General features: G+C 44.1%; 1 protein-coding gene across 1 annotated transcript; it reads right to left on the bottom strand.

Annotated features, from left to right (window-relative positions):
• Window positions 1-22,708: 22,708 nt before the first annotated feature.
• On the bottom strand, window positions 22,709-63,113 carry LOC124795551 (serine protease persephone-like). The gene is made up of 7 exons (XM_047259624.1): window positions 63,023-63,113; window positions 45,767-46,099; window positions 41,140-41,228; window positions 37,499-37,614; window positions 35,335-35,588; window positions 24,487-24,638; window positions 22,709-22,867 (listed from the first exon to the last, which is right to left on the bottom strand). The coding sequence occupies exons 1-7, from the start codon at window positions 63,111-63,113 to the stop codon at window positions 22,709-22,711; spliced, it is 1,194 nt and encodes a 397-aa protein (XP_047115580.1).
• Between the last annotated feature and the right edge of the window lie 8,976 nt (window positions 63,114-72,089).

Raw genomic sequence — 72,089 nt, 5'->3', positions numbered from 1 at the left:
CCGGGTGGCCAGATCGTGCACTCGAATCGGTCAAAATGTTTTTCAAACCAATCGCAAACAATTGTGGCCCTGTGACATGGCGCTTTGTCATCCATAAAAAATCCATCATTTTTTGAGAGCGTGAAGTCCATGAATGACTGAAAATGGTCTCCCAGCAGCCGAACATAACCTCTCCGCTAAATAATCGGTTCAGCTGGACCAGAGAATCCTGTACATTCCATGTAAACAAGGCCCACACCATTATGGAGCGTGTACAGTGACTTGTTGACGTCTTGGTGCCACGGCTACGTGAGGTCTATGCCACACTCGAACCCTACCACGAGCTCTTGTCAACCGAAATGGAGACTCATCTGACCAGGTCACGGTTTTCGGGTTGTCTATGGTTCAACCGATGTACGTCGTGGTTTCGGCAAAGGCAGTTGCATCGTTCGTCTGCTGTCATAGCTCATTAACGACAAATTTCGCCACACTGCCCTAACAAATGCGTTCTACGTAAACCCCACATTCATTTCTGCGGTTATTTCACGCAGTGTTGCTTGTCTGTTAGCACTGACAACTCTACGCAAATGCCGCTGCATTCGGTCGTGAAGTGAAGGTCGTTGGCCACTGCACGGTCCGCTGTGAGAGGTGATGCCTTAAGTTTGTCATTCTCGCCACACTCTTGATGCTCTGAACCTCGGAATATTGAATTCCATGACGATTTCCAAAACTGAATGTCACATATGTCTGTCTCCAAGTACCGTTCCGCATTCAAAGTCTGTTAATCTCCGTCGTGGCCCTGTAATCACCTCGGAAACTTTTTCACACGAATCACTTGGGTACAAGTCACAGTTCTGCCAACGCACTGGCGTTTTATACACTACGTACGCGACACTGCAGCTATCTGTGTAGGTGCATATCGCTGCCCCACCACTGTTGTCACCTCGATATAAGTTGCAGTGTCGCAGGTCTATATAATGTTGTGTCTCTCAGAACCCGATAAGATGCACTCATAGGCAAAAATATTCTACCCGCTGTCGTATATAAAGAGTGTCCCAGGAAGAATGGTACATTCGGGGATATAATAGGATAGATCATTCACAGCAACAATGGTGAAGACGGCTCTCAAATGTATACCTTAAGAGCCATGAGCACTTCATCTTCGTTACTGTGAAACACTTCTCTTGTCCCGCAAGTCATTGCTTTCCATATTTTAGGAGGAGGTAATATGGATCCTGCCAAGAAAATTTTTCTGGTAACCATAGGCTCAAAAATGTATACCTTATGAGCTTTGAGCCCTTGTTCAGTAGGTGATGTTTTTCGCAGTAGCCAAGGGCAGCAACTGCTGACAGCTCTTAAGCTAAGCATTTTGGAGCCCACGGTTAATAGACTTTTCTTGCTCCGTTCCTGTCATAACTGTGAATACTGATCGTTCCTCTTAGGATACCCTGTATATGCTGCAAGGTCTGGCGTAATGTTCCTGTTGCGTCGTCAACGTAAGTGCGGGATGTTCAAAAAGTCTCCGTAGTGCCGTATGATTGTTAGCCGCGCGTGCCGTGTGCCGCAGTGAATATACCGAAATGAAACTCAATGAAATACAAGTTATTAATCTATTGAGTAATCATTTTTACTTACAAATTTTCACATTAAATGTTGAAAGTGTCCTCCCTGTTGTTGAATACACAATTCAATTCGTCTAATCATGTTTCCAAACACAAGCTGCAACATTCCTTCTGTAACAGAAGCAGTTAAAGTGGATATTGCAGATTTCAATTCATCGATGGATTTTGGACGGTTTTTTAGATGCAGTTGCTTTCGCTGCACCCCACAAGAAAAAGTCAGGTGGTGTTAGGTCAGGCGATCGTGGGGGCCAAAGGCCCTGTGAAATGATGCGATCACCAAAAACATCAGCAAGCAGTGACATTTAAAGGCGAGCAGTATGCGCGGTTGCACCATCTTGTTGAGAACAACCGTTCAGTATTTCACTTAACACAAGTTCTCCTATGAATGGGTACAGAATATCACTGCAGTATCGTTGTGCGTTTGTTTCGTTCAAAAATATGGGACCCACAATCTGACGTCTAGAAATTGCAATCCAAACTCCTATTTTCACAGAATGGAGTGGTTCCTCATGAATACACAATGGATTTGTATTCATATAAATGAAGCCACGCCTCATGAGTGAACAACGTTTCATTAAGAATATCCCTTCCACTTTGTTGAACGAAATTTTTGAAACATTGACAATAATGCAGTCTCTTGCCATGATCAGTATTTTTCATTTATTGCACGACTGTCACTTTGTATGGGAAAAGTTCTAATTTTTTCCTTACAGCTGTGTGGGCCGTTCAGACACTAACATCGATTTCCTGGGCGAGTTTTCTTACTAACTTGTTCGGACTCATGGACATTTTATCGGAAATATCGAGTAGTTTATCCTCAGACTAAAGGCTAGGACGACCACTTTTCGGTACATCTGTCACTGAACCCGCACTTCGAAATTTGTTAATCAAATCTAGCACAGTATCCTGACGCTGGATTGTTGTCTCCGGGGAAACTGAATTAAATGTTTGACGAACTGAAACTGCGTATTTACTGCCATCTTTGAACAATTGTTCGACTAAAAACACACGTTCTTCAATGGTTAGCATTTTAACAGTGACAAAAACGAGGCAAACCTACAAAGGAACTAAAACGTTCACATCAAACAAGTAACGTGTAACCTCCCCCTCACTTATCGACCTTAATGACAGTGAAAAATTAAACCGCGTGCACCTAATGGAAATTTGGGAAAAACAATCGTCACCGAAGTTAATTTGTAAGTAAAGAAGGAAGAAAGGGTTACATCTAAATGAAAGGAAAAATGCAAATGAAATTGGTGGAAATTAATTTTGAGAAAAGGGTAAAATTAATAAAGAAAGTAAATGCGCGGTCGCTACGTTAACAATTAATTGGCGTTAATTAGATATTTGAGATCTGGGGAAAATTACGGTCGCCAGTCCCATGGACAACTACTATAATAACTGAAAATGAAAGATTAATACGCATACAATTAGCACTAAAAGTGTGGCAACTGAAGGTTGACACATGTTGTGCAAAAAGTGAATGTTTGTCAGAAGTAATAAATTTCGCTACACTCTGACTTAATTTAACAAAAGAATTAATAAATCCAGAAAACTGAAAGTTAATTTGCTGGCCGAAGTGGCCGTGCATTTAAAGGCGCTGCAGTCTCGAACCGCAAGCCCGCTACGGTCGCAGGTTCGAATCCTGCCTCGGGCATGGATGTTTGTGATGTCCTTAGGTTAGTTAGGTTTAACTAGTTCTAAGTTCTAGGGGACTAATGACCTCAGCCTCAGCAGTTAAGTCCCATAGTGCTCAGAGCCATTTGAACCATTTTTTTTGAAAGTTAATTTAGTGACTGAAATTAATAGTGAACTTTGTTTCTGAAGCACTGCGAAATTCAATAATAAGGTTAGTCTTCGGCTACCTCAACAATCATTTCAAAAGCTACTTGAATCTACACAATTTAGAAATAAGAGATTTAACTTTGAACTTGAATTAAATGATTCTGAAAAATTAACAATAGTAAAATTTAGTACGTACCAAGCTGAGCTGCAGTCACAGTGTAGGGAAGCAGCCTACTCACGCCGTAGTAAATTCACATCAGTCTTTCCATTGTGTGCCAGCCTAGTTCGCTGTAACTAGCTCTGACGTCATTAATGTTGCGCAATACTTTAAAAATCAAGTAAATAACCTGAAACGTTTCTAGCATGTCAGGAGTAATACTAAATCAATATGTGTTGAATATCACTTCAATAACTTTAACCATTTTCGAAATTTGGACGTTTTTCTGTAAAAATCATTGGCGCAACAGAAAAGAGCTAGAAACTTAAAATTTTATATTTAGATTCCTTTTTCATAATAATTTAGTAGAAACAGTATTCCGGATCTCACAAATTAAAATTTTTGTTGAAATTCACGATTTTCAGGTTTTTGTTTTAAAAATTAAGGAAGCAAGATAGATTAAGTAGGCGAATAAATAAAGCTAGGATGTTTAAATTTAAGTAGAAGGGAGATCCGCTATAATCATAAAGATGTGAAAAGTTTCAACAGAACAACTATAAAACTATAGCTATAGCGTATCTCTAAAGAGCAAGTTCAGAGCTCGTCTACTGCGTGTAGTGTAATTAAATTAATTCTGTCCCCCAAAATATTTGACTTAGCCACGTCAGACTTTTATTATGATTACTTACCTGTGTGCTGATTGCACATTTAAATTGAGAGCTTCATCGGCCATCAGCAAGGGAAGCAATGATTTATTCAATAGCTTAAAGTGGTGCATTACTAGCCCAGCGGCTAGTCGGGAGAGCGGATTTGATCAAGCGTTCCCTTAGCCGTCCGCACCGCGGCTTTATATATAAGAATGCTGCGCGAGAGATAAAGGCCCCAGTTCTCTCCAGACGCTGATTAGCGCACCACCTGTGCCGGGAGTCGCATCGCGTCGGTATCATTGCTGTAAACAGCCTCGGATGCCGTAATAAGTTACTCGGGATACGCGTAACCATGAAATCGTTTTCGAGTTAAGTTTTAATTCTGGGATAACTTTAATGATCTATCTTCAGTTTGCGTATGTCGTATTTTCACGTGCCGCCGTGGGACAGACATTCTACCATTATTTAGCGTGGCGTTTGATGAACATTATCATCAAATTATGGCGAGCATTCACTTAAACATTTAATTTGAACAGTTATAGTTGCATCAGCGCATTAGACTCTGAACTGCTCTGGTAGTTGGATTGTGTGGATTCTTTTTGGTCTGTGACTTTCAGAATATAGTGAACATTTTAGAGAAAATGGTTTTAGATTATGAATCCCAGACAATCTCCTAATTTCTCAGAGGTATAAGCTGTAGCTATAAATGTATTTCTCAGATGAAGTGGGCACTAGGAATTCTAATTACAGGCTTCACGATTTGCTAATCACTTTCTGGTTGCCAATATTGTAGTTAGAGAGCCAGTGTTGAGAATGGCAAACAACAGCATTAAATAAATAATAGGAACATCTAATAACAATGATTCCACACCTGCCACCCCACAACAGGTAAGCTAAAATATGATAACAAAACTCGCACTCTTAATTTCTGCTCATGTAATCTAAATATTGTAGCCAGCTATGAATACTTTAACTTTGAAATTAAAGCAGTGAAATAAAATGATATTACTTTAATGCTGGTGTATGAATTTCAACGACACTCGGATTCATTCCAGAAAAGTAAGGGACCCTACTTGGTAATGCAATTGGGACAACGAGCAACAAAGGTTCCTGCTAAGTTGCTGTATTTTTGTGATGCAACATTTTGAAAAGCTGAAGTCTGCCATACAGTTCAAAAACTTTACGTACTTTTAGTCTTCCCTGTTGGTTGATTGAAGGTTTGCAGTCGTCGATCGGGGAGGTGGCGACAGTCACTCATTGTCGGCCGTCGCTGTTGCAGAAGCTGGATGTTGGCGCGCCTTCTTCTCGACACGGTCACCAGGCGAAACGGGCTCTTGATGTGCGCCAGCTAATGCTTCCCGTCCGCGACACCGTGTCAGAAACTATTATAGCAAGTCGAGTGCAATTAAATGTTGCCAAACCCTGAAAGCGCGGCAACTCGCGGGAGCTTCACACAACACACCTGCTCCACCGCCCTACTCCAGCCAGACTCCCTCTGCCCGCGCTCAATGCAGCAGAGTTAACACTACCAAAGATCAAAGATCCTAAACACTTTGGTTCTCCAAACGACCTATCGATGTAGTCGTTCGATAGCATAGTTTTTCCTAGGCAAGACCCAGCGTAAAAATACAAAAAATATTTACGAAACAAACCAATTATACATCGACATATATATATATATATATATATATATATATATATATATATATATATATATATTCAAGTAGTAGAACACTTACAGTATATAAAGACACAGAAATGTCATATTTTCAGGTAACAAAATAAGGAAAAAAATTTATAGTACAATAGATGGAAATAGGAGGATATGCATTTCCGGCGTTACAAACGACACACATCAACGATACTACTGACGGTGGCTGAGATAAACTAAACCGTGGAATGTTGGGAGAGTCCACTTGAAGGGAAGTAACCCAGGCAGGCGAACAATCATACGGCACACGCGGCTAACAATCATGCGGCACTGTGGAGAGACTTTTTGAACACCAAAAAGTTTCGAGAGTGAATCTTAAAAAAAGGAGAAAAGTTACGATGTTGCCTTTAATGTTTCAGGTGTTCTATACAGTGTTTCCCCGTATCTGAGTACGACGAGGCACAGAAGGTTCATTATACCCCAGTGAAACTGTCCGAGAAGTCCTTTTTTGGGAACTTGTCGTATTACAGTGGCTTGAACGTCGTCAAAGTGCTGACACTTCCTGCGAATTTCTGCTTCCTGTCGTTTTGTGGTAGGTTCGTATTGATAATACGAAGTCTGATAACCTCTGATGATTCTTTCCAGAAAAGAACTGCCCATGTTCTGCATTTCAGTCAAGTTGCAGCGGGCGTCCACGTGCAGTTGTTTTGGTCCGGCAGTCTGAATGTGCGGATCAGACTTTCGACACTCTTTCTCTTCTTCAAAACAGTCTGGAGAACACCTTGAGCATTTGATTTACATATGTTGCTCCATGAGGACAGAGCAATCATCACAGAGACAATCATTGTCATCGATATGGTGTGCAGCTGGTGCTGAAGTGACCACAACGACCGTTAACAGCCGGCTCACAGGGAGGGGACTGAGCTCACGGCTGCCCCTCACTTCAGTGCGCCAACAAGCGCGTTTGCACTGGTGTCGGCCACATCTCGAGTCGAATCTAGTTGAATGGAGTAGAAGTGTCTTGTGTTCCGTTTAGAACTGAGCTCCAGAGACCAGTGAAGACGTGTCTGGAGACGCCCTGGACAGTGTTGGGTCGCCACCACCCGGACTGCCACCTGCTGTGCGGTCTGACAGCCACGAGTGGTGGTCCGGGGTGCCGCTTCAGTACACAGCAGGACTAGAGATGGGGGATCCGCTCCTGAACTGATTCATAGAGTTGAATCTTTCAAAGGAGTGAACAATCAGTGATTCAGAAAAAAAGAACGGTAGGTCAAAACGTTTCCCACAGCAGAGAGAGAGAGAGAGAGAGAGAGAGAGAGAGAGAGAGAGACGGAGCATATCAGTGAGGCCTCTACTGGTCAGAGCACACTACACGCCACACAACACAGCCAGCGCCGGCCTCTGCCCTGCTTCTGTCTTGGCTGCCTGCATTGTGCAGTGCCCCATTGGATTTTGTGTATCACATATGCCTTGCCGTCTCTGTCCTTCTTCTACCACGTGCAGTGTCTGGCGCAGCTTAACTTAGCATCGCACTCCGTCGGCGATCGTTTCAGTCGCACGTCCTGCCCTCTGGACAGTTGATGCGAGCAACAGGACAGAGAGCCTCCTAGTGGAGAACATAAGAACTACTTGCAACAACCTGCTCGCAAGAGAACGGACGATTTGTCTCCAAGCGGGTGACTGGTGGCAGTTCACCGCTCCCCCCACCCTCAGAACTCACCTGCTCAACGCTCATCCCTCCGTTCTCGACTCTAGTCAGAGCGTTGAGCAAAGCAACTCAGGTGTCACTCTGGTCTCTGCGGTCTTAGCTCGCGCAATAATACAGCTCGCGGCTCGACCTGCTTGACTCGGCGCCTCTGCATCGGAGTTCGTCTCTACTGGATATTGTTCTTCATAGTAATACCGCTATGTATATTACATAATTATGTTATGTATACATCATTTGTTTTTATTTTATTTTTATTTGTTTAAACTGATCAGATTAGGTTCCTGACGACTCCTCTTAACATAACGTATACTCGTTGTGTGTGTCGACTGTGCATACTGAAATATATTACAGTTTTTGTAAGTTACTTTTTATGCAATTATAGTTTGTTTACATAATATGAATCAGTCTTATTTACAAAATTTCCCTATCTGATAAAAATACTTAGAATTTTATTGTAATATTTTTATTTTTTCCACCAGTTGAATGTATAACTTTTCTATCTCAAAGTGACTCAGGATGTAATATAAACCTATCAGTGATTTTTCCTTCGTTGCGGACTGCTGTACTTTATGAATGAAAATCCAACCATTTGATTAAGTTTCATTATTACTTCATTTCACACTATCGCTATTTAGATGTGGAGGTTTGTTTTGCGGGGCACTGAAAAGTGTCGTTATCAGCATGCTATTTTAGCTTTGTAGCCATTATCACATGCAAAGGTGAAATATTTATTACATGTCTGACATGTCTGAATGATTGTTGTCACAATATTAAAATCATTCAGATGTCAGACATTTTATGACCATTTCACCTTTGACCATGATAATGACTACAAAGCCAAAACCACAATAGTGCAAAATAAATCAATAATCAAAAACTTTGTTGTATCATTGAAATTTCAATAAACAATACAAAATTCTTACTCATTATCTGTGTTACCTCAAAATAAGATCAAATAACATCAAAATACAGGTATAGTACTGGAATAAACAAAGTTTAAAGGGCAATGTGCCTTCCATTTATTTTCTATTGTGAATGAGTGGTGAGTCATTAAAAAGAGCTAGTTCATTTCAGGGAGTGAACAGTTCTGACCCGTTCTCTGAAAAGAACAGTTTTGCCCATCTCTAAGCAGGACCCCTTTGGTTGTCACCTGCGTCACCCTCACAGCGCAGCGGTCCGTCGACGTATTCTGTGCCCAACTTTGTCGCCCCACATGGCAAGCCGTCCTGGGCTTACATTTCATCAAGATAACGCCCGCAGCACACTGCGAGAATATCTGCTGCTCGTCTTCGTGCCATCCAGACCTTACCTCGGCCAGCAGTGTCGCCAGATCTCATCTCAATTTCGAACGTTTGCAGCAATTTGGGGCAGGGCCCCCCAGCCAGCTCAGAAGTTTGACAATGTGAAGCGCCAGTTGGACAGAATTTGGTACGATGTCCCTCAGGAAGACATCGAACAAATTTGTCAATCGATGCCAAGTTCAGTAACTGCTTACGTTAGATACACAGGTGGACCAACGCGTTCATGAGATGTTCTATTTGTGAAGCTCGTTCTGTTGAATAAATCATCCAATTTTCCTGAAACTCTAATCATTTGTATATGTACATCACATCTATAATTTTCCGTCCCATTCGGATAATCGTGGTTCGTCGTTTATTTGTCTCAAAGTGTACGTAATATTTCGACCTTACGTCTAGTTTTGGATTACTTGACAAGTGCATGAAAATGAGGCACCTGTGCGCATATAGACAGAATGAACTGCAAACAGATCTTGTTGAAAGCTCTCAACTTAGTGGCCACATAAAACGCAGATTCGCAGATGACAGAGACTGATTTTAGCACTAGCAGGCCATCATGGAATTGCAATCAGATATTAAATTGAAGATACTGCGGAATTAGCTTTTTCCTTGACATACCATTGATCGAAAATCTGTTGTCCAACAAATAGTTCCGCGTGACTCGTTCAGAACAGAGGCCGTTCCTGTTTACAGGAAGGCTGAATGCTCAGAGTTACAGAGAAATGTAGTTGGCTTTTGTGAACCGACAGGAAGAAGATGCTGTGATATGCAAATGATTAGTTTTTCAGAGCATTCACACAAGGTTGGCACCGGTGGCGACACCTACAACGTGCTGAATTGAGGAATGTTTCCAACCGATTTCTCACACACAAACAGCAGTTGACCGGCGTTGCCTGGCGAAACATTGTTGTGGTGCCTCGTGTAAGGAGGTTGCGGTTTATCATATCGCGACATTGCTGCTCGCGGTGGTCGAGATCCCATTACTGTCAGCAGAATATCGAATCGGTGGGTTCAGGAGGGTAATACGGAACGCGGTGCTGGATCCCAACGGCCTCCTATCACAAGCAGTCGAAATGGTTGGTTCAAATGGCTCTGAGCATTATGGGACTTAACTTCAGAGGTCATCAGTCACCCAAAAAATTAGAACAACGTAAACCTAACTAACCTAAGGACATCACACACATCCATGCCCGAGGCAGGATTCAAACCTGCGACCGTAGCGGTCGCGCAGTTCCAGACTGTAGCGCCTAGAACCGCTCGGCCACCCTGGCCGGCTCAGTCGAGATGACAGGCATCTTATCCGCATGGCTGTAACGGATCGTGCAGCCACGTCTCGATCCCTGAGTCAACAGATCGGGTCGTTTGCAAGACAACAACCATCTGCACGAACAGTTCGACGACGTTTGCAGCTGCATGGACTATCATCTCGGACACCATGGCTGAAGCACCCTTGACGCTGCATCACAGACAGGAGCGCCTGCGATGGTGTACTCAACGACGAACCTGGGTGCACGAATGGAAAAACGTAATTTTTTTGGGATGATTCCAGGTTCTGTTTACAGCATCATGATGGTCGCGTAGGTGTTTGGTGACATCGCGGTGAACGCACATTGGCAGCGTGTATTCGTCATCGCCATACTGGCGTATCACCCGGCGTGATGGTATGGGGTGCCATTGGTTACGCGTCTCGGTCACCTTTTGTTCGCATTGACGGCACTTTGAACAGCGGACGTTACATTTCAGATGTGTTACGACCCGTGGCTCTACCGTTCACTCGATCCCTGCGAAACCCTACATTTCAGCTGGATAATGCACGACCGCATGTTGCAGGTCCTGTACCGGCCTTTCTGGATACAAAAGATGTTCGACTGCTGCCCTGGCCAGCACGTTCTCCAGATCTCTCACCAATTGAAAATGTCAGGTCAATGGTGGCCTAGCAACTGGCTCGTCACAACACGCCAGTCTCTACTCTTTATGAACTGTGGTAATGTGTTGAAGTTGCATGGGCAGCTGTACTTGTACACGCCATCCAAGCTCTGTTTGACTCAATACCCAGGCGTATCAAGGCCGTTATTACGGCCAGAGGTGGTTGTTCTGGGTACTGATTTCTCAGGATCTATGCACCCAAATTGCGTGAAAATGTAATCACATGGCAGTTCTACTATATTATATTTGTCCAATGAATACCCGTTTATCATCTGAATTTCTTCTTGGTGTAGCAATTTTAATGGTCAGTAGTGTATTATCACGTTCCTGGAGGAAGACGAGCTTCTTTCTGAGAATCAGTACGGATCGATACAAGCGACCGGTGTGACGAGCAGCTCGCTTTATTCATACGCAACATCTTGTGAAGATCAGATTTTCGGTAGGCATTCGGCTCTCAAGAACATCATCGTGTTTCCAATTTTTTATTTGCTGGGAACCGGTTTCGGCCGTTTCCTCGGACTGTCTTCAAGCTTACACCGCCGTTTTGGCTGCTGATGTGACAACCTTACTCCTACGGATCTCGCACCGTCTGCCGCCACCAGCAGCCGTAATGGCGATGTAAGCCTGCAGATGGTCCGAGGAAAGGGCCGAAACCGCTTGCCTTCAAGTAAAAAATCTGAAAATGCGACCCAGACTGTTTTTATTGATTTTAGCATTTTATACTGATCGCTGTGCTCCAGTCAAGAATGCTTTCTAAAATTTCGGTGAATAATTGACTGGCGGAAAGTCAAACTGGGTCTCCAATGTTCTACAGAAACGGAAGGGGTCTTAGTAGGATCCCTAATTTTCCCAATGCACACAAACTATTTATCAGATAGGATCAGCAGCAGTATAACATTGTTTGCTGACGGTTCTGTTGCGTATAGGGAAGTTTCGTCGTCGGACTGTCGTAAAGAACTGTAGAAATCCTTGGAGAAAATTTACACTTGGCACTGCGAATGGCATTTCTCTTTAAATGTGGCCAAATGTAAATAACGTCTGTAACAAAGAGGAAAACAAGACAGTATCTGATTGTAAGATTAGCGGTGAATACCTTGAGGACTTCACATCATATAAGTAGCGACATGTGACAAGACCATCTCGTAAAAATCAGTGTGAGGAAGATGCATGCAAGAGTTGGATTTGTTAGAAGTGTCCTGGGAACGTGTTAAGCATATGTAAAGGAAAGAACATACGGGCCGCTAGTGAGACCAATTTTGGAGTAGTGATCCAGTGTTTGTAGTCCTTGACAAGCACGAATTCTGATGCGCGCCGCTAGGACAGTAACAAGTCGGTCCGTAAGGTGTAACGTGAATTCGTGTATAACTGAAATGGAAACCCTTGGAAGAAAGACTAAGTATGGCTGGTTCAAATGGCTCTGAGCACTATGGGGCTTAACATCTATGGTCATCAGTCCCCTAGAACTTAGAACTACTTAAACCTAACTAACATAAGAACATCACACAACACCCAGCCATCACGAGACAGAGAAAATCCCTGACCCCGCCGGGAATCGAACCCGGGAACCCGAGCGTGGGAAGCGAGAACGCTACCGCACGACCACGAGATGCGGGCGAAAGACTAAGTAGTCGTTACGGAAAACTACTGAACAAATTTAGAGAAGCTTTCTCGACCATTGTACTCCCATCATCGTCTCTTTCAAGTGGGTATCATGAGAATAACACGAGAGAGATTAGAGAGAGCAGAGAACCTTAGGGACAGTCATTTTCCCCTCACTGTACACGGTAGTGGAATGGGAGAGAAAATCGACAGTACTCGTACGAAATAATATGCGCCATACACTGTATAGTGGCTTGAGAAATAAGCAGTGTTCTCTTAACTCTTTGAATCAAACGTGTCCAGGTCACGTTATGGAAAAGAGGTTTTTGTTAAGGTAGCAAATGTTCTCTGACTCTTCCAGGCGGCGCAGGCTGTCCTTTAGGAGTCGTCGCCGCTGAGATGGCGAGATATCAGTGAACAAGCAGGGCGTGCTAACCATATGTCCTGCGTGCTACCTACCCCATAACGATTTCCAACAACAAAATCTTAAAAAACAGTGCTTCTAAAGATCTAAAGATACTTTAGAAGCGAATCAAGGACTTCATTTTTGTTCGACCTACTCACTTTCACAGGCGGCAGGTAACTGGGTTGTAGGCAACACGCAAGGTATACGCACACAGTAGACTGCCTAGTTCTGCCGCCTATCAGGGACATCACCAACACAACAGGAAGTCTGCCGTAGGCGGGAAGCGTCAGCGAACATTTCGTCTCTCACAACAGTTGCTGCCCGTGGAGTTATCTGTAATCCCTAGACGTTTGATGCAAGGACTTTGAAACACCCTGTATGTCTAGACGTTATTGTAGGTAGCATTTGACTGAAGCAGTGCCCTACTTGCACAAAGCTATCTCATGTTTGTACACTCGTGTAATGAAAATGCTGCTCCTCATTCAGGTAGCCCACTGACGTCAGGCACTTCTTACACATTGTATCGCTTTTCGTGAAATACCGTAATGATCAGTCCGATAGCTTTTCACATGGGTCACCTTCAAGTGCACTACGACCACATTAAGTCAAATCTCTCGGCTCATTATTAATAACATTGGATCAACTTCCATTGTCGATAGACTGTCGAAAACGAAGAATTTTATTTCAGCCCGATATTCCAACTTATCCATGACAACGAGAAACAACGTGACTATTCTAAATAGCCATATAGTTCAAACTGATTCTTAGATTAAGTTTACACTTGACTTACATTGCTGTGCAGCTTGTGCGAACGTGATAACAATAAAATTTTATTAACAACGTCACCGGACAAAAAATTGGTCACCCATAGACAAATCATTACAAGCATCATCGTATATACCGTGTAATCGGGCCACTGAACTTGGTAGCCGCCTGAATTCGGTTTGGAAATGAGGCCACAAGATTGTGCAGTAACATTACATCCTGGTTAAGCCAAGAGCTGAGGATTTGATCCTGCAGTTCCACCAAACTTCGGGGATGCTAATGTCGTCGTTTTAGCCGCTGTTCCAGCGCCTCCCACAGGTTTGTAAATGGGGTCCAAGTCAAATAATATTGCAGGCCAATGGAGATGTAATAGAGTTGCGGAATATTCAGAGAACCAGTCATATATACTTCCAACCCGATGAACTTTACTATTGTCGTCTTTGCGTGCCTGTATGAGCGATGGGCTCTTACGAAGTGACCGATGTGTTCATTGCATGCAGTTTCCGTTGCAATGTCATCTCGGTAACAGGTTGTTATGCATCTTCATTCACTGCCCGCAGCAATTCCTGTCGCGCTTGGAAGCGATTTTGATTCACAAGCCGGGAAACGCGCCTCCGATCCCTCGCCGTCAGAATATTTCTCCGGCCACAATTCGCACGTCGTGTTTCGCAGCCACGTGTGTTACACCACTTCTTGTCGACAAGTTGAACAGTCCGCCACAGAAGACCAACAAATCTAGCCATTTCACACGCCGCATGGCCGCTGTTTAGGCCAAACACAGTTGCCCTTTTAGCCACTCTGTCACATACTTACATTTTTCCATGTTTACATACGATGACTGCTCGAAACATAAATGTCTACTGCACGCTACTTTCTTAATGCTCACGTAGACTCAGTCTCTGTGTCATCTGTAAAGGCTTAACAATTCATCTGTGCTTGAACGCTATTGCTGCGACAAGCTGAAAACTTTTCCTCCTGTACTATCCCTTCCAACGATGAGATCGCATCGAGAAAGTTCGTATGAGTTCTCTTTCCTGAAAAGGCTTCGGTCCGGTTGCATCCTGCGTATGATACTCTAGAAGAGCGTGTTTCATTTACAAGGCGGGAATGCGGAGCTGTGCGGAAAGCTCCCTGGAAGACGAGAAACACGATGTGAACCTGTGCTCCCCGATGTCCTCGGCGAGCACCACGACCAGAGCCGACGTTCTGTGCCGGCACGCGCAGGCTCGGTTGAGCGCTGCTTCTGACTGCGAGAGCCACAGTTGGCCGGCCTGCTTTCTGCCGCCGCCGCCGCCGCTGCTAGCCGGGGATCTCCCGCATCCTCACACACCTGCTGCGACGACCTCGGCCTTGCGTGAACCTGTTTCCACAATGGAAACAAAAAGTTTATAAATGTCCGCGGACTGCCCATTAGAGACTGCGCTCCGCTCCACACCGACACAGAGCGCCGCAACTATTACCGTAGTGGCCTGTGTTTACTCCCCGATCTGATTTCCCTACCAGCGCTTCTCTTGATTCTGCAGCATTATTTCTGACCGACACCACGAATATCACTCACCAACGACCACGGACGATATGTACTACGGTTTGTTTGTTTTTGTTTTAAGACTCAAAAATAACTAGGGTCGTACGCGCCCATGTTAGAACCATAGAACACGAAAACGAAGAAAGGAGTTAAAGAAGTCTACACGGTAGGCTCAATCGACGGAAGGAAAGACAGATAAAACAGCGACTTGGAGAAAGGAGATCCTGAACTAAACATTTAATGTCCTTCGCCGTATTGCTACGACGAATAAAAAGTAAAACGCGATCGACAGACCGCGCGTAGTCCGCTAAAACGGCCGACAACTCAGACGGCAAACATAAATGAGAACGTAAGTAGTTACAAAAAGGGCATTCCGTCAGATAATGGCAAACCGTCAGAGGCTGAGGGCAATGAGCACATGGTGGTGGGCGAGCACCACTTAACAAATGGCGATGGCTGGAAAGACAGTGCCGAATACGCAAGCTAGCTAAAATGAAGTAAGACCAGTGGTAATGCCGAAGTGACACCTCCCGCTGACAGACGGCAACACATCTAATACATGTAATATCATGTTCCAGAGAAAGCTCCGCTGTCAACGAAAAGATGGTTATCTGACGTTGCGATATTGCACATGGTAATGCACTTCTACAGAGTGTAGATCGGATTTAATAGACATGGTTTTACGTAGGAAAACATGACCAGAAACGGCACTTTCTGTGAGGCACAAAAACTGTCTCACCTTTTTACGCTCGCACTAATTTCTAGCAATCACCTTGATTGCAATCGATAAAAGATGGGCAGTACACGGTATGTCATACTTACTGCAACAACAGCATATGCCTCTGACATTTTCATAGAAATGCATCAGAACTCTTTCCAAGAAAAATCAGACGTGTGAGATCCTTCAGGCAGCCACGAAGGATGAATGACTCGTTAACATCATAATCACAGATTGTTGTAACTTAACAAAGGTGTGCAGAGGTCCACTGGAATATGTGGCATGATATATATTTTATCCCACATGTCACTGTCCTGTCCGTTGGACACAGCTTCGTTAGGGAATTGTGTTTCCTCACTGACAAGGATTCACCTTGGAAACTGAGGACGTCAACAAGGTTTGTAGTAATTTAATACAGAAGCAGTGGCGGCTGCTGCGTAAGAGCACCAGAGCACTCTCACTTTTGACCCCTTGCGGATTTATTGGTTACTTCTCTTTGAATGGTGTTAAACGTAATGTAGATGTGGTCGTTTGAAATGCATGGCGCTAAATATACCACGCTGCGCTACATATTGCCCTCACGGTCAGTGAAAACTTGGCATCAGGGTCGTTAGCACAACTTCACTTGTGCACGTTTTAAGAATCTTTTGCGCATACACCACTGGCGTGACGTAATTGCCTTACGGCCTAAAATACACACGAAATCGAAAATTCCTGGTCTGCAGCTCGTGGTCGTGCGGTAGCGTTCTCGCTTCCCACGCCCGGGTTCCCGGGTTCGATTCCCGGCGGGGTCAGGGATTTTCTCTGCCTCGTGATGACTGGGTGTTGTGTGATGTCCTTAGGTTAGTTAAGTAGTTCTAAGTTCTAGGGGACTGATGACCATAGATGTTAAGTCCCATAGTGCTCAGAGCCATTTGAACCATTTTTTTCTTTTTTGAAAATTCCTGGCAGATTAAAACTGTGTGCCGCACGTGAGGACGGGGCGTGAGTCGTGTTTGGGTAGCTCAGTTGGTAGAGCACTTGCCCGCGAAAGCCAAAGGTCCCGAGTTCGAGTCTCGGTCCGGCACACAGTTTTAATCTGCAAGGAAGTTTCGTATCAGCGCACACTCCGTTGCAGAGTGAAAATCTCATTCTGACATACGAAATTGATAAACAATTCGCAAGATTTATGGCGTGCACTGCCATCCCTTACCACTCAATTACTAGTTTACGTCAGTGCCACTGGGTGGTAGCACAGTGCAGCAGACTTTTATGTATGTTCGCGAAAAATTCCGCTAGCCGGTAGTACAATAAACAGATCTGCGAATTCACACACTGTATACTAAAAGTAGATGGGACATCAGTATATGTTACAGTCATACTGCGAGAAAACCTATGTGGTGGGATTCTACATGAGATATGATACATAAAGTTTTGGATTTTATCATAAAGTAAGCCGCCTGAACTGCTGAGAACCATATAGCAAATCATCGTCGATTATGAGACTGTAGCATTTATTCGTGCATCTGACATCTGTTGATCTTATGGTTTATCTGTACTGTAGGCCCACTTTGTACATATATTTGAAAATTCACGAAAAACTGACTGGTTTCTCTGATATTCACTTAAAGAGGGGGGATCGAGGACGGTGTGCTTTGGCCCTTCTGGCTCTTTCTGCTTCATTTGCATTCTAGGCAAGTGACCTTGTTGGTAGGTAGTACTACTTGAATTTAATCATTTTCGCAAACGATAGTTTGTGTTTGAAGTTGGTTGCCTGCTGTGAAGGAATCCGCTTTCCTGTGCAGTGTCAACATGAACTCTGTTGAACCTTTATTAAGCGCTAACAGAAAAAAAACTTACCAGGAAAAGTTAGCCGCAAAGAAAGTACGGCATTCCAGACCAGATTTGTTGTTTGAGAAAGTGACAAAATCAAATAACAGTGATTGCAAGCGACCATTTAACAAAGAAGTGTATAATAAGAATAAGTCGTTATGTGGGTGCAATGTAAGGCTGCCGGAGTTTCAGCCCAGAAGTCAATTCGTTAATTAATACACGAATTAGGGATCAAGTACATTTGTCCGAAAAAATAAAAAAAACACGAAAATTCCCACTTACACAAAAATGCGAAAAGGAGAGTAGCGAAAGCTTAAACATTATTTCGTTCTTGCCATAAACTAAACTTAATTATGTATAAAACAACAAAATTCCATAAAACAATTATTGCTTTTTTTCAGACAAGTTATGACTACTATTATTAATATTATTACACACATCAAAAAAAGTTCTGTATCGCCTCAGTTCCGAGAGTTCCGGAACATGTACAGAAAATTGGAATAGAGATCAACATAAAAATCATTTCCGCCCTTTTTGTTGCTCATGAAAACCACACATTACATGTTGTACCACAATACAGCGAGACCTTCAGAGGTGGTGTTCCAGATTGCTGCACACACCGGTACCTCTAATACCGAGTAGCACGTCCTCCTCCATTGATGCATGCCTGTTTTCCTGGTGGAATACTATCCACAAGTTCATCAAAGCACTGTTGGTCCAGACTGTCCCACTCCTCAACGGCGATTCGGCGTAGATCCCTCAGAGTGGTTGGTGGGTCACGTCGTTCATAAGCAGCCCTTTTCAATCCATCCCAGGCATGTTGGAGAGGGTTCATGTCTGGAAAACATGCTGGCCACTAGTCGAGCGATGTCGTTATCCTGAAGGAAGTCATTTACAAGATGTGCACGAGGGGGGTGCGAATCGTCGTCCATGAAGACGAATGCCTCGCCAATATGCTACCGATATGGTTGCACTATCAGTCGGACGATGGCATTCACGAATCGTACAGCCGTTACGGCGCCTTCCATGACCACCAGCGACGTATGAAGGCCCCACAAAATACCACCCCGAAACAGCAGGGAACCTCCACCTTGTTGCACCCACTGGACAGTGTGTCTAAGGCGTTCAGTCTGACCGGGTTGCCTCCAAACACGTCTCCGACAATTGTCTGGTTGAAAGCATATGCGACACTCACTGGTGAAGAGAACGTGATGCCAATCCTGAGCGGTCCATTCGGCATGTTGTTTGGCGAATCTGTACCGCGCTTCATGTTCAAAAAATGTTCAAATGTGTGTGAAATCTTATGGGACTTAACTGCTAAGGTCATCAGTCCCTAAGCTTACACACTACTTAACCGAATTTATCCTAAGGACAAACACACACACCCATGCCCGAGGGAGGACTCGAACCTCCTCCGGGACCAGCCGCACAGTCCATGACTGCAGCGCCCGAGACCGCTCGGCTAATCCCGCGCGGCGCGCTTCATAGTGTTGTGGTTGCAAAGATGGACCTCGACATGGACATCGGGAGTGAAGTTGCGCGCAATGCATCCTATTGCGCACTGTTTGAGTCGTAACACGACGTCCTGTGGCTGCACGAAAAGCATTATTCAACATGGTGGCGTTGTTGTCAGGGTTCCTCCGAGCCATAATCCGTAGATAGGGGTCATCCACTGCGGTAGTAGCCCTTGAGCGGCCTGATCGAGGCATGTCGTCGACAGTTCCTGTCTCTATGTATCACTTCCATGTCCGAATAACATCGCTTTGGTTCACTCCGAGACGCCAGGACACGTGTTGACAGCCCTTCCTGAGACAAAGTAACAATGGGGACGCGATAGAACAGCGGTATTGACCGTCTAGGCATGGTTGAACTACAGACAATACGAGCCGTGTACCTCCTTCCTGGTGGAATGACTGGAACTTATCGGCTGTCGGACCCCCTCCGCCTAATAGGCGCTACCAATGCAAGGTTGTTTACATCTTTGGGCTGGTTTAGTAACATCTCTGAACATTCAAAGGCACTGTGTCTGTGATACAATATCCACAGTCAACGTCTATCTTCACGAGTTCTGGGAACCGGGGAGATGCAAAACTTTTTTTGATGTGTGTATTATTGACAGCAGCTGAAGTTGTATAAATATGTTGACGCCCATGACTGTTATACAGCAGATGCTATTAATTTCGCATGCTCATATTTTTCTGAATTTAAAAATTTGTGGACACCCAGAAAGTATATATATATTAGCCGCCACTGTACGGAAGTCGATACACGGAGGAACCTCTCTTTGCTGTAGTCTACGATTCGCGGGTCAGCCTGCTTGTAACCCACTGCAGCGCATTCTCCATCCGAAGGTCAGGAAGCGGTTTGCTCTACTTGGCCGACGCTTCGTTGATTTTATTCGTTTTGTAAAGAGCGAGGTAATTTACAAAAACATTTTAGAAAGTAGTGTACCCTTGGATACACCTTTTGTGTAGTGGTGGTCTCTAGGGCAAGATCTCAAATGTCTGTTTCATTTAAGAATTTACATCTGCTAAAATTTTTTAAAAGTAGAAAATTTTTGAGTTTTGTACACGCAGCGTCTTGCTACTCCCTGATCCAGGCTCCCTACCATTTCAAATAAAGAGAAAAGTAAATGGAATATAAATCTGAAGATAAATGGTTTCCGACAATTATGTAGGTTGCTATCATTATGTCGCTCAAATAATAACAACTGCCACGTGTGGTTCACAAAATCTTGACATTTTATTCAAGTTATTCCAGGCAGTAAGTTATTATTAATGAGGTAAACGGTTCAATCCCGCGGCCGGCCATCCTGATTTAGGTTTTCCGTGATTTCCCTAGATCACATCAGGCAAATGCCGGGATGGTTCCTTTGAAAGGGCACGGCCGACTTCCTTTCTCATCCTTCCCTAATCCGAGTTTGTGCTCCGTCTCTAATGACCTCGTTGTCGACGGGACGTTAAACACTAATCTCCTCCTCCTCCATTAGGTAAATAGTCAACTCGTGCTTAACAAAAATATTTAGCTTCACGAAAAACAGTTTCACTTGGTACAAACTTACAAAATCACAACCACACAGACATAACATTCTGGAAATTTCGGTTTTCAGTTCATGATTATTCAACATATCTTTCTTTTGCTCTTAGATTTTTGTGTTCATAAAAAGTACAAACTTGCCTAAAGTTGTACTAATAGCAAAACTGATATAACGTAATAATTAACGTGACAGTGGAGGTTTCCAGAATATTCTGGTCGGCGTGCGTATACTTCCAACACACTATGAAACGCGGATTATTAATAAGTTGGCGACGACTAGAGATTTACCCCTAGAGAACGCTGCCAAAGATAATACTTTTGAATTATCTTTAAGTAGACACTCTGCAAACTACACCAGAAAATATTGTTCTTTTGTTCAGAGATGAATCCAATTCCAATGTAGCGTTTTCTCATTAAAAAAAGTAGAAATGTGTAATGGTTACGATAAAGTCCCTCCGTTACATTGCCGTGCTTCGGAACTTTTGAAATCACCAGCTTCGTGGCTGAGGACTGCAAAACCTATATATGTGCATTCAAAAAGATAGTTGTACGTACACAGAGCTGGTACATTAATGGTAGTGCTAACAGACCTGTTTCCTGGAAAACGTTTCACCCTTCATCATAATGCTTTATCACCAGTGCGTTCTCTAGACCAACCGCCTGGTTTTTTGTCTTTTTTCCAGCGAGGTTACTTTACGTATAATGTCATACAAATCAGTTCCACACTACCATATGGATCGTGTCAGTTCCGCTAATGAAGAGAAGGCTGCAGCATGACATGAATCGGTGGATGACGGGAATTTTTAGAAATCGTCTTCAAAGGTGTATTGACAAGAATTGATATCTTTTAGCCGTAATAAGTATAAAAAAATTAAATGAAAACTGTTTGAAATAAAATTCTATATCCTGGAATAAACTAGTTTCTATCTGTAATCATTTTCGTTTTATAAGTCACTAAAATACTGAAGATTTTAGTGACTCACCTGTAGCAAATAATCACTTCGTTTATTTAGGAGTTATAATGGAATAATGGATGAAGGATGTTGGTTGCAGTAGGTACTGGGAGACGAAGAAATTTGCAAAGGTAGAGTAGCATGGAGAGCTGCATCAAACCAGTCTCTGGACTGAAGACCACAACAACAACAACGGAAAAAATTCGACTTACGACTGAGAGGTGACTGAGGCGGCTGGTCTGAAGTTTTCCTAACCACCAGTCTTTTGACTACCGCTCTATCAGTCGAAGGGTGAAAGAACAATACCATACCAGAACTTTTATTATTCTCGTTCCACATATCAGGGATTATGCTAAAAACCTATTCGATCTTCATTTAAGTACTTTATTACACTAATGATTAATTTCCTTCAAAATCACATAAATACATAAAACGTAAGAAATTACTAACACATGGGCACATCAAGTAGAAAACACAGTGTACATTCAATGTGGTAAGACATTGTTCCCTATAAACAAACCACCAGTAGTTCTAACGGAACAGAAATGTCTTGCTGGAAATATATTACAGTTTTATATAATAAATATCAGTCTTTTTTTTTTTTGTAACCTACTGGTACTAATTTGTGTGAATGGGTACATCTATCACAGACAGTATTTATCAGTCTTTGACTTGCAATAAACACTTTTCATCTTCTTTCACCATTGAATCTTCAGTGTGAATATCTTCACTGCATGATAACTTAGATGGCAGTACCAAGTTGAACAGTTCATCTTACCGCAGTTCATTTAAAGCTGAATTTCATCAAAACAATTAATTTTTGAGAATGTAAAAGCAGCGTAAACACAGTCACTGCAGAGTACTTGGTACTACACGTATTAATCTGACACGCTCTACAGCGTAGAAGTTCTGTAACGCAATTTGTAGGTAACGCAGTACACCTTAAGTATACTCTATTGTCAACAATGTTCAGAAACTTCAAGGTACACAACTACTTAAAACAAGTGAGGGCCATTAAACATTAATGACATAAAACTTAAAAATCTTTGGTAAAGTTTGAATGCAAGAGACAACACATCCGTAAACGTGCTTGAGAAATCCTTGACGTTTGTCCTTTCATGTCAGGGCCAGACGTGATCTTCTATCCAGTCAATGTAATCGGACACACGGGTGTAAATACTGGGCACATTACCTCCACACGGTTTTGGACCCATACTAGTGATGCCTACAACCGTGTAAGGTGCCGACTTCCCCATGACCAGAGGTCCTCCAGAATCTCCCTAAAAACAGAAATTAATAAGTGTTTGATACTTAAAAAGCATTTGGTTTTTTAGCCATATTATTATTTACCAAACTACACTCCTGGAAATTGAAATGAGAACACCGTGAATTCATTGTCCCAGGAAGGGGAAACTTTATTGACACATTCCTGGGGTCAGATACATCACATGACCACACTGACAGAACCACAGGCACATAGACACAGGCAACAGAGCATACACAATGTCGGCACTAGTACAGTGTATATCCACCTTTCGCAGCAATGCAGGCTGCTATTCTCCCATGGAGACGATCGTAGAGATGCTGGATGTAGTCCTGTGGAACGGCTTGCCATGCCATTTCCACCTGGCGCCTCAGTTGGACCAGCGTTCGTGCTGGACGTGCAGACCGCGTGAGACGACGCTTCATCCAGTCGCAAACATGCTCAATGGGGGACAGATCCGGAGATCTTGCTGGCCAGGGTAGTTGACTTACACCTTCTAGAGCACGTTGGGTGGCACGGGATACATGCGGACGTGCATTGTCCTGTTGGAACAGCAAGTTCCCTTGCCGGTCTAGGAATGGTAGAACGATGGGTTCGATGACGGTTTGGATGTACCGTGTCCCCTTGACGATCACCAGTGGTGTACGGCCAGTGTAGGAGATCGCTCCCCACACCATAATGCCGGGTGTTGGCCCTGTGTGCCTCGGTCGTATGCAGTCCTGATTGTGGTGCTCACCTGCACGGCGCCAAACACGCATACGACCATCATTGGCACCAAGGCAGAAGCGACTCTCATCGCTGAAGACGACACGTCTCCATTCGTCCCTCCATTCACGCCTGTCGCGACACCACTGGAGGCGGGCTGCACGATGTTGGGGCGTGAGCGGAAGACGGCCTAACGGTGTGCGGGACCGTAGCCCAGCTTCATGGAGACGGTTGCGAATGGTCCTCGCCGATACCCCAGGAGCAACAGTGTCCCTAATTTGCTGGGAAGTGGCGGTGCGGTCCCCTACGGCACTGCGTAGGATCCTACGGTCTTGGCGTGCATCCGTGCGTCGCTGCGGTCCGGTCCCAGGTCGACGGGCACGTGCACCTTCCGCCGACCACTGGCGACAACATCGATGTACTGTGGAGACCTCACGCCCCACGTGTTGAGCAATTCGGCGGTACGTCCACCCGGCCTCCCGCATGCCCACTATACGCCCTCGCTCAAAGTCCGTCAACTGCACATACGGTTCACGTCCACGCTGTCGCGGCATGCTACCAGTGTTAAAGACTGCGATGGAGCTCCGTATGCCACGGCAAACTGGCTGACACTGACGGCGGCGGTGCACAAATGCTGCGCAGCTAGCGCCATTCGACGGCCAACACCGCGGTTCCTGGTGTGTCCGCTGTGCCGTGCGTGTGATCATTGCTTGTACAGCCCTCTCGCAGTGTCCGGAGCAAGTATGGTGGGTCTGACACACCGGTGTCAATGTGTTCTTTTTTCCATTTCCAGGAGTGTATATTGTAAAAGACTGATATAGGTAAATTTGAAGCAAGGTAGTGACAGAAAGTTTTGAAATTTCCACTTAATATGATTATCAGCGGCAATTAATACTGCGTAATATACAAGTTCTTTAGTTTAATACATACCCCGCAGGTATCAGTCTTTCCTTCTGGATCTCCGGCACATATTATTGACGAGCCAATTTCTTTTGGAAATTTGTCCTTATAAGCGTTTTGGCAGTCCGATAATGGGAATGGGTAAATTGTGGTCTTCAGAAGCGTTGAGCTCATTCGCGTTCCTGAAAATGAGTCACTAGATATTATGTCTTATAAATTTGACAAATGAAATTATTCTCGCTCACGAAATATATCAGATGGGTTGGAATGAAAATGTCGAAATCCCACACTGAGTTGTCGACATAATGTTGTAGGCTAGGTCTAGAATGAATTCGGTTCTGGGGAATGGCAATGGATTTGGCCAAAGGAGAATCAAATGTTTACGTATATGTACTTACAAAAAAGAAAAAAAAGAAAAAATCTTCCTGCAGCGACAACTCTGGCAGATAATTTTCACAGAGGTATATTACTCCTAAAAAGAGAAACGGTTGTTTACCGGCCTACACCCTTGTACTTTAATTTTCCAAATTATTTGCAGTGCGTTAAGCCAGACTGAAGTCTCAAAATGTGAGGGCTGTACAAGTAATATTACGTAGAAATTCTGGGGCAAAGACGTGGCATGAAATGCTGTGTGTCGGAAGATCTGTTCACCTGTGATGTCTCTACAGCCACTCCTTACGGTGTGTCTGGCGACCTAGGAGAATTTTACTCAAAAATTGGTCTTTCGATCGTGTCAGAAAGTTGTTCGACTTGTCTTGCATTTGTCTTGCATTCGTCAAAATTATTCAGAAAGCTAGTAAAACCTGTCGCAAAGCGTCTCGCTAGAGAAACGAGACATTATCTTTTTAAACGTGCTCTCGTACAGAACAGCGTCTTCAGTGTAACAAAGATTCAAACATTTTGCTGTCTGTTTCATAGGATCATCTCCTCCTGATTAGTTCAATGCGGAGAACCAAACTGGAGATAGCTAACCCCCGCAGATCTGTAACGCAAGTGACGTTGACGAGGTTATTTTAAAAGAATATCGGTTCGGTACATATAATTTCAATGTTATAGTTTCCGTAGTCTTCTTTATTTCCGTTTCGTTTATCATTGTTGAATCTTCCGAAATTTGGAGACTCGTAGACCGAGATGATATCCTGAAACATACCCTATCAACTTTATTTCAAAATGCATTCAGCAGAATGGCGGCGCCTCTTGAACCAAAGTCTTCCGTCACCTAATCGTGTGTCTTCGACTTTCAGCTGGCATCGAATCCTCAATCTTCGAATAAGTGAACAGAAATGTTAACTGATAAAGCTAGAAGAGTCTCTATTGTAGTTTCCGGTGTGTATGTCAGCACAAATGTCTTCTCCCATACGTCATGGTCACGATCGTTGATCAGTGTGGTCGGCTACTGGTTTTTTCGCTATGTTAGATGAGACCTTTCAGCACACTCTTGGCAGAGGGTATTTCAAGTCCGAAAAAGTTCGACGTGACATGTCCACGGTTTCCGTTTCCGCGACCGTTAAGCCCCTATTACACGATGTGCAGAAATCGTATACCTACGCACCAGCGCCCCAAGCGCGCATATCTGTAACTACAAGCGGATTCACGTAAAGCTATTTCACCATCCACGCAGGATATACCTGGCGCACATGCGCAGTCGACGATAATAACGCATGTAAGGCAAACAGATGTATGTTCAAATGTGTGTGAATTCTTTAGGGACCAAACTGCTGAGATCATCGGTCCCAAGACTTACACACTACTTAAACTAACTTATGCTAAGAACAACAAACACACCCACGCCCGAGGGAAGACTCGAACATCCGGCGGGAGGGTCTGCGCAATCCGTGACATGGCGCCTCAAACCGCGCGACCACTCCACGCGGCAAACGCAGATAGAACCGTTTGATCTCTTGTAAAGTCGTTCGTTCTATCGCGCGAAACACAAGGGGTACCGTGTGACATATTGGAAAGTCACTCGTCCAAATTATTTATGTGAGATCAAGGTTTCTATTACATGAGAAACTGTTTTTTATCATTATTTATTAAGTAATTGTTATTCTACACTCCTGGAAATGGAAAAAAGAACACATTGACACCGGTGTGTCAGACCCACCATACTTGCTCCGGACACTGCGAGAGGGCTGTACAAGCAATGATCACACGCACGGCACAGCGGACACACCAGGAACCGCGGTGTTGGCCGTCGAATGGCGCTAACTGCGCAGCATTTGTGCACCGCCGCCGTCAGTGTCAGCCAGTTTGCCGTGGCTTACGGAGCTCCATCGCAATCTTTAACACTGGTAGCATGCCGCGACAGCGTGGACGTGAACCGTATGTGCAGTTGACGGACTTTGAGCGAGGGCGTATAGTGGGCATGCGGGAGGCCGGGTGGACGTACCGCCGAATTGCTCAACACGTGGGGCGTGGGGTCTCCACAGTACATCGATGTTGTCGCCAGTGGTCGACGGAAGGTGCACGTGCCCGTCGACCTGGGACCGGACCGCAGCGACGCACGGATGCACGCCAAGACCGTAGGATCCTACGCAGTGCCGTAGGGGACCGCACCGCCACTTCCCAGCAAATTAGGGACACTGTTGCTCCTAGGGTATCGGCGAGGACCATTCGCAACCGTCTCCATGAAGCTGGGCTACGGACCCGCACACCGTTAGGCCGTCTTCCGCTCACGCCCCAACATCGTGCAGCCCGCCTCCAGTGGTGTCGCGACAGGCGTGAATGGAGGGACGAATGGAGACGTGTCGTCTTCAGCGATGAGAGTCGCTTCTGCCTTGGTGCCAATGATGGTCGTATGCGTGTTTGGCGCCGTGCAGGTGAGCGCCACAATCAGGACTGCATACGACCGAGGCACACAGGGCCAACACCCGGCATCATGGTGTGGGGAGCGATCTCCTACACTGGCCGTACACCACTGGTGATCGTCGAGGGGACACTGAATAGTGCACGGTACATCCAAACCGTCATCGAACCCATCGTTCTACCATTCCTAGACCGGCGAGGGAACTTGCTGTTCCAACAGGACAATGCACGTCCGCATGTATCCCGTGCCACCTAACGTGCTGTAGAAGGTGTAAGTCAACTACCCTGGCCAGCAAGATCTCCGGATCTGTCCCCCATTGAGCATGTTTGGGACTGGATGAAGCGTCGTCTCACGCGGTCTGCACGTCCAGCACGAACGCTGGTCCAACTGAGGCGCCAGGTGGAAATGCATGGCAAGCCGTTCCACAGGACTACATCCAGCATCTCTACGATCGTCTCCATGGGAGAATAGCAGCCTGCATTGCTGCGAAAGGTGGATACACACTGTACTAGTGCCGACATTGTGCATGCTCTGTTGCCTGTGTCTATGTGCCTGTGGTTCTGTCAGTGTGATCATGTGATGTATCTGACCCCAGGAATGTGTCAATAAAGTTTCCCCTTCCTGGGACAATGAATTCACGGTGTTCTTATTTCAATTTCCAGGAGTGTATTATGTAGGTTACTATTGTTCTGAATTACAGACTCAACAGTTAGTTTTATACTACGACACTTGGTTACACAGGTACATCTATATCTAAATTTACATTTTGCGCATGGAGGACCCACGTTTTATTGGAGCTATTGCCCTGGCTGTGACAGTAAATCTTCGAATTAGGGCAGAACGACGACGAAAGCGAAAAGCTAGACGTTGTTGAGTTCGACCCTGGCTGGAAAGAAGAAACGGAGGCAGGGGATTATATTACTTATGAAAGAACTGAGGCCCGAAGATCCGCAAGATTTCCGGAACTTCCCGAGTATGGACATGGCCTGTTTCGAGAAGCTACTGTCTATGATAGAAGATGGAATCAGTAACTGTGACACAGTCAGTAGGGAGGCTATCTCAACTTCTCGAAAGTAAGAATTAAATCATATAAATTTATGTTTTGTGATCATACAAGCCTAGATGATTGATAAAATACCAGTACATGCCCTGTTATGTTGCAGGCTGGTTGTAACATTACGTTTCGTGGTGACCTTTTAAGAGTCTGGGTTTTAGCCACAGAATAGCATAGCCACCGTTTCAAAAGAAGTTGTGGGTGTATGCACTACAATTTTCAACACTTTAAAGGACCAATACGTAAAGGTGCACTTGTGTTATTTTTCCAGTTTGGAAAATGGAATGCGATGGTCAATGTGCTACTCAGAGTTTGCAGTCATCGTTTTTCGCACTGGGCGAAACTGCACGGATTTTCTCGACATCCCTGCCAGTTTCTCTTTTCTGGCGTGCTGAAATAAAGCAAGAGATGAAATCAAATCAAACATGAACCTTCGTAAGCTAAGGCATTACGATATAAATCGAAAATCACCATGTAACATTATACGCATATTACTCAGAAATAAACGATTGCCAACGTACCGTATTATGATACAGTGGATCATAGAGACACCTTTCGCCGCTGTATACCTGAATTAAGACGCTTACCACCTCTTTGCTCCATTTCATTTCTATAATACGAAGGAATCAAAAGAAAAAAATGCTTTCACAAACAGCTAGTATAAAAGAAAGTTTTTTTCTGCACTTATGAAAACCTACTTACTGAAAAGAACGTGGAAAATCCCCAACGGAAAATTAAAATTAGCTACTAGCCACCGAACACTAAACAAATACCAAGCAGAATGCACAGAGGTACGCCGTTCTGCGCATGCGTGAGTTATCGATACCTAGGGCGCATGCGCGGATTGACTGCAGTTTAGATGATGATGATGTTTGGTTTGTGGGGCGCTCAACTGCGGGGTCATCAGCGCCGTACAAAGTCCCAATTTTTTCACAGTCCAATTTAGCCACGATCACGAATGATGTGGACGTTGATGAAATGATGAAGAAAACACAAACACCCAGTCCCTGGGCAGAGAAAAACCACCAACGCGGCTGGGAATCGAACCCGGGACGCCGTGATCCAGAGGTAGTAACGAAAGCCGGTAGACCACGAGCTGAGGACCCCAGCTTAGAACTGCTGTCTGTTGTGGCGAGCGGGTAATGAGTCTGCTAATTTTCGGAGTTTCACCCATTCTACCGCTAGATGGCTGTCGGCTGGACCAGTGCCGCCCGCGGCGGATCGTCGTGTAACACCCGCTTTACGCGCTCAGATTGAGATGATGCTTGCCACGTGCCTGTACATAACCTTACGAAAAGGAGAGTCACTGCTCACGAAAAGGGCTAACCGAACAACTGACAGCGCTGTACCTACAAGGGATGGGCTAACACATGGAAACAACGCAAACACGACGTATCACTGTGCCTATACGGTTTAGGAAATGCGTTGGCATACAAAAAAGCTTTTAGTCGTCTCGGAATGGATAAATGTCTTCAAGAAAATCTGATGCCATTCTTGTTGCAAAGTAGTGACGAGTTCAGGTAACGACGATGGAGGCTGATAGCGTTCCGCTACACTTCTCTCTGATGTAGAGCACAAAGGCTGGATAACGTTGAGAGTAGTGACTGGTGACCAGGAGGGACGCGGGAATTTATCCTCGTGCTCACAAAAGCAGTCCTGAGCGGTGCGGTCTGTTGTGAATAGTTGCCCTGTCGTCTCGGAACACATTATCACCACTGCGGAACCAACACTGAACCGTGGCATAGACGTGATCAGCCAAAATGGTCACACAAACCATTGGTTGTAATGTGACTGCGCAAAGCAACAGTGGGACCCATGGAATACCACGATTTGGCTGCGCAAATCATCACCAGATCCCCATCCACGTTCAACTCTTGGCGTTTAAACACGGCCAGAAGTGGGAAACAGTGAGAAGAAAAAAATCTCGTCCTGCCTAATGCCTTTGTTCCTCTGCTCTAGAGCGCACGTTTAAACGCTTCGGTACGATGTTTCCCTGTTGCGGCTGGTTGCATCACTGGTGAGTGGAACTGGAGCGCCATCCCGCCCTGCAGGTGACTTTTTACGGACCTCCCTTCGTGTTGCTTTGGTGCCGACGAAGTTCGCGATTGCGGCAGTCAGTTCTGCGGCGACTTTTGCAGCTGTCGTCCTTCTACTATTCGTCACAAATCTCTTTAATAACCGTCTGTCACTAACACTTAACAAACCGCTTCGTTCGCGTTGCGTCTTAAATGACGATGTTTTCCCGCTTTCCCTGTATGTGGTACAGGTGTTCGATACGGTGCCTCTTGAAACATCAAACACTTCGGCTCCCTTCGTTGAGGAAGCACCAGTCATACGAGCACGGGCAACCTGCCCACGTTCCAAATCACTTCTGGCAGTGCAGTACAGGACACACTGCTCTGGTCACGACTGAAGCTCGCGAAGCATTGAGGACATTCGGCAGCCGCCGCTAGTGGTCAGCTACATCAGCGCAAACTGCAGGCTCTGCTGGCACCTGCGTTTACGTTCAAGCATGCATTTCTTCCAGTTTCTCCTTATTTTATGTCCAACCCCCGTGTTTATAGACATTGTACGAAATGGCAGTACAACTGGTCCACTGGCGGTCGGCGATCACACTAAAAGCACTTGCAGTGAAATTTATCCAAAAGGTTTATTTCAAGGCACACAGACTTTAGATCTCCCGATCATGCTTCACGGGACATCCGTGACAGTTGCTCATACTCTACGACTATTTTTGCTAGTAACAGAACAGACTTCAATCATAGTGTGTTAATTTACCGTTTACGTCCGACATATCTGGAAACAGCAACCCCATTTTCGAAGCCCAAGTTTATGTTCTTGGTCTTTACATCTGCTTCAATTTATCTCCTAGCAGTAAATGAAAGACACAGTTGTTAGTTTTACGAAAAAATTGACTGACGCAGCATTTATTTTAGAAGCACTTATATGGCTACAAATGGTTCACTTTCTCTATTGATGAAACTACATCCATATTTACACTTACACTCCAAATAACATAACGTGTTTGTAGCTGTACTGCAATCATCAAACGACACACTTTCACTTGTCATTCTTTGATGTGTTAAATAAATACATGTCATATTGTTTTAGGTACATAAATAAAATAAAAGAATAAAATGAAATATCCGAGTGGCTTGGTAGTTAAAATTAATTTACCTGGATTTTACACCCGAAGAACGAGATCTGGCAGTTTTAGTAGCAAGCTACGTGACGCACGTTACTCGTCACAATTCTCTACTTTGTGTGTACACTCACAGACAAAAAGAAAAAAAAAAATATCGATGCACCACTGACGAATTATCCGAGGACATCGGTAAATCTGATGTCGAGGGAAACAAGTGATTACAATTTGAGAGAAATTTGACAATTTATTCAAGAGATTCACAAACTGAGCAAGTCAACAACGCGTTGGTCCCCCTCTGGCCCTTATGCAACCAGTCATTCGGCTTGACACTGATTGACAGAGCTGTCTGATATCTTCCTGAGGGATGTTGTTGTTGTTGTTGTTGTTGTGATCTTCAGTCCTGAGACTGGTTTGATGTAGCTCTCCATGCTACTCTATCGTGTGCATGCTTCTTCACCTCCCAGTACTTACTGCAACCTTCATCCTTCTGAATCTGCATAGTGTATTCATCTCTTGGTCTCCCTCTACGATTTGTACCCTCGACGCTGCCCTCCATTGGTAAATTTGTGATCCCTTGATGCCTCAGAACATGTCGTACCAACCGGTCCCTTCTTCTTGTCAAGTTGTGCCGCAAACTCCTCTTCTCCGCAATTCTATTCAATACATCCTCATTAGTTACGTGATCTACCCATATAATCTTCAGCATTCTTCTTCCTGACACTTAAATCTATACTCGATGTTAACAAATTTCTCTTCTTCAGAAACGCTTTCCTTGCCATTGCCAGTCTACATTTTATATCCTCTCTACTTCCATCATCATCAGTTATTTTGCTCCCCAAATAGCAAAACTCCTTTACTACCTTAAGTGTGTCATTTCCTAATCTAATTCCCTCAGCATCACCCGAGTTAATTCGACTACATTCCATTATCCTCGTTTTGCTTTTGTTGATGTTCGTATTATATCCTCCTTTGAAGATACTGTCCATTCCGTTCAGCTGCTCTCGCAAGTCCCTTGCTGCATCTCACAGAATTACAATGTCATCGGCGAACCTCAAAGTTTTTATTTCTTCTCCATGGATTTTAATACCTATCCTGAGGGATATCGTGCCGAATTCTGTGCAACTGATTGGCTGGAGGGCCCTCCCCATAATGCTCCGAACTTTCTCAGTTTTGCGGGCTCAGGTAAGCTTTGGCAAGCACGGGCGGGCATTATCTTAAACGTAAGCCCAGGATGCCTGCCACGAAGGACACCAGAACGGTGCGTAGAGTATCGTAGACGTACCTGCTTTGCTGCCGGGGTGCCGCAGACGACAATCAAGTCACACCGCAGACCACCACTCGGACCGCACAGCGGGCGACAGTCAGTGTGGTACCCCCTCCCCCCCTCCCCCCCACTGTCACGGCGTTTCCAGACACGTCTTCGCTGGCCGTCGGGATCATTCCGAAGCGCGACTCGTTACTGAAACAGTTCTACTCCAGTCAATGTGATTACAGGTGGGATGCCAACCTGACTGTATCCCGTCGTACGGCCCGACAACCAGGTGTGATCGTCCGGGGCGCCACTCCTTTCCACGTCTGGATTCCTTTGGTTGTCATCCGCGGTACCCACACAGCACACCGGTACGTCGATGATATTCTGTGCCGCGTTTTGATGTCATTCATGGGCTTACAGTTCAGGAAGATAGTGCACGCCTCCACACGTTTTTATTACTTGTGTTCGGAAGAAAGATTGGGTTTAACATACCGTTGACATCGAGGTCATCAGATACCGATATACCAATCACAAGCTCGAATTGTGTCAAGGAGGGGGAACAAAATTGGCTGTGACTTTTCAAAGGAACCATCCCGGCATTTGCCTGGAGTAATTTAGGGAATTAATGTAAAACTTAAATCTTGATGGCCGCACGCGATTTTAAACCGTCGTCCTGCCCCTCGCTCGGTACTTGTCCTCGTGCTTGCCAAACTCTGCTTTGGTCAACAAGGTCACCTGATTCCTCCCCAGCTGGGAACGTATGGAGCAGTGAGAGCAGAGCCCTCCAACCAGTTCGCGATTTTGACGATCTCTCGCGCCAGCTGGACAGAATTTGGCACGATGTCACCTCAGGAGGACATCCAACATCTCTGCCAGTCAGTGCCGAGCCGAATAACTGGTTGCATAAGGGCCAGAGGGGGACCAACGCATTGTTGACTTCCTCTGTTTCTGAAGCTCCTGCTCCTGAATGGGGCATCCAGTTCTTCTGAAATTGTAATCATTTGTTTCAGTGTACATGTACATCACATCTAGCGATTTCCATCGCACTCTGATAATTCCTTCGTGGTGCGTCGTATTTTTCATCTTAGAGTGCAATATATATGTATATATGCTTATGTTATCAAACAATACTATCATGTGTGTCTCTACATCTACATGACGTCTCTGCAATTCATTAAGCACCAGGCAGAGGACTCATCAAAACACTTTCACGCTGTTTCTCTACCGTACTACACTCCAACAATCTGCGGGATAAACGAACACTAACATCTTCCCGTGTGAGTTGTGATTTCTCTTATTTTTTTTGCAATGATCATTTGTCCCTAAGTAGGTGGGCGCCAATAAAACATTTCCGAATTCGCAAGACTAAGTTGATGATTCAAATTTGGTGAAAATCTCTCTCCACAATGAAGAACACCTTTGTTTTAGTGATTTCCAACGCAACCCGCATGTCATATCCGTGCCACTCTACCCCCTATTTAGAGACAATGCAAAACGATCTGCCCTTCTTTGAACATTTTCGACGCTCTCCGTGAGTCCCGTCTGATGCGGATCCCACACTGCATAGCAATACCCCAGAAGAGGACAAACAAATTTAATGTAGGCAGTCTCTTTAGTAGACCTGTTGCATCTTCTAACCTTTTTTGGAAATAAATCGCAGTCCTCGGTTCGCTTTTCGTGCAACATTACGTATGACATCGTTTTAATTTGAACTATTCTTAATTGTAATCACTCAACATTTAGTTGGAATTTACAGCCTTTAGATTTTCCTGCAACCTAAATATAGCGAATTCCTTTTAGTACTCATGTGAATGACCTCCCACTTTTCAATATTTAGTCGACTGCCACTTGCCACAAATCAAGAAAACAGGTAAAATTAAATCAAATAGCTTATACCGTGGAAGTGAGTGTAGTATCGGAAGAGGAGGACAAAATGAGACAGTACGATAATGTGGTGTGTGATATGGTCGGAGTGTGATTGAGTGAGTGTGTGAGGGTGTGGTGTGTGTGTGTGTGTGTGTGTGTGTGTGTGTGTGTGTGTGTGTGTGTGTGTGTGTGTGTTAGAGAGAGAGATATAGAGAGAGGGAGAGAGGGAGAGAGAAAAGGAGAGGGAGAGAGAGAGAGAGAGAGAGAGAGAGAGAGAGAGACAGAGAGAGGGAGATAGAGAGAGGGAGATAGAGAGAGAGAGAGAGAGAGAGAGAGAGGGAAGAGGGTGAGAGAGAGAGAGAGAGAGAGAGAGAGAGAGAGAGAGAGAGAGAGTGGGAGGTAGAGAGTGGGAGAGGGAGAGTGGGAGACTGACAGAAAGATACAAAGAGAGAAAGACAGTGCGTCGAAAAGGAGTGAAGATTTATTTAGGCCTACGTTTCAGCGAGGAAAAAGATATATCTGTTCATTTATTGTTGTGAGACTATTCCATTAAGAAACAGTCATTGCTGGACATGTCAATATTTTATCAGTCTGGAATGAATACGTAGACGAATTACAGTTATTGACATGCATCCAATTGCAGAAGATATAGTCGAATAACAAATTTCTGTTGATATTTTCAAGAAACTTCTCCTGCTTGTCCTTTAGTAATTTCCATTTGATTTTAATTCAGACATTCTGGCCGCTTCACTCACCGGCAGCGTTCGTGGCGCCCCAGCCGGCGGCAGTGAAGCTCGGCGGGTCTCCGTCCTGCGTGTTGAGACAGGCGGGGAAGACGGCGTCGCTGAACTCCACCCTCCTGTCCAGCCTCAGCAGCGCTATGTCGCCGTAGGACCGCCGCTTCCTGTAGCTGGGGTGCAGCACGATCTCTGAGATCTCGTAGTCTGCGTCATAGTCTCCTGTGGACGTCAGATCGACCGTCCCGAGGCGTACTGCCACCGGTCTGCCCCTGCAGCAGACGCGAAGCATGTTAGACTCTTCATCAGTCCTCACTCTCCGGATGTCGCAGATTTACAGCTCTAACATGGATGTCGTCTTGACTATATTAATCAGGGATAGGAGAGCCCGGCTGTGTAACTATCATTATATCCCTAACTTAAGATTTGGGTGAAAACAGATAACCTGCGTCATTATTTGGTGCAAGAATTGTAATGAAGCGCCAGATTATGGATTCAAAGGTCACAGGTTCGTTTCCTGGGCATCCCTAGGATTGTTATTAGTCACTTATCACTGGACAGTAATTTGGTCGCATTCCAGTTTAGCTATACCTCACGAGACTATAATTTATAAACCTGGAATGTAGCGCTCCACGTCGGGTCACTTTGCTGGACGATTTGCCCAAAAAACAGCAAATGGGTTGGTCAGCAGATTTTGAATGAAAGACGACTGACGGGGACTGGATGTTGTGTTGTCCGCATCATCGTTTCACCATGATCGACGTTTAAGTCGCCAAAGTGGCGTCAAATAAAAAGATGCTGTCTCCCTACTAATAATGTCAAAATGGTTCAAATGGCTCTGAGCACTATGGGACTCAACTTCTGAGGTCATTAGTCCCCTAGAACTTAGAACTACTTAAACCTAACTAACCTAAAGACATCACACACATCCATGCCCGAGGCAGGATTTGAACCTGCGACCGTAGCGGTCTCGCGGTTCCAGACGCCATAATAATGTCATACCATCATTTCATTTCATGCTCGGATGGGTTAGAATAGATACTTTGTGTTCACTGGAACTGACGTGTCTATGTCACAAGTATCGAACGTACCATGCTAGAACTTTTAATTGAAAACACGTTACTGAGACTCTGTATGAAATTCCGGTTAGAAAGTAACCATCTTTTCTGATTGTTCGGCAAATCGGTGGCTAAGGCATTGGATTCAAATCCTTGCCTGGTCATAATATTTACGTTTTATGCGGTTTCCCCGTATCAGGTAAGTGGAATTCAGGGATGGTATTTTTGCAAAGGAGACGGCCGATTTCCTTTCTAATCGCAGTCCAGTCAGTGCTTGGCTCCGACTCTAATTACCCAAACGCCCTTTCTTCCGAATGTTTGTAAAAATTAATCAATAAGAATATCTATTTCTGAAATCAGTGAGGTCAAGTGCATGGCTTTGCAGAAGCGGTACTATAATAGAGTGTAGCTGATGCCTCTAGACTACTCAATATGCAATCAAAGAGCACTTGGAATTCTTTTTCGAAGGGGATTACAAACGAGATTTGTTTGTGAGTACACAAAGCAACAACAGTCGTTGCTGGAAGACATAGGCAAACCAGCATGCAAGATACATTGATGAGCTACGCATGACGCGTGCCTGGAGGCCCGTGTGGCCGGTCATTGTCTTACTGAAGTACGGCAGGTGGAGGTGCCCAAAGAAGGGAACATTCTGCAGGCTCTAGAACATGCCTGACATAGAGTAGCAACCCTTCGTGCAGACTACTATCAGCATGTTGGTGTCTGTTGGCCAGGCACGTTTAGTCTTTCCGTGATTTCACAAAATCGTTTAACGCAAATGCCGGGATGTTTCCTCCGAAACGGAGTGACCCTTTCCCCGTCCTTCCCCAGTCCGTGCTCCACCTCCACATCACCAATGAGTCCGTTGACGACGGCACATTTAACGCTAATTTCCTTCCTTCTTTTCCTTTCGTAGCGCACTACTACTGAACTAGTGAATCGACTTTCCCATTTTACCGACGACGCACACAATGCCAACATTCCACCTGTCATTAACACGCGTTCCCAAGTATTAATGTGACATGGTAGTCTCTGCATGAATCGCTGCCACCAACTGACGATACATCAGAGGAGAGATTAGATATTTTTTTGTGCCTCAGAGATGTACAGAGAAGGCTACTCACGTGACCCTGTTGGCGCAGCAGTGGGCCGCGGTGAGGACGAACTGGTCGCTGATGAGGGTCCCTCCGCACAGCCAGCTGAGGCCCTCCGTGTTGGGGACGTTGAAGCCCAGCGCCGCCTGCAACACACCACAGCCGTCTCAAGAGTCTGAACCGATGCCCGTGAACCCGTTGCAAAACGAGACACAGAAACGTGTGTTTGACTTTGCTCACCATATCGAGAAACTTAGTCAAAATATTCCGGTCTATTATGCCGTGGTCGAATGGATTTCACATTAAAACCCAATCTTTACGTCCCCATTTGCGGATGCCATTTTCAAGGGGAATCGTATCTTCTTTGAGAGTCCGATTCACACACCGGCTCGCTAATGACTGCAGCAAAATTCCGTTTACCCATGCTCCCGCACAGCGGCGTGACGTCATATGCTTTGAACACCCGAGTACAATAGGCCGTTGTCGGTTGCCGTCGTCCGCTGTTGCTATAATCGCATTGTTGATCCAGATATCGTTCAATTTCACGTCCTCCTCCTTTCTAGTGAAACTACTGGTACGTTTAACAATCTCTATTGTTCGTATGTACAGACTTCAACGGTATCTGCTGGTGGCTGCCCATACCTGGGCCGCATCAAAATGAATGTGGTGGTCTCCGGTTGCAAAACGTGTTCCACAAAGGCTGACCTGTCAGTCTCTCCCTCTCTACTATTCTCCTTCTAGTCGTTTATTTGACCGTTTTTCTGTAGAGCCCACGTACAACTTCCCACAACTACACGCTATCCTATAAATTCCTGTTTTTATTCCAGCGGTTTGCCACTATCCTTGGCCAGTTTTAGGTGATCCTGTATCTTCTGCGTCGGTTTGTAGATTACCATGATGTTCCGTTTCTCAGGCCGCGCGGGGCAGCTGAGCGGTGTACGGCGTCTTGTCACGCTCCGCGCGGCTCCCCTGTCGGAGATTCGAGTCCTCCCTCGGGCATGGGGGTGTGTGTTGTCCTTAGGGTAAGTTAGTATAATTAGTGTGTAAGCTTAGGGATCGATGACCACAGCAGTTTGGTCCCATAAGACCTTACAACCAATTTCCAATTTTTTTCCGTTTCTCAAGATTTTTCATATGCGGTCTGTAGCTTTCTTAGCTAAGGATAAGAAAACTTTCGATTTTACCGGCACGTGTACATCGGTATCCATTTTGGGCGGCGGTCTTAAAGCTCTTTTTACCTCAGCGGCCTAATAACCATTCTTGAGCAAATGCACTGGTGAGGTTTTTTAATTCCACGTCAAGCAGCTCTCGTTTGCAGATGATGATTGCTCTATCGGTCAATCTTTTTGTGATACCGTGCTTTTACTGTGGATGGTCGTTCGAATCCTGGTGTTGGTAACTGACTGTGTGCGTGGGTTTTCGGTGAACCGAGTGGGACAAGTTACCGGCTACGGCCAGTTACGCTCGGGAATTCAAAGCGAGTGACGTCACGTTCTTACATTGGAGCACGCTTAAACGGACTTCTGATGCAGTCATTAGCGAGGCGGGGCGTGAATCGGCCGCTCAAAGAAGCTACCTTGGGCTTTAATGCAAAATCCGTCCGACCATGGCATAGTAGCGCGAAATATTTTATTAATTGTGACTTACCCTGTCGCTGAACTTAACATTTTACGATTCTGGAAATGTTTTGTTGGCACTAGGCATAAGGCGTATGCAGGCCCTCTGCTTACAGGGTGTTCGAAAGTCTTTGCACCGCAAGTCCGACGGTGATGGAGGACGTCATGGGGGAACCAATTTTGCTTGGAGACAAGATGTTCACTAAGGCTTCCGGTGGCGCTAGCCGTCCTTTAGTATTCGTCGGCGCTGGGACGATGAGTTTTCACCGAACTAGCAGGGTGTGCTAACCAGTGTCCTGCATGCTACAGGGTTATTACAAATGATTGAAGCGATTTCACAGCTCTACAATAACTTTATTATTTGAGATATTTTCACAATGCTTTGCACACGCATACAAAAACTCAAAAAGTTTTTTTAGGCATTCACAAATGCTCGATATGTGCCCCTTTAGTGATTCGGCAGACATCAAGCCGATAATCAAGTTCCTTCCACACTCGGCGCAGCATGTCCCCATCAATGAGTTCGAAAGCATCGTTGATGCGAGCTCGCAGTTCTGGCTCGTTTCTTGGTAGAGGAGGTTTAAACACTGAATCTTTCACATAACCCCACAGAAAGAAATCGCATTGGGTTAAGTTGGGAGAGCGTGGAGGCCATGACATGAATTGCTGATCATGATATCCACCACGACCGATCCATCGGTTTTCCAATCTCCTGTTTAAGAAATGCCGAACATCATGATGGAAGTGTGATGGAGCACCATCCTGTTGAAAGATGAAGTCGGCGCTGTCGGTCTCCAGTTGTGGCATGAGCCAATTTTCCAGTATGTCCAGATACACGTGTCCTGTAACGTTTTTTTCGCAGAAGAAAAAGTGGCCGTAAACTTTAAACCGTGAGATTGCACAAAACACGTTAACTTTTGGTGAATTGCGAATTTGCTGCACGAATGCGTGAGGATTCTCTACCGCCCAGATTCGCACATTGTGTCTGTTCACTTCACCATTAAGAAAAAATGTTGCTTCATCACTGAAAACAAGTTTCGCACTGAACGCATCCTCTTCCATGGGCTGTTGCAACCGCGTCGAAAATTCAAAGCTTTTGACTTTGTCATCGGGTGTCAGGGCTTGTAGCAATTGTAAACGGTAAGGCTTCTGCTTTAGCCTTTTCTGTAAGATTTTCAAAACCGTCGGCTGTGGTACGTTTAGCTCCCTGCTTGCTTTATTCGTCGACTTCCACACTTGCCCGCACGCGTTCAACCGTTTCTTCGCTCACTGCAGGCCGACCCGTTGATTTCCTCTTACAGAGGCATCCAGAAGCTTTAAACTGCGCATACCATCGCCGAATGGAGTTAGCAGTTGGTGGATCTTTGTTGAACTTCGTCCTGAAGTGTCGTTGCACTGTTATGACTGACTGATGTGAGTGCATTTCAAGCACGACATACGCTTTCTCGGCTCCTGTCGCCATTTTGTCTCACTGCGCTCTCGAGCGCTCTGGCGGCAGAAACCTGAAGTGCGGCTTCAGCCGAACAAAACTTTGAGTTTTTCTACGTATCTGTAGTGTGTCGTGACCATAAGTCAATGAATGGAGCTACAGTGAATTTATGAAATCTCTTCAATCATTTGTAATAGCTCTGTACGTACCCCAGTAAAATGATAGAGTCATTAACGATAAGAAAACCTTAATAATGTTTAGAGGCTCGGCCTGTCCCTTTTCATACATATCAGATGACTGGCTTATTGCCATCACAGACTGGCTACGCACGCTGCAGGTTGCCAATGCCCTGCCGCCTCTCACGGGCGTAACCAGTAAGTCAGGACGTCTGGCGTCGATGTGAAGCCTGAGAGAGCGTTTTGTCTCTGCCAAAAGTTGTTTCCCATGACTCGATCCCTGACCCCCAGGCGTCTGATGCAATGACTCTGAAACACCACACATATACTTCGTAAAAATTTCAATTTCAATTTCCGTACCCTAAGTCAGAATTATACCGTTTCAGTGTTTTAACCTCGATACAATATCATACGGTAGAAATTGCTCAGAGAATAAGTTCTTAAACTCACCATGTGTGGGAATTCGAGTTGGCCAACCGGTTTGCCTAGGAGAATGTAGAACTCAGGGCCGCTCCGCTCGTTTTTGTATTTGCGGCAGGCTGTGGAAAACGAGAAGAAGAAGGTGATTCAGTGAGCAAGATTCAGCACGTTTGAGCACAGAACACAGTCTATCTTCCTTTACATTCTTGTTGCATAGATTGCGCTTCGGCCTGTATGTGTGAAGCTAGACCTGTCCATCTACCTTTCATGTGAATCCCCCACTTGTGGTTGCTTCAGAAAATGCTAAATAAAACAGACAGCATGTTTTGGATTTGCCTCACGAAACGTTTCCAGTTTGTATATGAAATGATGCTCAACGTAATTTACACTCTAACGGCATGAGTTTTCAAATGCAGAGATGTTTAAACAGGCAGAATACGGCGCTGCGGTCGGCAAAGCCTATGTAAGACAAAAAGTCACGGGCGCAGTTGTTAATGTGTGAGTGAATTCCTAAGGAGCCAAACTGCTGAGGTCATCGGTCCCTAGACTTACACGCTACTTAAACTTACTCGAACTAACTTATGCTAAGGACAACACACACACCCATGCTCGAAGGAGAACTCGAAACCTCGGCCGGAGGGACCACGCAATCTGTGCGCTGTTGTTAGATCGGTTACTGCTGCTACAATGACAGGTTATTAAGATTTAAGTGACATTGAAAGTGGTGTTATAGTAGGCGCACGGGACACAGCATCTCCGAGGTAGCGATGAAGTGGCGATTTTCCCGTACGACCATTTCATGAGTGTACCGTAAATATCAGGAATCCGGTAAAACATCAAATTTCCGACATCGCTGTGGCCGAAAAAAGATCCTGCAAGAACGGAGGCAACGCTTGAAGGGGGTCGTTCATTGTGACAGAAGTGCAACCCTTCCGGAAACTGCTGCAGATTTCAATGGTGAGCCGTCAACAAGCACCAGAGTGTGAACCATTCAACGGGACATCATTGATATGGCCTATCGGAGCCGAAGACGTGCTCGTGTACCCTTGATGACTGCACGACACAAAGCTTTACACCACGCCTGGACCTGTCAACAGCGATATTGGACTGTTGACGGCTGGAAACATGTTGCGTCGTCGGACAAGTCTCGTTTCAAATTGTATCGAACGGATGGACGTGTACGGGTATGGAGACAACCTCATCAGCCCACGGACCCTGCATGTCAGCAGGGGACTGTTGAAGCTGGTGGAAGCGCTGTAATGGTGTGGGGCGTATGGAGTTGGAGTGATATGGGATCCATTCACAGATGACTCGTACGTAACCATCCTGTCTGATCACCTGCATCCATTAGTGTCCATTGTGCATTCCGACGGACTTGGGCAATTCTAGCAGAACAATACGACACCCCACACATCTACAGTTGCTACAGAATGGCCCCAGGAACACTCTTCTGAGTTTAAATGCTTCCGCTGGTCACCAAACTCCCCAGACATGTAAATTATTGATCATATCTGGGATGTCTTAGAACATGCTATTCAGAGAGATCTCCATCCCCTCGTACTTTTAGGGATTTATGGACAGCTCTGCAAGATTCGTGGTGTGGATTACCTCCAGCACTACTTCAGACATTAGTCGAGACCTTGCCAAGTCGTGTTGCAGCACTTCTGCGTGCTCACGATGCCCTACACGATATTAGGCAGGTGTACCAGTTTCATTGGCTCTTTAGTGTATAATATATTTTAATACAATTTAAATGAAAAAGCAAGAAATTAACGTTATTCTGTGTCGACTATCAATTCAGAAAACTTGTTTACATGTTTTTCCACACCTTCGTAGCAATTCTATCAAGAAATCATTGGCAGGATCATATAAACACAGCTACATTGCGCTGCCGAGTATGGAATTCATGTTAGATTAGTTCCTCATTCACATTAGCACGATTAGTGATCTGTTTCATAAAATTTTGCGACTTACTCTGAAGTTAAGAATACACCAGTTGTAGTGCGTGCAAAATGCCGTGGCCGCTGGACGCGCAGTCTGGTGGGGAACCATGGTGGGAGGTGCAGTGGTTGGGGGGTCGCTCAGAGCGCTGTAGTGGAAAAAGGGGATCTCTGGAGGGGAAGCGCCGTTCCAAACTGAAGCCTATGCTCACATTTTTTGTAAATGTTAATTGGGGCCCCTCCTCGCCCACACTTACATGCTGACCATTCAGAAAGATCTACTGTCACTTCTGGTTTCGTTAGTGTCTAAAAGGAATTCCGCCGAAAACGCAGCGATTTATTTTCGCCTGGCTTCTTAACCATTTGTTTCAGAGAAACGTCATGACTGCGAATTTTGAGTAAAAGATATACATTTCTCTGGCTGGCATGTCAAAATTTCCTTCTTTTGCCAAAAAGACAGCACAGTCTGCACTGTCTCATTTCACTAACATGTTGTGCAGACACAATTGCGAGACAATTATGAAACAGTGGTTTATTAAGTTTATTAGGTGAGGAAGAGAGGAACAGTGAAGTCAGTAGCTTATGAAGAAGCACATCCTCTGTACAAAGAAACCTGTAATGTGTTCACGTATGTTGTTCCGAAACCCATAAGATTTCTCATTTCACCAGCTATCGACGGTCCTTAAAAATTACATTATTTTTCCAAAAAAGTCTGTAATTACTAGAATAACTCGGTGGATAACGAAGTTTTATATAATAACAATATAGTAAAATACACTCTTCTAGCCGGCCGCGGTGGCCGTGCGGTTCTAGGAGCTGCAGTCCGGAACCGCGGGGCTGCTACGGTCGCAGGTTCGAATCCTGCCACGGGCATGGATGTGTGTGATGTCCTTAGGTTAGTTAGGTTTAAGTAGTATTTGAACCAATATCTGAAACCTTTTATGAAACATGAGGCATTTTGTGGATATTTCACTCTGGCTTTACCACAGGCACGTCACGATCGCAAATGAGTGAGCTACATCAGATCAATTTTTTCGAGACAGGCGACAAATAAATACCACCACCGAAGTGTACAAAAAAAATCAATATGTTAGCTAAATTTCCTACTCAACAACATATTTTTTAATTTGCATCGAACGAAAAATCATAGCGACACCTATTTTTCATTGCACGCTTTTCGAAATTTCGCGCAGTGTCTTACCTTCGCATAAATAGCAAAACAACTACGACCATTAAAGAAATGATGGGTACATCATAATGAAACTGAAATATAAAACTATAAGGAAAGAAAAAATGTTTTTAACAGAATAGTTTATGTAAAATAGTTTGAGAAAGATTGCAGTCAGCGCGCCTCGATTCTGTCATCGCTGATCGGACGAAAGGTGGAAAACACTTACCGGTTTCATCTTCCGAACAAACGAATGAACTGACCATCAGGGCAAAGTGAGTTCTGGCAATGAATTGTTCAACTGGGTAAACCTGAATATTTCTGGAATCTCACCTGCAGATATTTCAGCGCTCGTTTAACTTTAGGTCTCTGTATCTCAGAATGAACAAAAATGGACTTGTACCACTATTTAAATAAGCCTTTCATATGTGACGCAGGCTTATTTTGGCAATATCTCGGCTAAAAAGCTGCTCCAGATCGATGTCTACGAATGTGATACACATATTACATACAATCTGGAAAGAAATAATGTGGGTAAGAACCAGGAATGTACTATTCGGTTGGGGGTAATAACGTGGAAATGAAAGGCGGAGGAATAGGCTGAGAGACAGAGAAGGGGTAGGAGGACATGGAAGCAGATGTTAAAGAGGAGTAGGTGGACACTGTGAGGGGAGAGGGAAATGAACGAAGAAAGAGAATAGGAGGAGACGATGGGCTGCGAGATGGGTAGGAGAAAATGAACAGAGAAAGGGAAGAAGAGATAGACAGTGGAGAACATGGACAAGAGAGAGGAGCAGGAGATGATAGACAGAGAGAGGCGGAGGGGGAGATGGGCAAGAAGAGGGGTGAGGAGCAGGCAGGTGGACAGAGATAGGACCTGGAGGAGATGGAGCTGGCTGGAAGAAGTGGACGGTGGGAGGAGGAGAAGGAGACAGACAGAGAGAGATTGAAGAAGAAGATAAGCTAATAGAATTGGAACAAATACATAACCGTGCTACAATTGGTACTCAGCTAGTTGGAAACAAAATAATTACCGAATCATGAATAAGCAGTTGTCCACCATTGCGAATTGCGCCAGAGACGGTATAGATGTTGAAAAATGGCTCTGAGCACTATGGGACTTAACATCTATGGTCATCAGTCCTCTAGAGCTTAGAACTACTTAAACCTAACTAACCTAAGGACATCACACAACACCCTGTCATCACGAGGCAGAGAAAATCCCTGACTCCGCCGGGAATCGAACCTGGGAACCCGGGCGTGTGAAGCGAGAACGCTACCGCACGACCACGAGCTGCGGACCTATAGATGTTGAAGAAAAGGAAGAAGCCTTCTACATAAGTGGCACTTTTTCCCGTATATTACTGACCACGACACGACATTTCGAATAATTAGAAGGATTGTAACTGAGAAAAAAAAGGGTTCGTGTCTCCTAGAACGAAGTTCCGAGTTTTTCACACTTGTGGAAATAAGCGTCATTTTTTACTGAAGTGGTCTGGACGAGAGAACTGGCCGTTATGTTGCACGGACCAGTGTAAGACCTGCTCACCTGCTACACTGGGCCGTTCCTCCTCGATCCCCGCGCGGCCCTCGTCTGCCCAGATGTCGTTGTCACCGGCGTCGCCGTACGGGTCCCGCACCTCGTCGTCTCCGTCGTCGTACCGATCCCAGCAGTCAGCCGGGACGCCGCCGTCGTACTCGTCGCGCCCCGTGTCGTCGCGCTGGTCGTCCGTGCAGCAGACGACCTCGTCGAAGCCGACGAAGCCGCAGCGGCGCGGCAACGGCCGGCGCTCGAGTATGGCGCCGAGCGCGCTGCGGCAGTGGCGGACCCTGCGGCAAGTGCCGGGGGCGGCGGACGCGTCGTCCCAGCAGGCGGCGCCCTCTGCGGGAGGACAGCGATAACAACAGTAGCAGCAGCAGCGCTCTGTGTACCAACTGCTCTGCGGCGCTCTGGAGGGGCGGACCTTGCCGCGAAAGGGGTGGGGGCGGCTCCAGGAGGGGTGTTGGTGGGGGGGGGGGCCGTGGGTGCCGTGGCCGGCGCTGGGGGCGGCGCCGGGGGCGGCAGAGTGGCGTCCCAGCAGGCGTCGCCCTTGCAGGAGAAGCGACAACAACTGCGTTTTGTATAGACTGCAGGCCGTCTGTATGCAGTGGACACGCGGCAAACCACAAAGTAACACTAGGAAGTGCAGTAAATGCTCGGAAGGGAAAATGGTTAGCATCACAGTGCAGTCTTTCTCAGGACATCGTATTATACCTGTGTGAGAAGGAGGAACACCTCCCAGGAAGTGATGGAGAGCAGAACACTGGCCTGTCCAGACTACAGTTTATCCCTACCACATTTTGTTGGTAGTGAAACTTGTTCCCAAATTTCACTTGGGAGTGACGTTAGCGATATAGTCACGTTCGAGGACATTTTCCGGATGCTAAAACAACTTGCATATCATTCCAATCAGTAGGAATGCTTCGTTCCGCCACCGAACTACGGTATGCCTCTGCTGTAAGAGAAGCAACTGCTTCATGTTCTGTAGAATAGCATAGGTTTCTCACGACATCTACAGTGTTGTCCAAAGCAAGGTTCGCGTTCCGCAACGATACCGCACAAGAGTGCAGTCGCAGCATGCCGCACCGGCGATTGAGAAACGCCGGGGTAGCCACGCCTCCTACAACTTCGCTACTCCACCGCAGTCAGTGATCTACTTCTGTCTGTGCAGGGAAACGCTCAGCCCTAGGTCGCAGTCACCGATCGAGACGTCAGTAACATCTTAGAAAGCCTACCACTGAATTAATCTTTTAAATCCACAGTGTCAAGAGTGTGCCGCGAACACCAAATTTGAGGCGTTACCTCTCACCACAGGCAACGCTGTGGCCGACGGCCTTCACTTAACGATCGAGAGCAGCTGCTTTTGCGTAGAGTTGTCGGTGCTAACAGACAAGCAACACTCCATGTAGTAACCGCAGAAATCAATGTGGGACGTACGATGAACACATCCGTTAGGACAGTGTATCGATGTTTACATCAATGGGCTATAGAAGCAGACGACCGATGCGAGAGCCGTTACCAACAGCATGACATCGTCCACAGCATTTCTCAAAATGTGGGTTGCACGCTAGACGACTGTAAAACTGTGGCCTGGTCAGATGATTCCCCCCATCCGGTCTGGTTAGAGTGTGGAGCAGGTTCTATGAAGCCATGGAGCCGAGTTGTGGACAAGGCACTGTGCAGGCTCGTGGTGGCTTCGTTATAATGTGCGCTGTGTTTCCATGGAATGGCATGGGTGAACTGAACTGGTCACTGACTGGAAATGGTTATATTCGGCTACTTGGACACCATCTGCAGCCATTTGTGGACTTCGTCTTTCCAAACAGCCACATTTTTGTGGATGACAACGCACCATGTCACCGAACTTGAGTTGTTCGCGTTTGTTTTGAAGAATATAGGCAACCCAGTTAGCAGCTTCGCGAAACGGGCTGCCTTCGCACCTTCCAGGACACAAAGCGTGAACGCCTTGCACCAACCAACTGACGCTTGCCGCATCGCAAACGAAGACCGAATTGAGCACCTGTAGCGTGAGTTACAATATTGGACAGATGCCCCGTCCACTGATGTCTGTCTGTTTTCAGTGTGTCTTGTAGCTATAGCTCAGTCGTCTCCTGAAAACCTGGAGGTACTTATGATAATCCTGTATGTCTTACCTTCAGCCCTCGAACCTCCTTGGGAAACGAAACGGAGGGAAATATTGTTTTCATACTGTTAGTTCTAACAGATTATTAAAATAACGATACAAAAATGTTTTTGAATAAAATTGGTAGTCAAAGCGTTAAATATGTAGACAGAATTTAAAGTGAACATTGTCAATTATACTTCACTTTAAGTGAAGAAACTTACAAATTTGTGTGTATCAGGTGACATTTTAATTTTCAGAAACAGTTGTTAATACTCAGAACATTCCTGCGGAATGTGGAATGTGGAACGTGGAAGTTAAGTAAACCTTCTTATCTCTATTGTCGAAAACGAAACTAATATTTTGTGCGTTATAGTTCCATTCGAACTCCTCTTGGCGCAATCCAAAGAATCCACCATTTTACCGGCGAGCATATCTTCGTCCAGTACAACAAGGTCGTCTTTCCTCTGTTGAGCGATGTTAGCTGTATTTCTATCCTGTGGTCACCAGTACTTATTTTATTGCTAGTACCATGATTGAAACGAGGCATCACAGTACAGTCTTTCTCAGTGAAGCAGTTTAGCAAAATGGAATTTAATATTTCGGCCTAATCTTCAGCATACTCAGTTTTAGTAGCAGTATGATAAGTGAATGGATAGGCGGCACTGATCCATGACTGATTTAAGACACCGTCAAAACTTCTAGCAATTTCTGTTAGGTCGGTAGAAATAACTTTGCTGTTGAAGCCACTGTACGTTTCACGTATGGGTCTTCTGACCCACATGTTGCTTCGTTCAGTTTCAGTTTGGTCTACAAGGATTTGGCTACGATTAACCCCGTGGCGAGATTATTTGCTTTCGGAGCAGCTTTCTATTGCTACCGTCGAATCACGTCAAGTCTTACATATCTCTCACACATCTGATCCGCACATACATGTCGAATTCATACTTCACAATACTCTTGAATGACGTCTATTTGGAAAACTCTCATTTCAATTTTGGCCCCATTGCAATACAGCTATCACCTTAAATTCGTTTTTCAAATGCACGAGGAATGTCCAGTAAAGAATACACCATTCGTTATGTCATCCATCCGTTCATTCATCGTGTTAACTGGATCCCATCAAGGAAGAAAACCTCCAGGAATGTGTAATGAGTAAAGGCGTATGTTAACGAAAGAGAAGCCAAACATACGAACCGAAGCTGTAAATTGTATCAAGAGTGAACTACCACTTTACTGCTTAATGCTGTTTATTCTTAAGCCTGACATATTTAATCATATAAATCGGAAAGAAAACTGCTTCTTTGGAGAAAGCTTTCACTATTTATCAATTACACTAGGTACTATTAGCTGATCTTGTTTCCTGTAGGTACGTTAGTATTTACTTGATTGCGTTGTTATTTTCAAACAAAACAGCTACTGTCGTCTCTTAACACAGAAAATAGTTTACAGCACACCGCTACGAATCATCCATGCTCTATAACGAGTGCTGTCTCCTGCCGTATATTCGACAGACAATTTGTGTCCGGCAATCTAGATAGTCAGATGACTTGCTGGGAGAGTCGTTGATGAGGTGTGTTTTAGATTTTCTTTGGAACTGGTTGGGGTTCTCAGATTCCTGCTTTATGTTAGATGGGTGCTTGTTGAATACTTTTGCACTAGAGCGCTTAACTCTATTCTGCACCAAAGACAAGTTAGTGTGTTGTGATTCCGTACACCACATTTCAGCTGAAATGTTACAACATAATCGACTAAGGTGAAAAGGCATTCGGAATTAACTGTGAAAACTCGAAGATCCTTTAAAAGGCTGCTGCAAAATATGCCGTTATGTACTTTACACAAAATTCTTATTGATCGCGTCTACTGAAAAAAATATTTTCAAAATGTTCAAATGTGTGTGAAATCTTATGGGACTTAACTGCTAAGGTCATCAGTCCCTAAGCTTACACACTACTTATCCTAAACTATCTTAAGGACAAACACACACACCCATGCGCGAGGGAGGGCTCGAACCTCCGCCGGGACCAGCCGCACAGTCCATGACTGCAGCGCCTCAGACCGCTCGGCTAATCCGGCGCGGAAAAAAAAAAAAAAAAATCACTTTGGGTGCAAAGCCCCAGAAGATAATTCTATGACACAACAAGCAGTGGAAACATGAAAAAGAGACCAATAGTCTTTTTTATGTCAACACAACAAGAGATACTTCTAAGGGTATAACACGCTGAAATTAGCACGTTTAGTTTAGTTATTTGTTGACTCCATTTTAACTCTACATCCAACAGGACAACAAGCAATTTTCACACGGCGTTTAGAAGACGGGCACTAATATCTACGACTGGTGCTATCATAATATTTTTGCTTGTCTGAAATCGTATAAAGGAGTTTTTATGAGCTTAAGATTTAAACTAAGTTTAGCCACAATCTGCTACGTCAGGTAAGGCTGAGTCTTGCACACTTGCCAAATGCGCTTGCGTCACCAGCAAATTTTTTTTTAATTTGGGAACTACCCTTCATTAACTTAGCTTGCCCTTTTCTCACATGATACACTGCGAACTATGGATGAAGGGCAACAGGCAGATTCCATATTTCTAGATTTCCGGAAAGCGTTTGTCACGGTGGCACATTGCAGGCTGTTAACAAACGTACGAGCATATGGAATAAGTTGACAGATAAGTTGGTAGCTCATAGACTGTTTACGTTATAGAAGCCAGTATGTTGTCCTCGACGGCGAGTCATCATCAGAGATAAGGGTACCGTCTGGAGAGCCTCTGTACACACATCTGATTTGGCGCACAGGGTGGCATCAGTCTGCAGTTGTTTGCAGACGACACTGTATTGTACGGTAAGGTGTAGAAGTTGAGCAACTGTAGGAGGATATAAGATGACTTAGACGAAATTTCTAGTTGATGAGATGAATAACAGATAGATATAGATGTGGAAAAATGCAAGTTGATGCGGATGAGTGGGGGGATCAAAACCTGTGATGTTCCGACACAGCATTAGTAGTGTCCTGTTTGACACACTCGCGTCGTTTAAATGTCTGGGCGTAACGTTGCAAAGCAATACGATATGAAAGGAGCATATGAGGACCGTGGTAGACAAGGTGAATGGTCGACTTCGGTTTATTGGAAGATTTTCGGAAATGTGTGGTCCATCTGTAAAGGAGACTGCACATAGGACGCTAGTGCGATATATTCTTGAGTACTGCCTGAGTGTGATCCGTACTAGGTCGGATTAAAGGAAAACATCGAAGGAGTTCTAATCAAGAACAGGTACCAACATAAGTAACTTAGAAGTAGATATTCTCGGCATAGTGAAGCAGCTTGAGTTGCCTATTAAAAGCAAGTCTTCCCGTACAGACTGTGTATCAATCAGGTTCCTTTCAGAGTATGCTGATGCAAGAACTAGATACTTAACAATCATGTACAACCGCTCGCTCGACGAAAGATCCTTAACCAAAGACTGGAAAGTTGCACGGGTCACACCAATATTCAAGAAAGGTAGTAGGAGTAATCCACCAAATTACAGGCCCGTATCATTGACATCCGTATTGCAGCAGGAGTTTAGAACATATATCGTGTTCGAACATTATGAATTACCTCGAAGAAAATGGTCTGTTGACACACAGTCAACACGGATTTAGCAAATATCGTTCTTGTGAAACAGAACTAGTTCTTTACTCACAAGGAGTATAGATTGCTGTTGGCAAAATTGATTCCGTATTTCTAGATTTCGAGAAGACTTTTGACACTGTAGCTCACAAGCGGTTTGTGGGCAGATTGCGTGCTTATGGAATATCGTCTCACTTATGCGACTGGATTCGTTATTTCCTGTCAGAGAGGTCACGATAAGTCGCGAGTAAAACGGAGGTGATTTCTGGCGTTCGCCAAGGGTGGTGTTTCAGGCCGTCTGCTGTTCCTCATCTACAGGTTGCTTCCGTGAGAGCGTGTAAAAATGTAACAGGACATAGAGAATGCTCCATAGAACAATTGTTTGTTGTTGTGGTCTTCAGTCCTGAGACTGGTTTGATGCAGCTCTCCATGTTACTCTATCCTGTGCAAGCTTCTTCATCTCCCAGTACCTACTGCAACCTACATTTCCTTGCCATTGCCAGCCTACGTTTTATATCCTCTCTGCTTCGACCATCATCAGTTATTTTACTCCCTAAACAGCAAAACTCCTTTACTACTTTAAGTGTCTCATTTCCTAAACTAATTCCCTCAGCATCACTCGATTTAATTTGACTACATTCCATTATCCTCGTTTTGCCCTTGTTGATGTTCATCTTATAACCTCCTTTCAAGACACTGTCCATTCCGTTCAACTGCTCTTCCAAGTCCTTTGCTGTCTCTGACAGAATTACAATGTCATCGGTGAACCTAAAAGTTTTTACTTCTTCTCCATGAATTTTAATACCTACTCCGAATTTTTCTTTTGCTTCCTTTACTGCTTGCTCAATATGCAGATTGAATAACATCGGGGAGAGGCTACAACCCTGTCTCACTCCTTTCCCAACCACTGCTTCCCTTTCATGCCCCTCCACTCTTATAACTGCCATCTGGTTTCTGTACAAATTGTAAATAGCCTTTCGCTCCCCGTATTTTACCCCTACCACCTTCAGAATTTGAAAGAGAGTATTCCAGTTAACATTGTCAAAAGCTTTCTCTAAGTCTACAAATGCTAGAAACGTAGGTTTGCCTTTTCTTAATCTTTCTTCTAAGATAAGTCGTAAGCTTAGTATTTCCTCACGTGTTCCAACATTTCTACAGAATCCAAACTGATCTTCCCCGAGGTCCGCTTCTACCAGTTTTTCCATTCGTCTGTAAGAATTCGCGTTAGTATTTTGCAGCTGTGACTTATAACATCTGTCAACACCTGCTCTCTTTGGGATTGGAATTATGATATTCTTCTTGAAGTCTGAAGGTATTTCGCCTGTCTCATACATCTTGCTCACCAGATGGTAGAGTTTTGTAATGGCTGGCTCTCCCAAGGCCGTCAGTAGTTCTAATGGAATGTTGTCTACTCCCGGGGCCTTGTTTCGACTCAGGTCCTTCAGTGTTCATAGAACAATATGAGGTGGGAACTTGGAGTCGAAGAAGCCAGCTAAAGGAGATATGGAAGTAAACTTGTCTAACGCTTTGTCTAGCATTACTGTTTTCCAGCTTATTTACAACAACCACGCGTGCAAGTATACACCTACTGCGATGTTTATTTACATGTACATTCTTTATTTGCTGCTAGGAAGATGGAACTAGCTGCCAGAATTGTAGCTGCCTGTGATGGGATTCGAAACACACCAGGGGTATTTGTGAGGGTGGGCCAGGGTCCGCCAGGGTGCGCCCACGTCGTGCTTGCATTCCACTTGATGACCGCCAGTTTAAACACATTTTGTAGGATACATTACAAACGGTAAGTTAACTGTGTCAATGATGGTATTTACAGTCAACTGTAACTAACGTAAATAAAGAAGTACCCAGTAATGTGATTTTATTCCTATTATCTCCTTGAACCGACTTCTCCGATGGTTCGCTACCTCAAATTCTTAGGAGACAATTTGAGTAGCCGTCGTAGATTGGGTAAACATGATTCTATCGTTTATCGTCTAGCAAACGCATCAGAAGATCAAAACAAATTCCAAAAATGTTTAGAAAAGATATCTGTATGGTGCAAAAATTGGCAATCGACCCTAAATAACGAAACACGTGAGGTCATCCAAATGAGTGCTAAAAGGAATCCGTTAAACATCGGTTACACGATAAATCAATTAAATCTAAAGGCCGTAAATTCGACAGATACCTAGGAATTATAATTACAAACAACTTAGACTGGAAAGAATATGTAAAAAATGTTGTTGGCGAACAATGTTATTGACAGAACAGTTAGAAGACGTACAGATCTACTAAAGAGACTGCCTACGCTACCCTTGTTCGTCCTCTTTTGGAATACTGCTGCAGAGTGTGGGATCCCTACCAGATAGAATTGACGGATTACATCAAGAAAGTTCAAAGTGTAGCACGTACTATCGAGAAATAGGGGAGAGAGTGTCACGGACATGATACATGATTTGAGGTGGACTTCATTAAAAGAAGGGTGTTTCTCGTTGCGGCGGGATCTTCTCAGGAAATTTTACTCACCAAATTTCTTCTATGAACGTATAAATGTTTTGTTGACGCCGACCTACATAGGGGAAAACGATCATCATAATAAAATGAGGGAAATCACAGCTCGCACTGAAAGATATAGGTGTTAGTTTTTTCCGTGCTCTGTTTCAGAGTGAGAAAAATAGAGAATTATTGTGAAGATGGTTCAATGAACCATCTGCCGGGCTCTTAAGTGTAATTTTCAGAATATCCATGTAGATGCAGATGTAAATGTAGAATTCAGAGACTGGCTGCAAGGTTTGTTACCGGTGGGTTCGAACAACACGTTAGTGTTACGGCAATGCTTCCGGAACTCGAACTGGAGTCCCTGGAGGGAAATAGACGTCAGTTTCCAGGAACACTACAGAGAAAATTAAGACAACCCGCATTTGAAGCTGACTGCCGGTGGATCTACTGCTGCCAACATACATTGCGAGTAAAGACCACGAATATAATATACAAGAAATTAGGGGTCGTGCGCGGGCCGGAGTGGCCGTGCGGTTCTAGGCGCTGCAGTATGTTGCCGATCAACCGCTGCGGTCGCAGGTTAGAATCCTGCCTCGGGCATCGCTGTGTGTCATGCCCTTAGGTTCGTTAGGTTTAATTAGTTCTAAGTTCTAGGCGACTGATGACCTCAGAAGTTAAGTCGCTCAGAGCCATTTAGGGGTCGTGCGGAGGCAAATAGATAGCCGTTTTTCCCTCGCTCTCTTTGTGAGTGGAACTGGAAATGAAATGAGTAGTAGTGGCACTGGGTGCTCTCCGCCACGCACCGCACGATGCCTTGTCGAGTAAGTGTGTGAACGTAGACGTACAGGTAGAAGGTCATTTGTGCAGATTAAGAACGCGATTGGGCCCAACACAAATTTACACACAGGAAGAAAGAAAAGAAACGCAGCATCGTGCAGCGTCGGTGCCCAATCGCAAAGTAGTTCCTTCCTCCATACGCACAGCGTTCCCTTTCACCGCTGTATGTAAGGGTTGCGTCGCCGGCCGTTGTGGCGGAGCGGTTCTAGGCGCTTCAGTCTGGAACCGCGCGACCGCTACGGTCGCAGGTTCGAATCCTGCCTCGGGCATGGATGTGTGTGATGTCCTTAGGTTGGTTAGGTTTAAGTAGTTCCAAGTTCTAGGGGACTGATGACCTCAGATGTTGAGTCCCATAGTGCTCAGAGCCATTTGAAGCGTTTGGAGTTGCGTCTCAAGTACATCTGGTGAGTGCGGGAGGCTGCTATGGACTATAGGGTGCGGCGTCATGACTGTGCCGCCTGCAGATGGGAAAACAGAGGGAGTGAAGCCCGGTGCCGCAACACAGCCTACTCGTCTCGCAAAGAACCTTTCTCCTGACATCCCCCCATCCAGTGGAAAGATCACCATTAAAAGTGTCCCTTGCTCTCACTCCATGATACACCATGGAGAGGTTTGGAGTTTATCCCAGCACATTCGAGCATAATCTTGTGATAAGGAACTTTATACCAACAAGTCGCTTTCCTTTGCTGGCCAAATAGGGCAAGGTTGCTATCGATGGGTCAGTTCGATTTCTCTGTGGATACTGACAAGAGGTGCATACTACCTATCATTAAGTGTGCCTCTGTTGCCCAAAGATTCGTCATCTTAGTCGCGAGTTGTTCCACGAAGACACAAAGTAACACGGAAAAAGGTAGGATTTTGCCTATGTTCTTGTAATCGACTAGTATCGGTGATTGAAACGTCGTTCTAATATGGTAATAGTGATTAAATGTATGAAGTCTTCATTGGAAAGTACTAGCAGTTCACACCATCTTGTCGTATTCACAACATTAAGTTACGTGTTGTGCACGGCGAATGAGTGTTGTTAAGCGATGGCTCGCCAGTTGCTTTCTACTCCTAGCCCTAAGTAGGCCACTGTAAAGAAAATTTAAGTAACGGTTTTTATTATATGTTTTCTAATGGTTAGTTTGTTGTGATAATAAGTCAGACGCGTTTTTTCCTTTTTTTTTTTTTTACATTCCACGGTGACATTTATACTTCTAGCCACCTTGCTTTCGGATGTATATTGTTGTACTTCAGATTCCAGAAGAAATCTCCCAAAATAAAAAAAATGAAATGTATTGACACTTATTTAGATTTGTGTAGTATTCAACAGGGGTTACAGTATAGCCCATTCACGGAAACTGCCTGGCCCAGTGAAGGAAACCAATCGCCTTTATTATTCCGATGTTCTTATTTTTCTAGTATTTCATTAACGGTGAATATTTGTGGCTTATGTATCTGCAATAGCTAAATGAAAAAGACGAGGTTGAAGCTGCTCTGAAAATAATTTGTTTATTACGATATCCGAGGATTTTATTTCACATTTTCTTCAGGTGTCCAATTGATAGCAACCTTCGGCTACTGGTGGTAAGAAGTTCCTCGACCGGCAAGACTAGAATCACGTACCTCAGAGTCGAGAGTCCCGCACGCGCGTGTCTTAGTGGCCTCGGCTGTGGGGTTGGTATCTAAATAAACTACATACATGATTTTTGCTGTTTGAGATTTAAAATTTTGTGCCAAAATTCGAGCACTTGAGGTAAACAGACTGTTGTAAACCCCAGAACCAATCCAGGCACGAGCAGTTTAGCTATTAACTGAGAAAAAGGAAAAGTAATCCATTTAGGATAACAAAACTCAGATCACAGATTTCATGAACGCTAATTCATACCATCCGATGTTAATTACGAATAAAGCAGGACCAGCTTTGAGGGTATGGGTAATACGGGATAATGTAACTACAACAGTTCATACTATAAAGTCTGTAATTTAAATGCGAACAGTATTGTTAAGAATATGAATCGAGATGCATGAATGTTATTGGCCACTCATTTCATAGTTCCTGTAACACGTTTGTACTGGAACTCGAGGTCTTCTTGTTCCAGGAAGACCGTTTCTATTCAGAGACAGACCATAAGATCCCTTCAGAAAAAATCTCAATACTTCTTTCCCTGCAAGTCTCACAGATTTGGCTGTAAATGTCCGATGCTGTGACATTTCGCTCGGTCGAAACTTGTATCTCTGTCCCTATCCTGATTTCCGCGACTATTTTCATTATTCTCGCCTTTATTAAAACTAGTCACCATTCGTAGACATATCGCAACTAGTCGAGAACGGCGTGTATCAAAGACAAACAACAACCTGTGCGCGCTGCTTGTACAGTACGGTGTCCGCGCCGGTGCATTCTCGGGCTTAATTGGCCTGATTTAGTTTTCACATGTCTCACTTTACGAGTAACAGACGAATACTCGTTCCCCCTGTAAAGGCAAACTTAGCTGGGAATGCTTTTTGCTGTCGAAATATGTGCACAATCAGATAACTCCACCGAGACCTACGAGAAAGATTTACTCGATAGGATGACACTTCACACCTCACAGTTTCTAATGAAAGTCAGAATTTTATCAACGCTTAGTAAACGCAGGTGAAAGCTTATCGTTGTTAACTTATGTAGGAGAACGAATTTAGATGTGTGTGCGCTAGCCTCCTGTTATGATCCTCGATGGCACTATTGAGTAACTCGTAAATGTCACTCTAACCTTTAGACCGCTACATCTGCAGGTCTTTAGGAAAGGTACTGTCTGACAAATCACCTTCAGTCAACGGGTCGTTGCCAGGGAAATAACTTCAGTCAGATGCTATCACAGTCGACTGCAATTCTGCTCCGTGCTAGATATCGATGTCGTTAGCGACAGGAATCACTTCAGACTTGTAGAGACTGCTACAGACTGACAGAAGTTGCACAACCCAACGGTGCATTGAATGAATCACACGAGGGATATGTTGCTAATTATATGAGCAACAATAGCGGTAATTTCCACGTACCTCCAACGATACGTGTTCTGAAATCATCCGTAACATCGATTTTTAGAAGTGATGCTGTTCCTTCCACTAACTGTTTATGGGTATGATTCTGTAACGCAGTAAGTAGTTTCTTCGCTTCCACGAGTCATATTTTTCGACGGTCTGATATATTATTCCAGAATATAAAGATACTCAATTTTACAACTAAAATCATCAATTTAGCCTATAAGTTACTATTACAGTTTACATTTATAATTATTATTTCCATTGCACGTTTCAGAATATAACTCCTCCATCCTTGTGTGCAATTATGTTATTTAATAAGGCATGGGTGTATTCTGTATCACATTTTCTCGAAACTTGTGGCACTGTCTGGTATAGGAAGGCAAAAAAGAAACGTTATTTTAGGTTTTTATCGCTTTGCAAATGACGTACTCTCAGAACACGCATGCCTTATTAATTGGCATAAATCTACCTCATAACGGAGGTGCAACATCCGAAGGACTCAGTGGAAATAATAGTATATGTAGACGGTTACAGCGACTTGTAATTTCAGTAGATACACATAACAGTCGGGGCCAATCCTAACATAAGATGTCCGCATTTAACCTAAGTAACGTTATAGATTAAAATGTTGTCTTAATTGTAACAATTCAATACATTACTTAAAGGAACGTGTGTGTGAGTGAAAATCGTTTTAATTAAGGCAAAGCTGTCACGTTTCGGAGTTGGCGTATGAGGTCCTTAAAAAATCTACCATCAGTTTAAGTGAACATGAGAAGAGGTTTCTGTATGGATGTTTTAGATGCTGAGCCGCACTAATGCCTAATCCTTTGATTAGCATTATCTTCTTCACTTCCAGTCATCAGGCTAACCGCCTATCCGTATTCAAAGGTTGCTGATGAACACACCTCGTCTTGGGTTTACCAGAGTTCCTTCTCCTTCAACATCTGCTTCGTCATTCTTTTATGCAGCAGAGACATCACAGACAATAGATTCGTAGGACTTCATTTTTGTCGCTTTTCCGCCTCCTTTCCTTAAGGTTATATTAATAATGCCACATACATACACTGAAACTGATGAAGCTTGTTGTTTATATCTCTATTACTCTGGTAACTTATTTGATTTCCTATGTAATTAAAACTATTCACTTTTTAAATTATTTTAGACTATGGGAAATCCAAGGTGGAATGTAACAATATTATGAGAAGGAAAGTTGCTACTCACCATATAGCGGTGATGCTGAGTCGCAGCAGCTCGTGGTCGTGCGGTAGCGTTCTCGCTTCCCACGCCCGGGTTCCCGGGTTCGATTCCCGGCGGGGTCAGGGATTTTCCCTGCCTCGTGATGACTGGGTGTTGTGTGATGTCCTTAGGTTAGTTAGGTTTAAGTAGTTCTAAGTTCTAGGGGACTGATGACCACAGAAGTTAAGTCCCATAGTGCTCAGAGCCGTTTGAGCCGTTTGCTGCTGAGTCGCAGATAGGCACAACAAAAAGATTTTCACACTTAAAGCTTTCGGTCAATGGCATTTGTCAACAATGTGTGCCTATTGTTGACCAAGGCCTTTGGGCGAATGCTGTAAATGTGAAAATCTTTTGTTGTGCCTATCTGCGACTCAGCATCTCCGCTATATGGTGAGTAGCAACTTTCCTTCTCATAATATTCCTTTAAATTATTTTGTTATTGATAACAATTTTTCAACTGTCTGTCAGAGTTATCCCACTATAATAATTAAAGTTATTTTTAATTTTTATTGATTTATTTATTTTGATTTAAACTAAATTTCATTTACTGTAACTTTCACTCAGATTATTTAATTTAGGTGTATATTGTAATAAATTTTGAATTGCTGTAATAATTTCATTTCTGCTGCACTTTGATTTCTGTCGATTGTTTCGACGCTAATCCTTATAAGACGTAGTTAGTTGTGCTTTTGTGTACCACTTTTTAGACGTGATATCTGAGACTGTCTCGGCGCATTTTATTGAGTTAGCCTCCAGGTGTTGTGCTTAGTTGTAGTTTCCATTTGGTAATATTTCGACTACCGACATAGCCACCTTTAAATTTGTAAATTTTGCTGTTACGTGTTTTCGCTGCGTGGACTCTAACAGGATAAAAACTGTCAGATGATTATTCAACTGGCGTTTTTTTATGTTTCATGTTGTTAAGCAGTTATGTAAGTGGGAGTAGGCGTATTGCACTTACATCTTTTCCCCCACCACATCCCTCTTAAAGTCCAAAAGGATAGCACTACAGTGGCATGTATAGAGCAGCAAACGGCTAACCCGGACGTTAACCCCAGTTTTTGTTTATGCAACAGGTTCCTGGGACAACAATAATGTTACTTTCACTATTACAGACAGTTATCGATCGAATTTAATAAAATAAAATACTGTCATAATCTACTCATTAATTTATGTTAAACGTTTAATAGAGTCAGTGAAGAATTACTGGTAGAAAGATTGTGTATGTTACGAGACAGCCTAACTCAAGGCGACCAAATTACCTCGACTACATTCGTCCAGTATTTGAGAATGAGACCCCTTAACCATATCCAACAAACTTGACACATAATTTCAAAGCCTTACAAATCATTTTCTCGCATATACCACCCAAAAAGTGATGAAACGGGAAAAAAATATCACTTAATAGATTTTCGCTGTTCGTAGAGTAAGCTGCAGCATCAGGCGTAACGTTTCGGTGCTTCTTTACCACTAACTCTATCCGCAGCAAATTTTGTAGACAATATACACATACGCCACTGAATGTACCTACAAACGTGTAGTGTACCACACATAGTTCGGGAGAATTACGCTTTATACGAGGCGCGTTCAGTAAGTAATGCGACAATTTTTTTCTGAAAGCAGGTTGGCTTTATTCGGGACTGCAATACGCCATATTATTCTCCACTCTTTTGGCTAAAACACGCAAGTTTTCAACATAATCTCCGTTAAATGTGACGGCCTTACGCCACCTTACTGGGAGGACCTGTGTGTCCGCATCATATGGTCGATATGGGAGCCAACGTCTTGCAGCATTAACATCCTCCCCGTCACCCACGTATTACTTCTTGCGGGTGCGAGATCCGGGCTGGAGGGTGGATGACGAAGAACTGTCCAATTAACTCTTGTGAGCTCCTCCCTGGTGTGCAGACTTGTGTGACGCCTTGCATTGTTACGGAGAAGGAAACGTTCGTGGCGACGATCACCTCGAATGAGAGTGTCCGTACGTTCCAACGCAGCTGCGTGCGGCGTGCCGACACGCGGCAGGTCGCACAGGTTCGCACGACCTTGTAGCGATGATGACGCGCCTCGGCCAGCGACTCACCGTGCCTTTCTTCACTGTTAGTTTTATCCAAAAATTTTGAGAAAGTAATGTATTCAAGAGTAGCTTCACATATCTGTAAAAATGAAGTACTAACAAAATGTCAGTTTGGTTTCCAGAAAGGTTTTTCAACAGAAAATGCCATATATGCTCTCACCAATCAAATTTTGAATGATCAGAATAACCGAACACCTCCCATTGGGATTTTTTGTGATCTCTTAAAGGCTTTTGATTGTGTAAATCATGAAATTCTGCTAGAAAAGCTCAAGTATTGTGGCATGAGTGGGACAGTGCACAAATGGTTTAATTCGTATGTAACTGGAAGAGTGCAGAAAGTTGAAATAAGCAGTTCTCATAATATGCAAAGATCAGCACATTCCTCAAACTGGGGAACTATCAAGAATGGGGTTCCACAAGGGTCGGTCTTGGGTCCTTTGTTGTTCTTAATATATATTAATGACTTGTCATTCTATATTCATGAAGAGGCAAAGTTAGTTCTCTTTGCTGATAATACAAGTGGAGTAATCATACCTGACAAACAAGAATTAACTGATTAAATTGTCAATAATATCTTTCAGAAAATTACTAAGTGGTTCCTTGTAAATGGACTCTCACTGAATTTTGATGAGACACAGTACATACAGTTCCGTACAGTAAATGGTATGACGCCATTAATAAATATAGACCTTAATCAGAAGCATATAGCTAAGGTAGAATATTAAAAAATTTTTAGGTGTGTCCATTGATGAGAGATTAAATTGGAAGAAACACATTGATGATCTGCTGAAACGTTTGAGTTCAGCTACTTATGCAATAAGGGTCATTGCAAATTTTGCTGATAAACATCTTAGTAAATTAGCTTACTACGCCTATTTTCACTCATTGCTTGCATATGGCATCATATTTTGGGGTAATTCATCACTGAGGAATAAAGTATTTATTGCACAAAAGCGTGTAATCAGAATAATAGCTCGAGTCCACCCAAGATCATCCTGCAGACATTTATTTAAGTATCTAGGGATATTCGCAGTAGCTTCTCAGTATATATACTCTCTTATGAAATTTGTTATTAACAACCAAACCCAATTCAAAAGTAATAGCAGTGTGCATAACCACAATACTAGGAGAAAGGATGATCTTCACTATTCAAGATTAAATCTAACTTTGGCACAGAAAGGGGTGAATTATACTGCCACTAAAGCCTTTGGTCACTTACCAAATAGTATCAAAAGTCTGACAGATAACCAACAAGTATTTAAGAAGAAATTAAAAGAATTTCTGAATGACAACTCCTTCTACTCCATAGAGGAATTTTTAGATATAAATTAAGAAAAAAAGAAAAAACCATAAAAAAATTATAAAAAATTAAAAAAAAAACAAAAAATGTTACATTAACTTAATTATGTTGTTAAATTAACTTAAGTATGTCATGTACTGGAAAATTTGACTCGTTCCACATCATTACGACATATCGTATTCACGATCCATGGAACTAGTATTAATCTAATCTAATCTGACAAGTTTCCGGAGACATTCTACGAGCGCCTATGCATATCTGCAACGATCTGCTTTTCTACCCCCCCTCCCCCCCCCCCCCAAAAAAAAAAACTCTGTGACATTTATCTGCTTGTAATGCACCTCCATTACAGACGCCATTTTGAAGGCTACATATAGCTCCGCCACCTGTCGGTACCTCATGAAACTATACGTGCTGATGCAAGAGCAAGAGCTTCCACATTTTTTCCAACCGAAATTGGCCGCAAAGAAGAGTGTTAGTTATACAACACCCCACGTACATGGGGGCTGATATTCTTTAAAGAGCCGCGGGTAGGTTTCTACTGGCAGTAGACTGACGAATACAGCGTGCATCGACTCACCGTTGAGGAAGAGTGTAGCGGCGGCCGCGCACGTGATCAGCAGCAGCAGCAGCAGCGATGTGGAGGACGCGGAGCCGGCGGCGGTTACCATTGCGGTCGGCCTCGCTATTAGTGAACGGCCGGTTGGATTTGTTGGAGGGCGGGCGCCGGCGGCCGCTTATATAGCGGTGGCGGAGCGCGCCGGCACCAGCGCGGGGGTCCCCGGCGCACGCCGTGGGGGCGGCGGCGCGCTCATTGCTGCCCGGGCCGGCCACTTCCCCCTTTCAGGCCGGTACAGTCCCACGTGTGCGGCTAGCGAGTGGAAATACTAGCGACGCCTGTGGCGATAGCATCTCTGTCTGTGGCCGAAAGCCACGCAGGATTAGCCGAGCGGTCTGAGGCGCTGCAGTCATGGACTGTGCGGCTGGTCCCGGCGGAGGTTCGAGTCCCCCCTCGGGCATGGGTGTGTGCGTTTGTTCTTATGATAATTTAGGTTAAGTAGTGTGTAAGCTTAGGGACTGATGACCTTAGCAGTTAAGTCCCATAAGATTTCACACACACTTGAACATTTTTTTTTTTTTGTGGCCTAAAGTTTGTCGGCATTCGTACTGTTCAAATGGTTCAAATGGCTCTGAGCACTATGGGACTCAACTGCTGAGGTCATTAGTCCCCTAGAACTTAGAACTAGTTAAACCTAACTAACCTAAGGACATCACAAACATCCATGCCCGAGGCAGGATTCGAACCTGCGACCGTAGCGGTCTTGCGGTTCCAGACTGCAGCGCCTTTAACCGCACGGCCACGTCGGCCGGCTCATTCGTACTGTGTGACTGCGTAAGCTCAGTTGTTATTAGGACGAGATTTTCTACACTCTCTCCATCAAAACTTAGAAAGAAATGACTGGAACAGGAAAAAATCGTTATATTTTGCGGCCAATTTCAGTGTTATTTTTTTACCAATTTCGATGCTATTTCTTGCTATGCTTTTTTATTGCCAAATTATTTTTTCTGGAGTTCTCTGATACTTTTTGACAATTTTGATCTAATCTTTTTCTTTCCGTGTTAATTTTTGCCAATTTCAGTTTTTTTGCCACGTTTAACGTTTTTTTATTACCAAATAATTTTTTCCGAGCTTCACTATTACTTTCTTCCAATTGTGATCTAATTACTGTTTTTCTCCGTTAATTTCACCCAATTTCTGTGTTTTTCGGAAAATTCATTGGTTTTTAATTGCCAAATTATTTTTTCCGGGTTTCACTTTTACTTTTTGCCAATTGTGATCTACTGTTTTTTCTTTCTGTGTTATTTTTTGCTAATTTTGGTTTTGTTTTGGAGTCACATGGAAGTTCGTTAAGCGGGAAATGAACTATCATTTAAAAATTCCACACGAACCTCATCCCGGAGGAAACATAAGGCGTAATGCAATATCAGTATCCACTAACTACACTATTGACCATTAAAATTGCTACACCAAGCAGAAATGCAGATGATAAACGGGTATTCTTTGGACAAATATTTTATACTACAACTGACATGTGGTTACATTTTCACGCAGTTTGGGTGCATAGATCCTGAGAAATCAGTACCCAGAACAACCACCTCTGGCCGTAATAACGGCCTTGATACGCCTGGGCATTGGGTCAAACAGAGCTTGGATGGCGTATACAGATACAGCTGCCCATGCAGCTTCAACACGATACCACAGTTCATCAAGAGTAGTGACTGGCGTATTGTGAGGAGCCAGTTGCTCGGCCACCATTGACCAGACGTTTCCAATTGGTGAGAGATCTGGAGAATGTGCTGGCCAGGGCAGCAGTCGAACATTTTCTGTATCCAGAAAGGCCCGTACAGAACCTGCAACATGCGGTCGCGCATTATCCTGCTGAAATGTAGGGTTTCGCAGTGATCAAATGAAGGGTAGAGCCACGGGTCGTAACACATCTGAAATGTAACGTCTGCTGTTCAAAGTCAATGCGAACAAGAGGTGACCGAGATGTGTAACCAATGGCACCCCATACCATCACGCCGGGTGATACGCCAGTATGGCGATGACGAATACACGCTTCCAGTGTGCGTTCACTGCGATGTCGCCAAACACGGATGCAACCATCATGATGCTGTAAACAGAACCTGGAGTCATCCGAAAAAAATGACACTTTGCCATTCGTGCACCCAGGTTCGTCGTCGAGTACATCATCGCAGGCGCTCCTGTCTGTGATGCAGCGCCAAGGGTAACCGCAGCCATGGTCTCCGAGCTGATAGTCAGTGCTGCTGCAAACGTCGTCCAACTGTTCGTGCAGATGGTTGTTGTCTTGCAAACGTCCCCATCTGTTGACTCGGGGATCGAGATGTGGCTGCACGATCCGTTAGTCATGCGGATAAGATGCTTGTCATCTCGACTGCTAGTGATATGAGGCCGTTGGGATCCAGCACGGCGTTCCGTATTACCCTCATGAACCCACCGACTCCATATTCTGCTAACAGTCATTGGATCTCGACCAACGCGAGCAACAATGTCCCGATACGATAAACCGCAATTCCGATAGGCTACAATACGACCTTAATCAAAGTCGGAAACGTGATGGTAGGCATTTCTCCTCCTTACACGAGGCATCACAACAACGTTTCACCAGGCAACGCCCGTCAACTACTGTTTGTGTATGAGAAATCGGTTGGAAACTTTCTTCATGTCAGCACGTTGTAGGTGTCGCCACCGGCGCCAGCCCTGTGTGAATGTTCTGAAAAGCTAATCATTTGCATATCACAGCATCTTCTTCCTGTCGGTTAGGTTACGTTAGGTTAGGTTAGGTTAGTATAGTTATCAGTGATAAGATTCGATGATGAAATTGCTATCCTTAGTGAATGTGAAAAAGAATTGTAGGAGCTGGTGAATGGACTGAGTAGTCAAATCAGTACGCACTATGGACTGAGAGTAAACTTAAGAAAGGCGGAAATATTGACAAGTAGCATAAATGAAATTACTGGCATACTAAAACTGGAGACGTCGAAGTGAAGATTTCTGATAACTTGAAAGCTAATTAACACGTAACGTACGAAGCAAGGAGGACATAAAAAGCAGACTAATGCAGGCAAAGAGGGAATTACTGGCCCAAGTAAATATACTATTATCCAACATCTGTCTGAATTTCAAGAGGAAAATCCTGAGAACATACATTTCGAGGACAGCGTTGTGCTGTACAGAATCATGGGCTGCGGCAAAATCGCAAAAGAAGAGAACGTGCTTTTGGGTTATGGTGCTATGGAAGAATACTGAAAATTAGGTGCACTGATAGGATAAGGAATGGATTATTCGAAGATTGGCGAACATGTAAAAAACATTGGTAAGAAGAAGGGATAGGACTATACGGGATGTATTAAGACACTAAGAAACAGCTTGCATGGTACTGGAGGGAGGTGTAGAGGGTAAAGAGTGTAGAAGGAGTCAGTGATCGTTACCTCTTGTCGACCCCTGTTCACGAATCTGGGTATTTTGACATTGGCCCCTCAATATATGTATTCCTTACTGTCATTTCTTGTTAACAATATTAGCTTATTCCCAAGAATAAGCAGCTTTCACTCGGTTAATGTTCGGCAGAAATCAAACCTGCATTTGGATCGGACGTCCTTAATTCTTGTGCAAAAAAGTGTGCAGTATACTGCTGCATCCATTTTCAAAAAGCTACCACTCGAATTCAAAAATCTTAGCAGCAATCCACGCGCTTTCAAATCGAAACTTAAGAGTTTCCTCATGGGTCACTCCTTCCATTCTGTAGAGGAGTTCCTTGAAAAATTAAGCTGATTCTTATTGTATTGTTGATTGTGTTTACTTGAACTTATGGATTGACTTTTTTCGGGTTCATAAGCATTTATTTTTAACTGTTATTACTTTTATGTTGTAATTTTATGTACTCACACGTTCCATGACCTTGGAGATTTGCTCCTCAATTTGGTCCTATGGAACTTGACGTGTAAATAAATAAATATCCAATAAATAATTGAGTAAGTTTGTGGGAGTGGTACTTTGCAATGAAGAGACTGGCGCAATAGAGGAATTAGTGGCGGCCCGCTTCACACAGTCAGGACACTGGCGAGAAATAAAAAAAGAAATGTTCAGTTTGTTAGATGTTCACCCTTACTTATCTAACGATGGAGCTGTTCCCTAGTACGGCTTCGGAACCGAGAAGACTCATCCACGACAAGCGCCGGCTACCTGTGTATCCTATTATGGGCGCGAAGAAGCAGGAACGGCAACCACATCCGAACCATGTACTTCCTCGTTGCGGTGACCGGGAGGCTCGTATCGTCGAGTACAGCTCGCAGGTTGATTCGTGAAGGGGCTGCGTGCGCCACGGGACCAGCAGCATGTGGAAAGCTCAGCGATAGTCGCAGGAAGAATCTTTGTCAGCACTCACTGGACCGTTCTCTTCACGGATGAACTCTTATTTCACGTCATAAGTTCTTGAATTGGGAAAGACGACGCAACTATTCTTCATCATCCAGTAAAAGTTCGTGAACGGGGTAAATTTCGCCCTATTAGGTGTAAAGACTTCAGTACACGGGACTCGCGTCGTGGACAAATAACTCGAACCTAGATAATTTGAGGACATGAAGTTGCTCTCTCGGTCTTCAGACGTTAGCCGAATAGCGTGCGTCTAGGAGGTGCGTTGCTTCTGTCGTTGGTTCTCCTAGACTGGCGTCGCTCATCGACATTTGTGGAGCGAGAAGAACATCCGGTTTCTGTAGCGGTCGGTAGTAGACCTCTGCATTCTACGTGTTCTCTTCTTGAGTGCAGACTAGTTGTACTGCATAATACAGGGGACAAGCAAAGTAATGGGAACAGTGGTAGTAATAGGATGGTTGTGTTTGACGGTTAACACTGCACGTAAGGAAGTCGCGCTGGATCGTGCGTGTTCAGGGCGGACTAGGCATCAGTGCAGGTTGCTTACGAGATGTGTACACTTTGTATCTGCATTCAGAGGCCGAGGTCAACGTCCAGTGAAAAGCCTAACACAGTTCCAAATAGGGCAGACTGCGGTGGCCCGATTAGCTGGAGCATCAGTAACCAAGACAGCCAACTTATTGAACGTTTCGAGAGCAACTGTTTCAACGGTCATGACAGCTTACACAAAACATGGAAAGACATCACCGTGTGACCGAAATAATGGTTTCAGATCAAAACTAAATAACAGAGATCGTTCGTTAACACGAATTGTGTCAAAACAACACAGAACTACGGCGGACAGAGTGACTGCAGAGTTCAATCTTCGAGATCCCGTATCTATCGGTACCGTCTGCCGAGAACTCTATAAAGCGAATATTCGTGGACGAGCTGCTATATCGAAACGATTAGTGACGATAACCAACGCAAAGGAGCATAAAACATGGTGCCAGGAGTATAAATCCTGGACGGCTGATCACTGGAAACACGTCATATGGTCCGAACAGCCAGCGGTTTCGTTATTTCCAACATCGGGACTCGTTTACTTACTTTAAAGTCAGTACCGCCATTAGTCTGTTGTTTATTTACAGTGTTACATTTACAGTTACAGAGTCATGATTTCGGCTTCAAAGTGCCATTATCGAGTGTTTTCTGAAAGCCGGTTAGACAATAACAGAGAAATACATAACAAGTGATATAACCGCGTAAGAATCCATATGATTGCAAATATCGATTCTTATACGGTTATATCACTTGTTATGTATTTCTCTGTTGTTGTCTAACCGGCTTTCAGAAAACACTTGATAGTGGCACTTTGAAGCCGAAATCATGATTGTGTAAGTGTAAATCATGATTGTGTAAGTGTAACACTGTAAATAAACAACAGTCTAATGGCGACACTGACTTTAAAGAAATATATTATGACTGTGGCCCCGCATTATGAGAAAATTGTGGTTTACTTAGGTCTGGAGAACTCCAAAAGAAGCCTGCAATCCTGATTGCTTGATTACAGTGGTTAAGCATGGAGGTGGAAGTGTGTTGGTGTGGGCAACCATATCATGGATTTCTGCTGGTCCCATCATTATTCTCGAAGGCCATGTGACAGTCAACGATTATGTGGATATTTTAGGTGATCAGGTGCACCCCATGATTGAAATGTTGTTCCCCAACAGTGATGCCTTTTGTATTTAATCTCGATGCAATTTCTGTGTTTCATGGTCAATGTGAAGGTCCAAGGGATACAATAAACCTACAGTGGTGCATCGGAATCTAATACTGTTCTCCCAGGAAAGGCTCAAAGCACAGTTTGAAGCGTCACTCCGCATATACATAAGTCGGTATTGTGCCACTTGTATTCAATCCCGATGCAATTTCTGTGTTTCAGGACGATAATGCATCCATCCACACAGCCAGGAGAGTACAGTCGTGATATGAGGAGCCTGCAACTGAAATGTAGCGTCTTCCCTGGCCAACACATCCCCGTACTTGAACATTATCGAACTATTGTGGGCGGTATTGCAGTGCAGACTACGGAGCAGATTTCCACCTTCCTCGTCACTACACGAGCTAGAAGAGGTTCTGATCAATAGTGACAAAACATTCCACTGGAGACTATACAATCATTATATGCCAGTATTCCAAGAAGACTCGCAGCTGTATTACTGGCAAATGGGGGTCAAACCCCTTATTAACAAACGAGTCCAAAGTAACTAAGGGTATTCACATTATTTTGCCTATCCCCTGTACTAACACGGCCTTCGCCGTGCGTGTTCCAAAAAGCAGTAAATTTAATTTCACCAACTTCGTGACATAAAATGTAAATGTAAATGTCGTGTGACTAGGGCCTCCCGTCGGGTAGACCCTCCGTCGGTGCAAGTCTTTCGATTTGACGCCGCTTTTTCATTCTTCAGGCGTTATCCTACAACATTTAAAACATTTTTTTACCATCAAAAACTGTCGTCTAAAATTCCGAGCCATATGTTTGTCACAGTAGCAGATAAATTGCGCGAGATTCGGGAATCTAAAAAACGTCGGTGTTGAGAACGCTACAACAACATCGATTGTACACGTATCATACTTCTTTGCACCAGGAATTGCATGGCGACGACTTTGAACGTCGTGTACAGTTCTGCCACTTGTCACAAGAGAAATTACGGTACGATGACAGATTTTGTTGCATGCGTTCTATTTAGCGACGAAGCGTCATTCACCAACAGCGGTAACGTAAAACGGCATAATATGCACTATTGGGCAAAGGAAATGCCATCTATCACAAAGCGAAAAAAGTGGTCCAACTAAAACAGTCATATTTCTTTACGTACTACACGAATATGTAATAAAAAATGGGGGGTCCTATTTAAAAAAACGCAGTTGATATCCGTTTGACCTATGGCAGCGCCATCTAGCGGGCCAACCATAGCGCCATCTGGTTTCCCCTTTAAGCTAGACAAGTTTCGTACTTTGTACTTTTTCGTTTGACGCTTATTTCGTGAAATATTTGCCCTGGTCACTATCAATGGACCACACTGTATATAATGGAGACTCCCCCCACTTCAGGCAGAATGATGTCATTACTAGCCAGTGGGTTATAGGTCGAATAACAATGTAAAATTTCTTAGTTAAAAGAACATTGTCAAGAAAGGAAAATAAACACATACTAAACTTAGCTTGTTTAACACCTACTGTCAATTAAGAAGCGTTAAAAATATTTAAACATCTGGGATAATGAACTTCGTTTTGACTGTACATGGGTCACCCTCTCAAGGCCTGTTAGCGAACCACTTAGAACCACTGGTTGCCATGGTGAAGTCAGACACCGTTCCAAAGTGTGGCAGCAGGCTTCTTTCCACTGAAGTTGTTGTAAAGTCGATAGGCAAACTAGTGGTTGCCATGGTGAGGATAAACGCCAGTGCAAAAATGTGGCAGCAGGCTTCTTTCTAACTAAGTTGTTGCGAAAGTGGAATGACAAAGACTGTCACGTCAGGCGACTGAGCAGCAACATGTCTGTATTGAAACAATTTTAGATGGGCGGAGCCTCCATTATATATAGTAAGACGTGCACTGGTTTCACCAGTAGTGATTTACCACCAGTAGGATGTCCTTACGCATCGGTAATTCATCGTTTTATAGCTTTATAAGTTTATCTATTTTCTTTAATGTATGTAACGCTCTAATTAAAGCTTTGTATACAACTTGTAGGTCTACAGATGACCACGGTAGTGTTCGAAACCGGTCACTGTAATAAATAAATTGTGATCAACACTGTTTTTGGTAGTAAATGTTTGTAACATATTGATCATTGTTCACTCCCACAATGTTTCAAAAGTAATTAATTTATTGCCAAGGCCGGCCGGAGTGGCCGTGCGGTTCAGGGCGCTACAGTCTGGAACCGAGCGACCGCTACGGTCGCGGGTTGGAATCCAGCCTCGGGCATGGATTTGTGTGATGTCCTTAGGTTAGTTAGGTTTGATTAGTTCTAAGTTCTAGGCGACTGATGACCTCAGAAGTTAAGCCCCATAGTGCTCAGAGCCATTCGAACCATTTTTTTTTTTATTGCCAAGTCAGGTATTGGGAGATTACAAGAAGTTTAGAGGGTTGCGCACTAAAATTATGAAACTTAATTCCAAAATATCTTTTAACAAACAGCGCCTAATGAATCATGTGATTGCTAATTATGTAAAAATTAGTTTTAATACCAGATCAAATATAGAAAAATTTTCATGTTAGAAGAGTAGCATTCTATGGATTAGATCTGAAATTAATGATGTATAGAAGGGAAAAGATGCATTTAATCTTGAAATTTACAATTTACATCAAAAAATTAGCACTGGATTGTCATCATTAATATTTTCACAATTACTTAACTTTACAGATGACAAAATTAATGCAGTCCAAGAAACTATTCTTAATAAGGATAATCAGAAGATTGCAGACCTTGTTAGTCACCATTATCTGGGTTCACAAGATGTTTCACCAAATGTACATAACTTTTATCCAATCTAACCAAAATTACTTTTACTCCTGCTGAGGCAAAACTTTTAAACAAAGGCGTAAAATATAATCTAGCTCCAGAATTGACCAACACAATATTAAACGCGTGACTGTTGACGTAAAGATTGCTGCAAAACATGCGGAATTTAGTAGGTCTGAA

The sequence above is a fragment of the Schistocerca piceifrons genome, chromosome 4 (assembly GCF_021461385.2).
Source record: "Schistocerca piceifrons isolate TAMUIC-IGC-003096 chromosome 4, iqSchPice1.1, whole genome shotgun sequence".
Classification (NCBI taxonomy): domain Eukaryota; kingdom Metazoa; phylum Arthropoda; class Insecta; order Orthoptera; family Acrididae; genus Schistocerca; species Schistocerca piceifrons.
This window is presented reverse-complemented; position numbering and strand designations above follow the sequence as displayed.

Bases quoted from the DNA above. Each gene is read 5' to 3' on its own strand.
- LOC124795551 (XM_047259624.1), bottom strand. From the start codon at position 63,113: ATGGTAACCGCCGCCGGCTCCGCGTCCTCCACATCGCTGCTGCTGCTG. The intron at 37,615-41,139 runs GTGAGTTTAAGA...GGTGTGTTGCAG, and splicing joins AACTCGAATTCCCACACATG to GCGGCGCTGGGCTTCAACGT. The intron at 35,589-37,498 runs GTGAGTAGCCTT...CGTCTGCTGCAG, and splicing joins TGCTGCGCCAACAGGGTCAC to GGGCAGACCGGTGGCAGTAC.